Source organism: Eleutherodactylus coqui, chromosome 1 (assembly GCF_035609145.1).
Source record: "Eleutherodactylus coqui strain aEleCoq1 chromosome 1, aEleCoq1.hap1, whole genome shotgun sequence".
Lineage (NCBI taxonomy): Eukaryota > Metazoa > Chordata > Amphibia > Anura > Eleutherodactylidae > Eleutherodactylus > Eleutherodactylus coqui.
In genome coordinates, this window is record NC_089837.1 from 9,648 (window position 1) to 81,486 (window position 71,839).

At 47.8% G+C, this 71,839-nt stretch overlaps 2 protein-coding genes across 8 annotated transcripts; one reads left to right on the forward strand and one right to left on the reverse strand.

Moving 5' to 3' along the window:
• Window positions 1-4,959: 4,959 nt before the first annotated feature.
• Window positions 4,960-18,048, reverse strand: TP53 (tumor protein p53). Its single transcript, XM_066594233.1, has 11 exons — window positions 17,904-18,048; window positions 9,924-9,998; window positions 9,516-9,591; window positions 9,283-9,444; window positions 9,021-9,204; window positions 8,616-8,725; window positions 8,428-8,537; window positions 7,767-7,885; window positions 7,619-7,686; window positions 7,463-7,539; window positions 4,960-5,150 (listed from the first exon to the last, which is right to left on the reverse strand). Exons 2-11 carry the CDS (start codon window positions 9,992-9,994, stop codon window positions 5,063-5,065), a joined length of 1,065 nt encoding a protein of 354 aa, XP_066450330.1. The 5' UTR covers window positions 9,995-9,998; window positions 17,904-18,048; the 3' UTR covers window positions 4,960-5,062.
• Window positions 18,049-18,144: 96 nt separating this feature from the next.
• On the forward strand, window positions 18,145-56,499 carry LOC136617135 (monocarboxylate transporter 13-like). 7 transcript variants are annotated; one of them, XM_066594236.1, is made up of 6 exons: window positions 18,145-18,160; window positions 32,083-32,252; window positions 51,842-52,045; window positions 53,899-54,042; window positions 54,462-55,196; window positions 56,029-56,499. In XM_066594236.1, exons 3-6 carry the CDS (start codon window positions 51,847-51,849, stop codon window positions 56,466-56,468), a joined length of 1,518 nt encoding a protein of 505 aa, XP_066450333.1. In that variant the 5' UTR covers window positions 18,145-18,160; window positions 32,083-32,252; window positions 51,842-51,846; the 3' UTR covers window positions 56,469-56,499. The 7 variants fall into 7 exon arrangements, with proteins under 7 accessions (XP_066450333.1, XP_066450337.1, XP_066450331.1 ...); XM_066594234.1 differs by lacking the exon at window positions 18,145-18,160 and adding an exon at window positions 18,203-18,330; XM_066594235.1 differs by lacking the exon at window positions 18,145-18,160 and adding an exon at window positions 18,555-18,782.
• Window positions 56,500-71,839: the final 15,340 nt, after the last annotated feature.

Genomic DNA, 71,839 nt, shown 5'->3' on the forward strand with positions numbered 1-71,839 from the left:
GTCCGCATCTTCAGGCCGCTGCCGCGATGGGATAGTTCCTCCTGGCAGGGGAAAAGCAGCGCAGCTTCCCAGAGCTCCCTGTGCTTCCGGGATCCTCAGAACGCATAGCGGTGACGTCATCCGGCGTGGTGACGTCACATGCTCGACGTCGGGGGTCGTGGCTACCGACAAGAACCGGGAAATGGCGCCAAATTTGAAAATCTCCCCCTAAGAAGCAGGCTCTGCTCCATAGAAGTCATCCTGCTGACTGCCAGAAGTGCCAAAAGCATCTACCCACAACAGCTCAGCACGAGAGGGAGAAACAGAGACCCTACAAACTGTGAGTAGGCTATATGCCAAAAAATGGAACATGCAAATTGCCATTTTATGCCGAATCGGATGCATATATGTTCTCCTTTTTTTCTCCCCTCTCCCCCATATCTTGCGTATGGGTTAGATGGATAAAGAAGGTCCGAAGACTAAGACGAACCACAGAAAAAAGTCCAAAAAATGTGTCCTCTGCAGTAAAAGGCTCGAGGAAAATTATAAAAAACCCCTATGCGAGACTAGCGGAGGAAAAAGCGGCGTTGAAACCTGACATCCGCTGTATGATTAGAGAGGAATTACAGGCCTCTATGGCATCCCTCCCCCATGCTCAGCCAGGTCCATCACGGGTCCCTAAAAACACCAAGACAAACAGAATCGGCAAGCTCAATTTCCAGCGAATCCCTGGAACTCCTGTCAGAGGGAGAACTAGAGGATCCGCCAGCATTAAATCGAGGACGAGAAAAAATACTATTTCTCCTCGGACGACATTGGGCACCTCATCAAGGCAGTGAGAGAAACAATGCAAATAGAAGAGGATCACCCGCCCAGGACAATCTAGGACCAGATGTTTGGGGGCCTCCGATCAAGACGAAAGACCATGTTCCCGGTCAACCAGACCCTGCAACAGGTGATTGCAGATGAGTGGCAGGAACCCGAGAAGAGGCCATCAGTCTCAAGGGAAATCCGGAACCGGCTCGCGTTTGCTCCTGAGGACGTCCACCTATACCGAGAGACCCCAAGGGTCGATATACAAATTGCAAAGGTGGCCAAAAAAAACCCTCCTGCCTTTTGAGGATGCCTCGCAACTCTGACCCAATGGATAAAAAGATCGATTGCCTGATGAGAAAGGCCTGGGAAGCAACGTCCTTTACCGTCGAGGCCAGCATAGCATCAACATCCGTAGCCAGGTCCATGGTCCTATGGCTAAACAGGCTGGAAACATCCATTAAAGATTGGGCCCCTAGGGAGGAGTTAGCCAGTTGTCTCCCACTCCTAAAAATGGCCACCGCTTTTCTAGCCGATGCATCAGCGGAGACCGTTACATACGGCGCACAAACCGGTGTCCTCAGCAATACCACGAGAAGGGCATTATGGATAAAAACATGGGCAGCGGCTGTAACATCCAAAAACAAACTCTGCGCCATTCCGTTCCAAGGGGAATACATGTTTGGACCCATCTTGGCCAAATTTCTGGAAAAAGTCGGAGACAAGAGCAAGACCCTTTCCTCACAGAAAGCCTTACAGAAAACCATCTTTTCCAAGGAGGACACGGCAGCCACCTCCTGAAATCAAAGAAAAGGGAAGACAGGAAGATGGTCGTACCCCAAGGGAGGTCAGGGTAAGGAAGCTCAACCCTCTTCTGAGCCAACAGGGGGTAGATTAGCACACTATCCGAGCCAGTGGCAGGGGATAACATCTAACCCCTGGGTACTTCAGATAATTGAAGCGGGGTACCGAATCGAATTCCACTCTACCTCCTAGAAGATTCCTCCTAACCTCCCCCGGGTTCCTACAAGAACAAGGGAACCTCATAAAAGGCGTACAAGAACTTAAGGACTTAGGGGTCATTGCGCAGGTTCCCGATCACGAAAGGGGTGAGGGATTCTATTCCCCCTTTTTCTGATTAAAAAACTGAACGGCTTTATCAGAACTATCTTTAATCTCAAGGCCCTAAATAAGTTTATTTCCTATGCAAAATTTAAGTTGGAAACCGTGAGGTCTATCGTATCACTAACAGACCCAGATAGCGTAATGTGCACTGTAGATCTCAAAGACGCATATTATCACGTCCCGATAGCCACAGTCCACCACAAATACTTAAGGTTCGCCCTGCGGGAGGGTGACGAAATCCATCACTATCAGTTTACGGCCCTACCCTTTGGGATCTCGACTGCTCCTCAGGTCTTCACAAAAATAGTAATAGAGATGGTAGCCTATTTCAGGTGAAACCAGATCCTTATTTTTCCATATCTGGATGACTTTTTGTTGGTGTCAAGAACAGAGGCCATACGCGCAGACCTGTCCATAGTCCTGTCTACCCTGAATGATTTAGGGTGGATAGTTAACGAACAGAAGTCCGACTTGACCCCAGGTACATGGAAGGTATATCTGGGCGTACTACTAGACTCCCACATCCAGGAATCTCGGCTTTCACCATCCAGAAAGGAAGACCTTATCCAAGCAGTAACCTCTCTGGGCCAGGCTACTACAGTATCTATCAGAGAACCAATGAAAGTGCTCGGTATTCTGACAGCCTGCATACAGATAATTCCATGGGCCCATACTCGGCAACTACAAGGGTTCATCCTTACCAGGTGGGACAAACGGCAGACCTCCCTAGATGAGGTGAGCCTGACCGTCCAAGTTTAAGAATCCCTACGCTGGTGGACCTCACAGAGGAACCTGAGTAAAGGTACCTCCTGGTCACGGGAACCCGCCATATCCATCACAACAGATGCCAGCAAAACAGGATGGGGAGCGCAAGTAGCCGACCTAAATCTACAGGGAACCTGGGACTCCCAAGTAGCAAAACGCTCATCTAATTATAGAGAATTAAGAGCGATCTTGGAGATTCTTCGTGCGGCAGAACCCCATTTAAGAGGAAGGCACGTTAAAATCTTGACCGATAATATGACAGCCCTGTCGTTTGTTTGTCACCAGGTGGGAACGCGACACCCACACCTCCAACAACTGACGGCAAATATACTCCGCTGGGCGGAATCCACCATGCGGTCCCTTTCAGCGATTAATCTAAAAGAGTCCACAAACGTCGTTGCCGACTTCCTGAGCAGACAGAGCGTCCTTCCAGGAGAATGGGGCCGGAACCAGCGAGTCTTCAACCAACTAACCTGCCAGTGGGGAGAACCGCAGATAGATCTGTTCGCCACAAGGGAAAATACAAAGTGCCGGGACTTTTACTCGCTCAACCCAAGAGACAACCCCTGCGGAGTAGATGCCCTGTCTCAAAGCTGGGACATGGACTTGGCCTACGCCTTTCCCCCCTTCCCACTGATCCCACACACCCTCAGAAAAATCCAGGCCAGCCGGGTGTCAGTCATCTTAGTTCTGAAAGCCACCAGCTGATCCCGTTGTACATATGGACATAAGACTAGGGCCACAATGGATATGTTTCTGAACAAGACAAACAGGAGTATCCATGCTGAGGTGTACATCCTCATTTTCATGTGCACTACAGAAATATAATGTAATATATAAAACATTTTGTTTTTTCTCCCCTAAATTGCATTAATTCCTGGAGAAAAAAACTGGGGTCAAGATACTCCTCACCCCCCTCAGTGAATACATTACGGGATATAGGTTTTAAAATGGGTTCATTTGTGGGGGTATGTAACATTCTGAAACCTATGAGCCTTTGTCATCTTGGCTAGAAACGCAAGCTTATGTTTGGGGGAAAAAAATGACAAATTCAATTAAAAATTATTGAATTAAAAAAAAGTTTAGTAAGTCTTTGATCGTATTGACTTGCAGAATCAAGTCAACAATTCATTCATACCAGAAGATGGCAGATGCTTCTGGACATGTCAACAGGACCCACTTGCCAAGGAGATTTCCGATCCCCTACATCAAGCCCCATTTGATACCCAGATGTTTAACTGAACCTTGGGGCACCAAAATGGTTTTCAAGACACAAAACCTAGGATTGTCCCCTTTCTAACTTCTCACACCTAGAAGCCTCTGAGTAGTGGTCCGACATGTACTCCATCTCCCCTTGAGTACACAGTGTCATCGCCCAATACTCTACAGCCTTCAGAGTGGCTTCTGGGCTGCCCAGTCCATCCCCGAGCCCACCATAGACTCACAATGAACCCTCCCATGAATGTGATCAAATACATACAGCAGCGAACTTCAAAAGGACAGCCCTGACAAGACACCAGACGCAACCTCAATAGTGTAGATGAGCCGACCCAGCAACAGAAACGTTTCAGCAGCTGCATACAAAATCTTTAGCCAATTGACTAACCTCTCGTGCAGGCCATACCCAAAGAACAGAGGAGAGTTATTCATGTCAACCTAACCGGCATACCGTCCCTGTGGTCGCCGGGACTCTGCATTATATGGCCTGCAACAGGGCAATGCTGGGCACACCTGACCAGCCAATTAATCCTTTCCAATCCACCGAATGTCTTCCAACAATCACTAAAGCCTGTACATATCAGATGTTGGAAGACGTCAGACAGGGTATACTTACAATATTCTGCCGGCTGCTCTGACACATTATGTAGTTACTGGCTTTAGCCAGCAAATGGCACCGTTGTACATGGGCAGAAACAGCAAGTCGCATGGGAAACCCTCAAATCAAAAGATGGACCGGAAAGGGTTAAACACCACTTTTACCAGAATCTTTTTGTACATGTTGAGAAGTTCTATAGGGAGTCAGTTCTTCGTATGTGTGGAATGAGGGGTATAGGAGTATAATGGGCATTATAGGCCGCCAGAACACCCCTGACATCGCAGGGTAGCGGACACCTTGTTCTGCTCAGCAGGCGGCAAGCTGTTAGCAAATGAAATCAGCAACATCTATCAAAGAGCAAAAGCACCTCTCCAGGGCCATCCATCCATGCCCACCATTGTCCTCCGCACAGCAGGCACAAGCCCTGCCCTATCTGCCAACAAGAAGATTGACAGACTGGATTAGAGGAAACCTTTTATTAAAAAAAGACAGACAAATGAAAAAGGAACTGGCAGTGATCGTTAGAAAAGCGGTAATAAAGTGAGCGGGGTAGGGGTCTGCGGGTCACTCCGAGTCCTGCTCATCCTTCACCAGCAGCCTCTTTCCTTTCTTGGGTTTGATATCCTCACGACACTTCTTGCATTTCATGGCCCTACAAAAGAAGTTGACAATAAGGTCTGCTAAGCAGCACACAAGATAGCAGTCAATGGGAACCTCACCCCATGTGACCCTCAACGGTCTCCACACCTAATAACCAGCTCCAGCCATCACAAGCACAGAACCTGTGGCATCATATGGACAGCCACAGGACTCAGCCATACTGGGATGTTAGCTGCTCAGACAACCTCTAAGATAACCATTAGATCAATGGGGTCCCAACTCCTAGCACCCCCACTGATCTGCAGAAGGGGCCACAGTACTCTGCGAGGCTATGGCCTCTTCAATGTATACGGCAGCGCGGCGTCGCCTCATTCACTGAAATAGGTCAGAGCTGCCGAACACCAAGTGACTAACGGATGTCACAGGCCGAGAAGGCTGTCAGGAATATGGCCGCCACTAACCTTAGGCTAGATCAATAATTATGACCCCTTTAACCTCTTCACACTCAGGACATACAGGTGTGCAGGGTTTGTATGGAGAGTGATTGTGAGCCAATCCCACTCCATACACAGCGAGTGCCGGCTGTCTGACTGCTGGCACTACAGTACCCTGGCCAAGCCCCTCACCGTCCAAGAAAAGTCTGCCTCAGGTAGTGAGCTGCATCTCAGAATGAGAGCAGCCATTTGTACCCTGAAGACCGATTTCTCCAACACTCTGGTCCTGCAGGCGCCAGACTTCACCAGGTGGTTTGTGGTACAGATGGATGCCAGCGCTTAGGGCCGTGGCGCCTTTCTCAGCCAGCTAAACGCAAGGGGAGAACACCACCCTGAGCTTTAACCTTTACCAGAGAGGTGGCATACGCCATGGAGGAGAAAGACTGCTTCGCAATTCTGTGGGCCCTAGAGAAGTTACAGCCATATTTATACGGGTGAAACTTCACCATGGTGAAGGACCACAACCGCCTCAGCTGGTGGCGGGGCAAAATGGCAGACACTTCCGATGGAGTCTAGCGCTCTAACAGAATGATTTCTCCGTTCAGCACTTAAAAAAAAAAAAAAAAGTAAGTCCAGTCAAGACGAGGCGACCGGGATGGGCTTTGGAAGTGATCTATAGCGATCGACCACCGTTGCCCATCTAAAAGGGGGAGATAGTGAGGGTTAGGCCTTAGGGTTATATTCAGCATCCAGGTTTTTGTCCGCTTTATAATCCCAATGCCCGCCTTCAATAGCTGGAATGCAGTTACTGCGGTTTATCAGCTTCCCCTGCCTGCTGATATTCCCATTTAGAGACGGCCATTGTCTCCCCTTCCCCAGACAAGAGCTCTGCTGTGAATAACCCCCTTCCTTCTCCCACTTGTATTTGTTGGGTAGTATCAGCATGAAGATACGGAGTTGTATGACCTGCATTTGTTAATGTAGTCTCAGGAAGCTCATTCATCTACGGCTGGCTTTGTCTGACTGCTGATCAGCAGTGGCCATTAACCCTTTATGTGCTGCCAATTCTGACAACAGCAATTAAATGCCCCAATTGCTATTCCAGAGTCCTGAATTTACAATGAAAAACTAAACTACAAAACACTCGTCATCACTGGGCAATAAACAAAAACAAAATTACACCAAAATTCAGTTTTTTTTTGGTTACCTCATCTCTAAAAAAGCAATCAAGAAGAAACTCCAAGACAATACAAATAGCAACTACAGGACACCCTGCAAAAACGAGCTCACACAAATGAGTCAGCGGAAAAATAATGACGGCAGCAGAAAGTAAAATCATCTTTAGGAAAAGAAATCGAAGAAACCCAACTTAAATCTGGTATCGGCTTAATCGCACCAACCCACAGAATAAGGTGTTGTCATTTTGCCACAGTGTGTACGCCATAAAAACAAGACTCAAAGATGGCGGAATTGTGCCCCCACCCCCCATGTTACTCCACTTTGAAATATTTTAAAGTTTTGCAGTATATCATATGAAACCTTAAAGAGCACCAGTGAAAAATACAACTCGTCCCGCCAAAAGTGGGAAGGAAAAGGGTTAAGACAGCGTTTCCTCCAACTCCAGTCCTGAAGGCACCCAAACATGTCCTTTTCTGGATTTCCTCAGGGTCCTTACTATAGGATATCCTGAGAACATGACTTGTTGGGGGGTCCTCAGGACTGGAGTTGGAGTATACTGGCAGCTTTCTTACTGTCCACTAGATGTCAGCACCACACAATACAGCATAAAATAAGTCAACCAAGGCCTCCCTTCACAGCCTGCAGTAAAACATGGCCACCTCCTCATCAGGACCCAAGGAGGGCACATCCCAGGACCTGGGACTAACAACGTAACCCCATGAACAGTGGAATTACAGGCCCTTGTACTTACAGTTTCTGCAGATTATCCTGTGACTCCAGAGCATCATTGATCCTCTTCAGCATCTCATAACGCTCGCGACCCTTCACCTACACAGAGGGGGGAAGCAAAGGTCAGGAATATGGTGGAGAAACGGGAACACGGATGGACATGTGGACAGCACAGTACCTTGAACATGAAGATCTCCTCCTCCTTCTTCGGAAGAGTAGAATCCGAGAGAGGAGTCATCACCGGAGCTAAAATCCAATAGATACAAGGTGTCAGCATACATGACATGTGACATCCCCCACCCCCACATTTCCCCAACTCCTCCCACCTCTCTTTACACTAGTTTTCTGCTCCTTCTTCTCCAGATTTTCTTCCTCTGTCCGGCGATCCCGTCCTGGGCAAGCACAGATCCGAACCTCGAAGCTCCGACGTCCCAGGAGTAAGCCCCTTAAAGGAATGAGAGCACATGTAGGTAAGGAGATTCCTGTTACATCATAACCAGTGAGACAAGAACACTGGAGAAGCTGAGGAGCCACCGACGCGGGGAGGGGGAGTCAGCAGAAGAGCCACAGACGCGGGGAGGGGGGAGTCAGCGCCAGCACAGGAGCCACCAACGCGAGGAGGGTGGAGTCAGCACCAGCACCAAAGTAGGGAGTATAGGAGCCACAGACACAGAGCGGGAGTCAGTGCCAGGGACAAGAAAGGGAGCAGAGGATCCACCGACACGGGAAGGGGGAGTCAGCGCTAGAGAGCAGAGGAGCCACCGCCACAAAGAGGGGGCATCAGCACCAGGAACAAGGTACGGAGCAGAGGAGCCACCGAAACAGGGAGGGTGAAGTCAGCGTCAGAACCAGAGTAAAGAACAGGAGCCACCGACATGGGGAGGGGAAGTCAGCGCCAGGGACAAGGTAGGGAGCAAAGAATCCACCGACATGGGGTGGGGGAGAGTCAGCGCCAGGGACAAGGTAGGGAGCATGTCTCACACTTACTCCTTAGACTCCAACGTGATGATGGTCATGATTGGCCGGCGGTTCATTCCACCCATGCAGGAACTGTTACACATATAGTTCAGGAGAAGAACAGTGCACTCGGAGCCCACCTGTGGACAGGAGCACATTGGGTAAGTAAAGCCCCCCAGCCAGATAAGGCCCCCGGAGGAGTATCCAATAGTTCTTACCTGCGGCACCTCATAGGGAACACAGGCGCTGTGCCGACCGTTGGCGTCCTCACTGTAATAAGCCTGAGAAGTACCCTCCACGCGAATGAGGTGATTTCTCGGAGCAAAGTCTGCCAGTAAAGAGAAGGAAGCAGATGGAAGAGCGGCACACTGTGTACGACTGCAGAGTTATCCCCCCCGTTGCTACAGGGTAGATAACAGACCATAAGCAGCCCCTACTGCAATATACCCCCAAACATCGCTTTCCTCCTCCAGTACACATCCCTCCTCCAGGATATCCCTGTACACCTCCAGTGAGGAGGAAAAAAAGTGTGTGTGTGTATGTATATAAAACAAACATACACACACAAAAGTGCTATATACCCCTCCAAGGGTCACACACCCCACCATCCTGAACGCACTCACCGTCCCCATGCTCGCTCCTCTCATGGTGAGGGCATCGTCTGACCACCTCAGCCACGTGCTCCGACTTCTTATATACAGCCACGGCACGCACAACCGCTCCGCCGGGGGGTACGCTCTGCACATGGATCATCACCGGACAGGTCTTCGCTGACTGACAGAAGAGCTTGTTGAGGTCCGGAGAATACTGGAAGGACAGGGCAGAGGGTCTTCAGTACCCCCGGGAGGAGCTCATGGCCGACTAGTCAGACATGTCCGTACTCACTGTGCAGGTCACAGACTTGGCCGTCCCATTCTGCGGGAACTCCAGCTTTAAAGCGTGCTGCCCAGGGTAATCCTCAGTGGAGGGCACAGCTGAGGTGGGCACTGGGGCAAATGTGGAGCTCACCCCCTCCTCCTGCACTGCCGTCAGCGGGTACTCAAAGTCCTGGAAGAAAGACTCCATGAGAACAAGGTGGGCAATAACAGACAATAGTGACACACCCCAGAAATACCTACCTGGGGGACACCCGAGAGGGGGAGCAGTACAGGGTCACTGCCCAGCATACCCGCCTGGATATTAGAAGCCGGCAGCCTGTAGGAACAAAGATCATGACATCAACCAACGCCTCCCCCTTTTCCCTGTGGAGGGGGGGGGGGGGGGCAATATAGGAGGGGGCCATGGGCCCATTGCCCCTTTCCCTATGGGGACAATACAGAAGGAGGGGGTGGGGGAGGTCGGTGAACAGTTTAGCTCAGCATTCCTATATAAGGAAAGTGACTGATCTCCAGGGACATACAGAAGGTTTACAGGCAGTTCGGATAGCAGTGCGCCACGTCTGTCCACTGGTCATGTCTGGTATCACAGATTAGGCAAAACCTGCAGACATGAGATTCCTCCAGACCCGAACATGTAGTGACACTTACAGACTCCAGAGGTCCTCAAAGGTTTCCTGACTCAGAGGAGGCTCCATAGCACCATCACTAGGTAGGTCCATGTTACTGCAGAGAGAAGAGAGGACATTATACTGTAAGACATGAGGCAGGATGCATAGCGCCACCTAGAGACAACCCGCACAACGACAGGAAGAATGTATGCAATATAGGGGGGGTGCTGTTTGGAGAGCACCGCCGTTCCAGAATATACAGGGTTAATGAGAATGAAGGGGCAGATTTGGGGATTTAGTTACAAACTACAAGAGGAACACAATTCTCACCCCCAACAGATTGGCACGTTCCATATTCTGCCACATTGCAGCGCTGGGTCTTGTGGTTTACAGGAAAATGGCGACACCGCAGGAGAAAGTGTGAATCCATTACTCAAGTGCGACGTAAATTCTGGCGGTGATTCCAAGAAACAGCCGCCTTGTCAAGAGCCACAGAAAATAGGTTGAACTTTGTTGCATCTGCGAAACGAACAGCGCTGGTCACCCACGAATGTCTCATATAAAAGACACCCAGCGCCATTCTGTGGCAGAAGGTGGAAGTGACTGGTCTGTCATAGAATGGTAGGGTTGGAAGGGACCTCCAGGGTCATCAGGTCCAACCCCCTGCTTAATGCAGGATTCACTAAATCATCCCAGACAGATTTTTCCAGCCTCTGAACACTTCCACTGAAGGAGAACTCCCCACCTCCTGTGGCAACCTGTTCCACTCATTGATCCCCTCACTGTCTAATATCTAATCTGTGTCTCCTCCCTTTCAGTTTCATCCCATTGCTTCTAGTCTTTCCTTGTACAGATGAGAATAGGGCTGATCCCTCTGTACTGTGACAGCCCTTCAGATATTTGTAGACAGCTATTAAGTCTCCTCTCAGCCTTCTCTTCTGCTAAACATTCCCAGATCCTTTAACCGTTCCTGATAGGACATGATGTGTAGACCGCTCAACATCTTGGTAACTCTTCTCTGAACTTGCTCTAGTTTCTCAATGTGGTTTGTAAATTGGAGTGCCCAGAACTGGACACCGTATTCCAGATGAAGTCTGACTAAGAAAGAGTAGAGGAGGATAATGACCTCATGTGATTTAGAATCTATGCTCCTCATCCCAGAATTGTGTTTGCCTTTTTGGCTGCTGCATCACACTGTTGACTCATGTTCAGTCTATGATCTATTAGTATACCCAAGTCTTTTTCACATGTGCTGCTGCTTAGCCCAATTCCTCTTGCCCAAATGTCAGACTTTGCATTTATTCTCCTTAAATACCATTCTGTTAATCACCGCCAACTGTTCAAGCTTTTGTAGATCTTTTTGAATACTCTCCCTCTCTTCCCTAGTGTTAGCTATCCCTCCTAACTTTGCGTCATCAGCAAATATGATCAGTTTCCCATCAATTTCCTCCTCCAGATCATTTATAACAATGTTGACCAACACTGGGCCTAGGACAGAGCCTTGTGGTCCCACTTGATACATTCTTCCATCCTAACAGTTGCCTTGTCAATCCCAGATTTGGTCATTTTTTCAATAAGTATGGTATGAGATACTTTGTCAAATGCTTTACTAGGGTCAAGATATACTATATCCACCGCATTTCCCTGATCAGCCCAGTCAGTGATTCTGTCATAGAAGGAAATTATATTTGTCTGGCATGACTTGTTTGTTACAAACCCATGCTGCTCTGGTTAATTACTCCATTCTCATCCAAGTACTTGCATACATGCTGCTTAATAATTTGTTCAAAGATCTTTTCCTGTATAGGGGTCAGGCTCACAGGCCTGTAGTTTCCTGGATCCACCTTCTTCCCTCTTTTGAAGATAGGGACAACATTTGCCCTTCTCCAATCTTCTGAGATGTCTCCTGTTCTTTAGGAATTTTCAAGGATTATGGTGAGTGGTTCAGCAATTACCTCCGCTGTTTCCTTTAGTATCCTAGGATGTCATTCAACTGGACCTTAAGACTTGAATTAATGTAAATTAGCTAAGTGTTCCCTCACCACCTCTCAGCTTATATATAGCCTACATTCATTTATTTCACCAATAGAACACGGAAGATCAGTTGATGGTTCATCTTTCTGAGAGAAAACAGATACAAACCTTGGACCTTCCTCTTGTCAGTGATGTGAGGATTGCGGACTGCAGTTTGTTGGTAATTAAACCCCCAAATCTGCTGCTGAATATGTTAGAGGATGATTAGACTGTATAAACTAACGATATATAGTCCAGTGATCACTAGAGTGCCGTATATCGCGGGTGTGTACAGTCCAGTGATCATTAGAGTGCCGTATATCGCGGGTGTGTACAGTCCAGTGATCACTAGAGTGCCGTATATCGCGGGTGTGTACAGTCCAGTGATCACTAGAGTGCCGTATATCGCGGGTGTGTACAGTCCAGTGATCACTAGAGTGCCGTATATCGCGGGTGTGTACAGTCCAGTGATCACTAGAGTGCCGTATATCGCGGGTGTGTACAGTCCAGTGATCATTGTAGTGCCGTATATCGCGGGTGTGTACAGTCCAGTGATCATTGTAGTGCTGTATATCGCGGGTGTGTACAGTCCAGTGATCATTGTAGTGCTGTATATCGCGGGTGTGTACAGTCCAGTGATCATTGTAGTGCTGTATATCGCGGGTGTGTACAGTCCAGTGATCATTGTAGTGCCGTATATCGCGGGTGTGTACAGTCCAGTGATCATTGTAGTGCCGTATATCGCAGGTGTGTACAGTCCAGTGATCATTGTAGTGCCGTATATCGCGGGTGTGTACAGTCCAGTGATCATTGTAGTGCCGTATATCGCAGGTGTGTACAGTCCAGTGATCATTGTAGTGCCGTATATCGCGGGTGTGTATAGTCCAGTGATCACTAGAGTGCCGTATATCGCGGGTGTGTACAGTCCAGTGATCATTAGAGTGCCGTATATCGCGGGTGTGTACAGTCCAGTGATCATTAGAGTGCCGTATATCGCAGGTGTGTACAGTCCACTGATCACTAGAGTGTGATCTAGTCAATCTTCACAATAATAATAAATCTTTATTTGTATAGCACCAAAATATTCCACAGCACTTACAAAGACAGGGGGAATACAGAAGTTACAGAACCACGGTTACATAGTATTTAGTTGAAGGAAACCGTAGGAGTGAGGGTCCTGCTCCAACGAGCTTACATACTACAAATAATGGGGTGATACAGAAGGTCAAGGGGCTGGAGATGTGTAGGTATAGGGGGGTGGAGAGTGAGGGATGCTATACACAAACAATGGTCAGACATTTAGCCGTGTGACGGCAAGAACAGTGTGACTGCAAGTGGCAGCTGACGGTGGCTAGCAGGGATTGCAGTCAGTGCGTCAGGGAGCATGTTATCATGCGGCATACAGAGGGGTTTAGTTTAGGAGATATGGTATGCTTCCCTGAAGAGGTATGATTTTAGACCACGCCTGAAGTTTTGAGAGTCCTGGATAGCCTTTGGTAGTGCGTTCTAGAGGATTGGTGCAGCTCTGGAGAAGTCTTGGAGGTGGGAACGAGAGGTTCGAATTCAAGGGGCACTCAGTCTGATTTTGTTAACAGAGCAGAGGACGTGGGCTGGGTGATGGATTGAGATGAGGGAGGCGATGTAAGGTAAAGCAGCACTGTGGAGAGCTTTATGGATGAAGGTACTGAGTTTAAAATTGAATTCTGTATTTAACGGGCAGCCAGTGCAGTGACCGGCACAGGGCAGAGGCGGCCGAGTAGCGGCTGGACAGGAAGATGAGCCTGGCTGCTACATTCAGAATGGACTGGAAGGGATAGAGTCTGGAGCAGGGGAGGCCGATCAGCAAGTAAATTGTAGATCCCCATTAGGATTAGCCCTATGCTTGAAAATGCTGTCTGGTGTGCTACTTGTGCAATCAGCCGATTGAGGGCGCTCACTGTTGCACAAGATGCGTGCTCGTCGCACATTTGGAAGCCCAAATCCTGGATTTAAATGAGTGACTGGCAACACTGAGATCCATTGACAACATGGAAAGGAGTTTGCTGCTCACTGAGCACTCACTGGGGTAGAGGCGGATGGTAGTACGGAAGAGCAGGGGGGAGCAGGCAGCTAGGTGGGTGACAGATAGAAGGGGTAAAGGGAAGAGAACCAGGGAGGCTAGTCCTGAACTGGCACAACCCAACAAGTCTGCTCTGTAATGGCATTCCCCTCATTTGCCAACTTTACAAGCACCACTGGGGGAAGCGCAGGGCAGGCTAGACAAGACCTAGTGGTGGGGGACTCAATTATTAGGGGAACAGAGGGCAATCTGCCATAAAGACCGGGATCGTCGAACGGTGTGTTGTCTTCCTGGCACTCGAGTTCGACACATCGCGGATCGGATTGACAGATTACTGGGAGAGGCTGGTGAGGATCCAGCGGTCATGGTGCACATTGGCAATAATGAACAAATTAGAGGTCAATGGAGGACCCTCAAAAACGATTTTAGGGACCTAGGATCCAAGCTTAGGGCGAGGACCTCCAAGGTGCTTTCTCAGAAATACTACCTGCACCACAAGCCACACTAGAAAGGCAGCAGGATCTTAGGGAGGTAAACAAGTGGCTCCAGAGTTGGTGCAAGAAGGAAGGGGGTTCAGGTTCAAACTAGGGGTTCAGGTTCATGTTTAAACTAGGGACTGTGGGGGAGGGCAAAAAGAGAAGCAGGGGGTGGGGGAGTAGACAGTGTAGATAGCGACCTGGGTCCAAGTAATGGGAATGGGGGTCGAGCAGGGGGTGAGGTTAGTACAGTTAGAACTGATAGTACCATTAGCACAACCATATAAATTGTATGGCTACGAATGCAAGAACTCTAAGACTGATTGGTAAAGTGGGTGAGCTTGAAGCGAGAATGACTGATGAAAACTATGCTATAGTCGGAATAACGGAAACATGGCTTGATGACAAGTGCGATTGGACGGCAAATTTACAGGGTTAGGCCGGCTTCACACGAGCGTGACGGGCTCCGCCGCGTAATATTCCGCAGTGAAGCCCGTCACGGCGCCCCCCAGAGACCCCATACTTACCAGCGGAAGATAGCGTCACGCGACGCGCGCCGGCCGCGCGGCGGTAGGCGGGGAAGCGTTTTTTCACGCTATCTTCCGCTGGTTGCAGCGGGAGATAGCATGAACGGACGGCTTCCATTGACTGCAATGGAAGCCGTCAGCGCGTACACCCGCGGCAAATAGAACATGCTGCGGGTGAGGACGGGAGATTTCACGGTGCGAAATTCCACGGTGGAATTCCGCACCGTGAGCATTGTGCTATTAGGTTCAATAGAACCTAATAGCAGGGGGCAACGCAGCGGATTTTTGCCGCGGATTTACGCAGCATAAATCCGTTCGTGGGAAGGAGGCCTTACAATCTCTTCAGAAGAGACCATGGGGAACAGAAAGGGGGAGGGGTTTGTCTGTACGTTAAACCGTACTTAATGCCGAGGCTACGGGAGGATATAGGGGTAGGAGATGAACAGGTGGAATCTATGTGGGTAGAAATACAGGGAGAAAAAATAAAATCCTGATTACCACAATATAATTAACTGCCACCTATCATTCAATGAGAAGCCTCATCAGGGAGCGGCAGAAAAAACTCTGTACAAATCCATTAGGGGACAATACAAGGATTTCTCCCATGATCTATTTATACCCTGCGGAATAAGTTGGCGCTATACAAATATAGATTATTATTATATTATTACCCAGGACTGCGACGGTAACAAGAGGGCATCCGCTACGTCTAGAGGAAAAAAAGCAGGTTTCATCACCAACACAGAAGGGGGTTCTTTACTGTACGAGCAGTGAGACTGGAAAGCTCTGCCAGAGGACATGGTAAAGGCAAAATCCATAAAGGGATTCAAGAGGGACTAGATGTCTTTCAAGACCAGTGTTCCCCAACTCCAGTCCTCAGGGACCACCAACAGGTCATGTTTTCAGGATTCCCTCAGTGTTACACAGGTGATGTAATTATTGTTGGTGCCTCAGACATTGCCAGCAGTGTTCTTTCCATAGGAGATCCTGAAAACATGACCTGTTTGTGGTCCCTGAGGACTGGAGTTGGGAACACTGTTCCAGAGCACTGTGATATTACGGGATATAGACATTAGGTGACCAGCGGGGTTGGTGATCCGGGTCTTGGAGTCCGGGAGGAACTATCAGAGGTTGGTCCAGGGATTATTCTGACTGCCACTATGGAGTCAGGAAGGAATGGGCTAATTGGCTTCTGCCTCATTGGGATTTTTTGCCTTCCTCTGGATCAACAAGGAAGGTGGGGTTGGTTGAAACAGATTGAACTAGATGGACACCGTCTTCATTCAGCACAACATGCTATGTTACAGACATCAACTAATGTTTGTGATAGATCACACACTCACCAGCCCTATATACGTACAACCCAGTTATCTCCCAGCTCTGTGTCTGTTTTATGTGACGTACATGCAGAGCCTGACAGCACCTGTGATGTCAATTGCCGGCTCTTAGCTCCGCCAACTGATCACATGACAGTGACATCACATGTCCTTTATCCTTGTGCACTGAATGAGGGATTAGGGGCAGACTACATCCCCCACAAATCCCTGTGGCCTCAGTTGCTATGGATACAGCAGTACTCAGTCTGGAAGTTTGTACCTGGTTGTGAGACTGCCGCACACCTGTGTGGAGACTCCAATAAATGACACCTCACAAATGTCCACATACATATATTGACCAACACTAAAGCATAGTCTTTCACGTCTCCTGAACGTGATATTAGGTCATTTTAAGAGCTAATGCCGCCAACACCAGTCCAGCCTTCACCTAATCATCAATCGTTTAGTAAAAGCTGAGAGAAGACTTAAAGGGGTTGTCCCGCGAAAGCAAGTGGGGGTATACACTTCTGCATGGCCATATTAATGCACTTTGTAATGTACATCGTGCATTAAATATGAGCCATACAGAAGTTTTTCACTTACCTGCTCCGTTGCTAGCGTCCTCGTCTCCATGGAGCCGTCTAATTTTCAGCGTCTAATCGCCAAATTAGACGCGCTTGCGCAGTCCGGGTCTTCTTTTCTCAATGGGGCTCCGTGTAGCTCCGCCCCGTCACGTGTGCCGATTCCAGCCAATCAGAAGGCTGGAATCTACAATGGACCGCACAGAAGCCCTGCGGTCCACCAAGGGAGAAGATCCCGGCGGCCATCTTCAGCAGGTAAGTAAGAAGTCAAAAAAAAAAAACCCGTTTCGGCGCGGGACAACCCCTTTAATAGTCTACAAATATCTGAAGGGCTGTCACAGTACAGAGGGATCAGCCCTATTCTCATCTGCACAAGGGAAGACTAGAAGCAATGGGATGAAACTGAAAGGGAGGAGACACAGATTAGATATTACACAGTGAGGGGGATCAAAGAGTGGAACAGGTATACATATATACACACACACACACACACACACACACACACACACGTTATCAATCACTGGTTATCTCACACACACACACGTCATCACTAACTGGTCCTCCTATGTATACAGTATATATATATATATATATATACACATACACACACACATATACACACTGTATACATAGGAGGACCAGTTAGTGATGACGTGTGTGTGTGTATATGTGTGTGATAACCGGTGATTGATAACGTGTGTGTGTGTGTGTGTATATATATATATATATTTTTATTACTGTATACAGCTAGTAGATAACCAGACATATATGTCCCCCAGTTATCTCCTAGCTGTATACAGTATATACACGCACGGGTTATCCCTCATCGGTCCTAGCTGTGTGTGTGTGTGTGTATATATATATATATATATATATATATATATATATATATATATATATACACATACATACACACACACACGTTATCTCCTACCTGTATACATATATACATGGAGGTTATCACTCACAGGGCCTACTATGTATACAGTAATACACACCCTGGTTATCTCCTAGCTGTATACAGTAATACACAGCGGTTATCACTCACCGGTCCTCCTATGTATACAGTATATATATTTCCGCCCCGGTTCTCTCTCGGCTGTTGCGCTTTATCGCTCCCTCCGTCCTCGTGTTGGGAATTCCCCGGCTCCCATCATGCACCGCACTGTTATTTCTTCCGGATCGGCTCCTGATTGGCGGGGTGTGTGGGCGTGTTCACTATGTTAATCATTTTAATGTACACGCCCCTTTCCGGCTTATCTCACCTCCCGCCTCCTCATTGGTCTGATGGATTTCCGGCGCCAGGTCATGAATAGAGCTCATGTAGTGCGATACTCTGCAGCAGTGGGGAGGAGGGTACAAGTGGTGTCATTCTATTAGAGGCCAGGGCAAAACTCTTCAGAGAGGAGATACGGGCAGGGTTAATGCTCCACAGTGATGAGGTGGAGGCTGGGGTGATGCTCTGCAGTAATGAGGTGGGTCGATGCTTAGCAGTTATGAGCTTTGTCAGGGGCGATGCTCTGCGGTATTAGGGTGGGTGCAGGGGCGATGCTCTGCAGTTATAAGGAGGAGGGGTGATGCTCTGCACTGATGACGTAGGGCAATACTCTGCAAAGAGGACGGTGGGGTGAGTCGATACTCTGCAGTCATGAGGGGAGGGCAGGGGTGATACTCCGTAGAGAGGGATTTGGTGCAGGGGCGATACTCTGCAGTGATGCAGTAGGGAAATACTCGGCTGTGGTGAGGTTGGGCAAGGGTGATACTCTGCAAAGAGGAGGTGAGGATAGGGGCGATAGTTAGCAGTGAAGGTGGTGCGATGCTCTGCAGAGGAGGTGGAGGCAGGGGCGATACTCTAAGAGGAAGTGAGAGCAGCGAGGATACTCTGCAGTAATAACGTGGGGCAGGAGCGATACTCTGCAAAGAGGAGGTGGGCAGGGTCGTTGCTCTGCAGTGATGGGGGGGTGATACTCTGAAAAGAGGAGGTGGGGGCAGGGGCAATGCTTTGCAACAATAAGGTGGGGTGATGCTCTGCAGTAATTAGATGCGGCGATGCTCTTCAGAAAGAGTTGGCACAGTGGCAATACTCTGCAGTGATGAGGTGGGGTAGGCTCGATACTCTGCAGTGAGTTGAGGTGGAGCGATGCTCTGTGGGGATGAGGTTAGAGCAGGGCCATACTCTGCAGTGAGTTGGGGCGGAGCGATGCTCTGCAGTGACAGGGTCTCAGTGGTATATAGGGGGGTCGGTGTATAATTGCGTTATCACTAGAGATGCGTGAGCATACTCATTAAGGGGCAATACTTGAGCGAGTACCGTCCTTTTTGGGGGTGGGGGGGAGCTCTCTCTTCCCATCCCCCCTCCGCTCCCCCCTGCTCACTCCCACCGGCACTCGAAAAGGAGGATACTCGCTCGAGTATTGTCCCTGAAGGCGTATGCTCGCTCATCTCTAGTTATCACGATATTTCAGAGCGCCGCTACAAGTACAGACTAAGCGGTAGACCTGGACCTCGAGGCTTACACTCCAGCTTCTCAGGGTCTGGGTCCCCGCTGTAGCCGCGTGTGGATAGCCAGACCTGCAGTCGGTATTGCAATGCGGATCACATGAGCTACCCCCAGGAAATGTCATCTGCGTTGCTGTGCCGCCCGCAGGTCCTGAATGCTGATTTCCTTAGTACAGGCGGCCGGGACCAATGGGGGCGCTATTACTGGTGGGTTATAATGGGGGCACTATTACTGGTCTCATCCACAGGGTGGGGAAAACCTGCACCAGAGCCGTGTGGATATTGGCATGTAATGCCGCAGCGTAGTCCTTTTACATACATGTTTATCCAGCAAGCCTCCCCTTTTTTTTTTTTTTTTTTTAAACGGCCCTGTCCTTTTTATAATGACGGAGGTAAAAATCATCTGTTTTGATAAGTCACGCCCCTAACCCCTCCCCTGACCACACCCTCTGGGGCTCCGCGAGAAACTTTTGCTACAAAAAAGGCTCCATGACTGAAAAAGTTTGGAAACCATTGCTCTACAGGGCAGGGGACTGTAGTGGGGGCTGCCGGCGGTCAGAGGGGCTTCTAAAGATGTGTATGATATAATAAATGATGACCCCCACGGCGAGGTGGCAGAGCTGAACCCCTAATGAGGGAGATACCAATATGGCCCCATCTGGTGTACACGCATCACAGCACTTAAAGGGGTCTTCTGTCTGCTTACATGCCTGGATGGGAAAACCCAGCCCTCGAGGGCCGAGGGAGCATCTGAGCGTTCCTGCGCTGTTTGCGTGGCCCCCATTCACTGCAATAAGAGCTACGGAAACTGCGCATGGCTGAAACGCTCAGTAGAGAAGGCAGTCAGCTGGTAGATGGGGTGGTAGGTGAATGGAGGGCGGGTTCGGACCATTGGATGAGGCGGCAGGTGGGTTTGGGTCAGTTGATGCAGAGGGCCGTGGGTTTGAGTCACTAGATGTGGCGGGTGGGTAAATGGGGCTGTCAGTGGGTGAGTTTGGGTTAGTAGAGGAGGTGGTTAGTGGGTTTAGGTCAGTAGATAAAGCAGTCAGTGGTTTGGGTGGTTAGATGGGGCAGTCAGTGGGTTTGGACCATTAGATGGCGCGGTGTGTGGGTTTGGGTCAACTGATGAGGTGACCGGTGGGTTTGGGTCAACTGATGAGGTGACCGGTGGGTTTGGGTCAACTGATGAGGTGACCGGTGGGTTTGGGTCAACTGATGAGGTGACCGGTGGGTTTGGGTCAGCTGATGAGGTGACCGGTGGGTTTGGGTCAGCTGATGAGGTGACCGGTGGGTTTGGGTCAGCTGATGAGGTGACCGGTGGGTTTGGGTCAGCTGATGAGGTGACCGGTGGGTTTGGGTCAGCTGATGAGGTGACCGGTGGGTTTGGGTCAGCTGAAGAGGTGACCGGTGGGTTTGGGTCAGCTGAAGAGGTGACCGGTGGGTTTGGGTCAGCTGACGAGGTGACCGGTGGGTTTGGGTCAGCTGACGAGGTGACCGGTGGGTTTGGGTCAGCTGACGAGGTGACCGGTGGGTTTGGGTCAGCTGACGAGGTGACCGGTGGGTTTGGGTCAGCTGACGAGGTGACCGGTGGGTTTGGGTCAGCTGACGAGGTGACCGGTGGGTTTGGGTCAGCTGACGAGGTGACCGGTGGGTTTGGGTCAGCTGATGAGGTGACCGGTGGCTTTGGGTCAGCAGATGGGTTGGTTGGTCGGTAGGTTTGGGTCACTAGATGTGGCGGGTGGGTGGATGGGGCGGTCAGTGGGTTTGGACCATTAGATGTGGCGGTGGGTGGGTTTGGGTCAACTGATGAGGTGACCGGTGGGTTTAGGTCAGTTGAGATGGGTTGGTTGGTCGGTGGGTTTGGGTCACTAGATGTGGCGGGTGGGTAGATAGAGCTGTCAGTGGGTTTGGGTGAGTAGATGGAGCAGTGGCTGGGTTTGGGTTAGTAGAGGGGGTGGTTAGTGGGTTTAGGTCAGTAGATAAAGCAGTCAGTGGTTTGGGTGGGTAGATGGGACGGTCAGTGGGTTTGGACCATTAGATGGGGTGGGTTTGGGTCAACTGATGAGGTGACCGGTGAGTTTGGGTCAGTAGATGGGTTGGTTGGACGGTGGGTTTGGGTCACTAAATGTGGCGGGTAGGTAGATAGGGCTTAGGTCAGTTGAAGAGGAAGTGTTTAATGGATTTGGGTGAGTAGATGGTGTGGAGGGCGGGTTCGGACCATTAGATGAGGCAGCAGCTAGATTTTGATCATAGATTGCTTGGTTGGTGGCTTTGGGTCACTAGACGTGTCAGGTGGGTAGATGGGGCCGTCAGTGGGTGAGTTGATGGTGCGGAGGGCAGGTTAGATGAGGTGACCGGTGGGTTTGGGTCAGCTGATGAGGAGCCCCAAAGCGGGGCAGAGGGTGTGGTCAGGGGAGGGGTTATGGGCGTGGCTTATCAAAACATGATTTTTACCTCCGTTATAATAAAAAGGACAGGACTGTTTAAAAAAAACACAGGGAGGAGCGCTGGATGCGCTATTGATATACATTATATTTAAAACTGCCATGCTGCAGAATGAAATCCCGCACCACATGCCAATATGCCGGCAGGCTCCTCTCGCAGGTCCTGGCAGTCAGTGAGCAGAGAGTGAGGACGGCGAATCCACATCGGCAGTGACAGCTGCAGCAGGTAGAGGAGGCAGGGGAGCAGTAGCAGATAGTGGCCTTGCTCCCCTTACTGTGACTGTCTCCCCTGTAGTTGCTCCACTGCCGCCGGCTCTCCTCTCGCACCACTGATGCCCTTTCCAGCCCTGCTGTCAGTCTCTCATGCACAGGTGGTGGCTGAGCAGGGATCGCACCGCAGGGAGGCTTCTGTGAAGCGGAGTAGCTGAGCTCTGCTGCATCAGCGCTCCCCTGTCATAGCAGTGTCTGTAGTGATTTTTTTCCTGCCCTCTAGGGTTAGGGTTCCTTTTCCAGTTAGGCTTACATTATTAGGGTTCAATAAAAGCATGTACAGTTAATAACTTAATGCTAACTGGAAATGCTAAGCCTCAGTATTATTACCCCCACAGTAGGTAGCTCCAGCAATATTAACCCCACAGTAGCTCCAGTAATATTAACTCCCCAGTAGCCCCAGTAATATTAACTCCCCAGTAGCTCCAGTAATATTAACTCCACAGTAGCTCCAGTAATATTAACTCCACAGTAGCTCCAGCAATATTAACCCCACAGTAGCTCCAGCAATATTAACCCCACAGTAGCTCCAGCAATATTAACCCCACAGTAGCTCCAGCAATATTAACCCCACAGTAGCTCCAGCAATATTAACCCCACAGTAGCTCCAGCAATATTAACCCCACAGTAGCTCCAGCAATATTAACCCCACAGTAGCTCCAGCAATATTAACCCCACAGTAGCTCCAGCAATATTAACCCCACAGTAGCTCCAGCAATATTAACCCCACAGTAGCTCCAGCAATATTAACCCCACAGTAGCTCCAGCAATATTAACCCCACGGTAGCTCCAGCAATATTAACTCCACGGTAGCTCCAGTAATATTAACTCCACGGTAGCTCCAGTAATATTAACTCCACGGTAGCTCCAGTAATATTAACTCCACGGTAGCTCCAGTAATATTAACTCCACGGTAGCTCCAGCAATATTAACCCCACAGTAGCTCCAGTAATATTAACCCCACAGTAGCTCCAGTAATATTAACTCCCCAGTAGCCCCAGTAATATTAACTCCCCAGTAGCTCCAGTAATATTAACTCCACAGTAGCTCCAGTAATATTAACTCCACAGTAGCTCCAGCAATATTAACCCCACAGTAGCTCCAGCAATATTAACCCCACAGTAGCTCCAGCAATATTAACCCCACAGTAGCTCCAGCAATATTAACCCCACAGTAGCTCCAGCAATATTAACCCCACAGTAGCTCCAGCAATATTAACCCCACAGTAGCTCCAGCAATATTAACCCCACAGTAGCTCCAGCAATATTAACCCCACAGTAGCTCCAGCAATATTAACCCCACGGTAGCTCCAGTAATATTAACTCCACGGTAGCTCCAGTAATATTAACTCCACGGTAGCTCCAGTAATATTAACTCCACGGTAGCTCCAGCAATATTAACCCCACGGTAGCTCCAGTAATATTAACCCCACAGTAGCTCCAGTAATATTAACTCCCCAGGAGCCCCAGTAATATTAACTCTCAGTAGCTCCAGTAATATTAACTCCACAGTAGCTCCAGTAATATTAACTCCACAGTAGCTCCAGCAATATTAACCCCACAGTAGCTCCAGCAATATTAACCCCACAGTAGCTCCAGCAATATTAACCCCACAGTAGCTCCAGCAATATTAACCCCACAGTAGCTCCAGCAATATTAACCCCACAGTAGCTCCAGCAATATTAACCCCACAGTAGCTCCAGCAATATTAACCCCACAGTAGCTCCAGCAATATTAACCCCACAGTAGCTCCGGCAATATTAACCCCACGGTAGCCCCGGTAATATTAACTCCACGGTAGCCCCGGTAATATTAACTCCACGGTAGCCCCGGTAATATTAACTCCACGGTAGCCCCGGTAATATTAACTCCACGGTAGCCCCGGTAATATTAACTCCACGGTAGCCCCGGTAATATTAACTCCACGGTAGCCCCGGTAATATTAACCCCACGGTAGCTCCGGTAATATTAACCCCACGGTAGCCCCGGTAATATTAACCCCACGGTAGCCCCGGTAATATTAACCCCACGGTAGCCCCGGTAATATTAACCCCACGGTAGCCCCGGTAATATTAACCCCACGGTAGCCTCGGTAATATTAACCCCACGGTAGCCCCGGTAATATTAACCCCACGGTAGCCCCGGTAATATTAACCCCACGGTAGCTCCGGTAATATTAACCCCACGGTAGCCCCGGTAATATTAACCCCACGGTAGCCCCGGTAATTTTAACCCCACGGTAGCCCCGGTAATATTAACCCCACGGTAGCCCCGGTAATATTAACCCCACAGTAGCCCCGGTAATATTAACCCCACAGTAGCCCCGGTAATATTAACCCCACAGTAGCCCCGGTAATATTAACCCCACAGTAGCCCCGGTAATATTAACCCCACAGTAGCCCCGGTAATATTAACCCCACAGTAGCCCCGGTAATATTAACCCCACAGTAGCCCCGGTAATATTAACCCCACAGTAGCCCCGGTAATATTAACCCCACAGTAGCCCCGGTAATATTAACCCCACAGTAGCCCCGGTAATATTAACCCCACAGTAGCCCCGGTAATATTAACCCCACAGTAGCCCCGGTAATATTAACCCCACAGTAGCCCCGGTAATATTAACCCCACAGTAGCCCCGGTAATATTAACCCCACAGTAGCCCCGGTAATATTAACCCCACAGTACCCCCGGTAATATTAACCCCACAGTAGCCCCGGTAATATTAACTCCACAGTAGCCCCGGTAATATTAACTCCACAGTAGCCCCGGTAATATTAACTCCACAGTAGCCCCGGTAATATTAAAGGGGTTGTCCCGCGCCGAAACAGGTTTTTTTTTTTCAATAGCCCCCCCGTTCGGCGCGACACAAACCCGATGCAGGGGTTAAAAAAGAAAACCGGATAGTGCTTACCTGAATCCCCGCGCTCCGGTGACTTCTTACTTACCTGGTGAAGATGGCCGCCGGGATCTTCTCCCTCGGTGGACCGCAGGGCTTCTGTGCGGTCCATTGCCGATTCCAGCCTCCTGATTGGCTGGAATCGGCACGTGACGGGGCGGAGCTACAAGGAGCCGCTCTCCGGCACGAGCGGCCCCATTCAGAAAAGAAGAAGACCGGACTGCGCAAGCGCGTCTAATCCGGCGATTAGACGCTGAAAATTAGACGACACCATGGAGACGAGGACGCTAGCAACGGAACAGGTAAGTGAATAACTTCTGTATGGCTCATATTTAATGCACGATGTATATTACAAAGTGCATTAATATGGCCATACAGAAGTGTATACCCCCACTTTGTTTCGCGGGACAACCCCTTTAACTCCACAGCAGCTCCAGTAATATTAACCCCACAGTAGCTCCAGTAATATTAACCCCACAGTAGCTCCAGTAATATTAACCCCACAGTAGCTCCAGTAATATTAACCCCACAGTAGCTCCAGTAATATTAACCCCACAGTAGCTCCAGTAATATTAACCCCACAGTAGCTCCAGTAATATTAACCCCACAGTAGCTCCAGCAATATTAACCCCACAGTAGCTCCAGCAATATTAACCCCACAGTAGCCCCAATAATTTTAACCCTACAGTAGGTAGCTCCAGTAATATTAACCCCACAGTAGCCGCAGTACTATTAACCCCACAGTAGCCCCAGTAATATTAACCCCACAGTAGCCCCAGTAATATTAACCCCACAGTAGCCCCAGTAATATTAACCCCACAGGAGCTCCAGTAATATTAACCCCACAGGAGCTCCAGTAATATTAACCCCACAGGAGCTCCAGTAATATTAACCCCACAGGAGCTCCAGTAATATTAACCCCACAGTAGCCCCAGTAATATTAACCCCACAGGAGCTCTAGTAATATTAACCCCACAGTAGGTAGCTCCAATAATATTAACCCAACAGGAGCCTCAGTATTATTAACCCTCAGAGTAGGTAGCCCCAGCAATATTAACCCCACAGTAGCCCCAGCAATATTAACCCCACAGTAGCCCCAGCAATATTAACCCCACAGTAGCCCCAGCAATATTAACCCCACAGTAGCCCCAGCAATATTAACCCCACAGTAGCCCCAGCAATATTAACCCCACAGTAGCCCCAGCAATATTAACCCCACAGTAGCCCCAGCAATATTAACCCCACAGTAGCCCCAGTAATATTAACCCCACAGTAGCTCTAGTAATATTAACCCCACAGTAGGTAGCTCCAATAATATTAACCCAACAGGAGCCTAAGTATTATTAAAGGAGATGTCCCGAGGCAGCAAGTGGGGTTATACACTTCTGTATGGCCATAATAATGCACTTTGTAATATACATTGTGCATTAATTATGAGCCATACAGAAGTTATAAAAAGTTTTTTACTTACCTGCTCCGTTGCTAGCGTCCTGGTCTCCATGGTGCCGACTAATTTTTGGCCTCCGATGGCCAAATTAGCCGCGCTTGCGCAGTCCGGGTCTTCTGCTGTTCTCTATGGGGCTCCGTGTAGCTCCGTGTAGCTCCGCCCCGTCACGTGCCGATTCCAGCCAATCAGGAGGCTGGAATCGGCAGTGGACCGCACAGAAGAGCTGCGGTCCACGAAGATAGAGGATCCCGGCGGCCATCTTCAGCGGTAAGTATTGAAGTCACCGGACCGCCGGGATTCAGGTAAGCGCTGTGCGGGTGGTTTTTTTAACCCCTGCATCGGGGTTGTCTCGCGCCGAACGGGGGGGGGGGTTTAAAAAAAAAAAAACCCGTTTCGGCGCGGGACATCTCCTTTAACCCCCACAGTAGGTAGCTCCAGCAATATTAACCCCACAGTAGCTCAAGCAATATTAACCCCACAGTAGCCCCAATAATTTTAACCCCACAGTAGCCCCAGTAATATTAACCCCACAGTAGCTCCAGCAATATAAATCTCACAGTAGGTAGCCCCAGTAATATTAACCCCACAATAGCTCCAGTAATATTAACCCCACAGTTGCGTAACCAGACCGAACAGCAGGACTCCGAACCGGACAGACATAAACCAACAGCTGATAAACACTCAAAACACACAGCTAGCATACCCACATGTATAAACAGATGGAATAGATACAATACAAGGTACTAGTTCCTATTTTCGCCTAGATACGTGAGCCTGCGAGCCCACTTCACAGGTACCTGTGTCACGTGTCCCTTCACTAACAAGACAACTAACCCCAGGAAACCTACCTGCAATACAGGGCGATCGTCCCAATAAGGACGACCCCATGCTGGAACCTAGGGATCTACCTCATTCTAGATGATAAAGGACCCACAGCAAAACACAGTTCACACTACACTTATGGAAAGCTGCACAGACAGCTCATGTCCAGCCACATGCACAGACATGCAGGAACACGCCTCTGCTCCCTCTGAACAAACTGAGAAAAGGCTAGCAGCCTCCAACAGAGGAGCTAGTATATATGAGCAACAGATGTGGATTGGCTGGTTGGAGCATTCCACACCCAGCCAGCTCAATAAACCCCCACTTGTGAGGCTTAGTTGCTGAAAACCCATGTAATACAAAAGATCCCAGCAGCAAACCCTAACAAGTTTTTAGTGGGTTTGGCTCTTTAGACGGGGCGATGGTGGGTGGGTTTGTACCATTAGGTGTGGTGGGTGGGTTTGGCTAAGTAGGTTGGGTGGGGTCGTGAGTAGGTTTCAGTGAGTATATGGGGTGTGTAATGACTGGATGTGGAACCACTGTGTCAACCTAACATAGTATGTTAGGCTAAAGGGAGAGAAAGTCCATCTAGTTCAGCCTTTTTCCATCCTTCCCTTGTTGATCCAGAGTAAGACAAAAAAAAAACAAATGAGGCAAGGTTAATTAGCCCCCTTGAGGCAAACAATTCCTTCCTGACTCCATAATGGCAGTCAGAGTAATCCCTGGATCAACACTTTATAGTTCCTCCCTAACTCCAAGACTCGTATCAACAACCCCGCTGGTCGCTTAATGTCTATATCCTGTAATATCATAGCGCTCTAGAAAGACATCAAGTCCCTCTTAAACTCCTCTATGGATCCTGCCATCACCACATCTTCAGGCAGAGAGTTCCACAGTAAAGAACCCCCTTCTGTGTTGGTGATGAAACCTGCTTTCCTCTAGACATAGCGGATGCCCTCTCGTTACCGTCGCAGTCCTGGGTGTAAACAGATCATGGGGGAGATCCTTGTATCGTCCCCTCATGGATTTATACATAGTTATTTGATCGCCCCTTAGCCGTCTTTTTTCCAGGGTAAATACTTCCAACTTTGATAGACTCTCTGGGTATTCCAGTCCTCTCATTTCGCTTATTAACTTAGTTGCCCTTATTTGAACCCCCTCCAGCACTGTAACATCTTTCCTGAGCACCGGTGTCCAGAACTGTGCGCAGTATTCCATGTGAGGCCTGACAAGTGCCTTATATAGTGGGAGGATAATGTTCTCGCCCCTCGCCCCTATACCTCTTTTACTGCACCCCAAGACTTTATTAGCTTTTGCAGCAGCTGACTGGCATTGGTTACTCCAGTTAAATCTACAATCCACTAGTACCCCCGGGTCTTTTTCCATATCACTTTTCCCTAGCAGTACCCCATTTAGTGTATATTGGTGACATCTGTTTCTCCTGCACATGTGCAGAACCTTACATTTATCAATATTGAACTTAATTTGCCATTTTTCTACCCAAGCCCCGAGCTTATCTAGGTCAATTTACAGCCATACATTGTCCTCCTTTGTATTAATTACCGGGCAGGTGATGATCCAATCCAGCACGCCTGACAACCGACTCTGGCGTTGAAAGTTAGATTCCTGATGTACAAACCCCGTACAAAAATGATAGCTGGGGAAAGTATCTTGACCTGAGCTGGTAACAGGGAGAGAGAAGACCCTGCCTATAAGCATGGCTGGCGTCCTGAAAAGAACGACCTTGCGGTCCTCCTCTAGGCCGGTGATTCTCAACCGGGGTGCCACGGCACCCTGGTGTGTCGCGAGAGGCTGCCAGGGGTGCCGCGGCTCTCTGGCTGGAAATCACATCGGTAGTGGGGACATGCAAGACGCTGCTGGAGGAATGCTGCCAGGAGCAGAGACCGAGCAGAAGTACAGCTCCGCTCACAGGGGACATGTAAGACGCAGCTAAAGGACTTTCAAGGACCTGGAAGAAACAAGCCAATGGGGACTTAGGGGTGTGTCAGGGGCGTTTCTACATCCCTGCACTGTCACACCCCTAGCTGCCTGGTGGCATCAAGAAACACCAGTACCAGGAGGATGTAAGTATCTGGGTTGGTGGGGTTAATGTTATTACTGGAGAGGGGGTGAAATGTCACTTGTGGGTGAAATGTCACGGGGGGGGGGGTTGATGTTATTACTGGGAGGGGTTATTATTTTTCCTGGGTCTACTGTGGGGTTAATATTTCTGCTGGGGCCGCAATGGGGGTCGCTGTTGCTGCTGGGGCCGCAATGGGGGTCGCTGTTGCTGCTGGGGCCGCAATGGGGGGGTCGCTGTTGCTGCTGGGGCCGCAATGGGGGGGTCGCTGTTGCTGCTGGGGCCGCAATGGGGGGGTCGCTGTTGCTGCTGGGGCCGCAATGGGGGGGTCGCTGTTGCTGCTGGGACCGCAATGGGGGGGTCGCTGTCGCTGCTGGGGCCGCAATGGGGGGGTCGCTGTCGCTGCTGGGGCCGCAATGGGGGGGTCGCTGTTGCTGCTGGGGCCGCAATGGGGGGGTCGCTGTTGCTGCTGGGGCCGCAATGGGGGGGTCGCTGTTGCTGCTGGGGCCGCAATGGGGGGGTCGCTGTTGCTGCTGGGGCCGCAATGGGGGGGTCGCTGTTGCTGCTGGGGCCGCAATGGGGGGGTCGCTGTTGCTGCTGGGGCCGCAATGGGGGGGTCGCTGTTGCTGCTGGGGCCGCAATGGGGGGGTCGCTGTTGCTGCTGGGGCCGCAATGGGGGGGTCGCTGTTGCTGCTGGGGCCGCAATGGGGGGGGTCGCTGTTGCTGCTGGGGCCGCAATGGGGGGGGTCGCTGTTGCTGCTGGGGCCGCAATGGGGGGGGTCGCTGTTGCTGCTGGGGCCGCAATGGGGGGGTCGCTGTTGCTGCTGGGGCCGCAATGGGGGGGTCGCTGTTGCTGCTGGGGCCGCAATGGGGGGGTCGCTGTTGCTGCTGGGGCCGCAATGGGGGGGTCGCTGTTGCTGCTGGGGCCGCAATGGGGGGGTCGCTGTTGCTGCTGGGGCCGCAATGGGGGGGTCGCTGTTGCTGCTGGGGCCGCAATGGGGGGGTCGCTGTTGCTGCTGGGGCCGCAATGGGGGGGTCGCTGTTGCTGCTGGGGCCGCAATGGGGGGGTCGCTGTTGCTGCTGGGGCCGCAATGGGGGGGTCGCTGTTGCTGCTGGGGCCGCAATGGGGGGGTCGCTGTTGCTACTGGGGTCACCTGTTACTGCCGGGGGCCGCAATAGGGGTCACCTGTTACTGCCGGGGGCCGCAATAGGGGTCACCTGTTACTGCGGAGGCTGCAATAATTACTACCCTCACTGTGGGGGTCACCATTACTACTGTGGCCATCAATATGGGGGGTCGCTTTTACTAGTGAGGCGACCAATATAGGGGGTCGCTATTACTTGTGGGGCCAGCAATATAGGGGGTCACTATTACTACTGGGGCCACCAATATGGGGGTGGGACACTATTACTGCACGGGGCGGATTAGTTGTGGAATCTATAGTAGCTGTAGCAGCAAAGTGGATGAGATTTAAAAAATCATCCACACGGTGTGAAAATAATCTGTACAAAACCCATGTGGACACTGACATGAGGTGCGGGATTTAATTCAGTTAATTTTAAATATAATGTATATCAATAGCCCACCCAGCACTCTTCCCTGTGTGTTTTTTAAACAGCCCTGTCCTTTTTTATAACGATGGAGGTAAAAATCATATGTCGTAATAAGCCACACTGCAGCCACGCCCCTAACCACACCCCATTTTGGTAGGGGTGCCGCGCCATAAAAACATTTTCCCAGGGGTGCCCCAAGGCTGAAAAGGTTGGGGAACACTGGTCTAGGCGCTGACTGACCCTTACCCGAACACCTATAAAACAAGACAGATCAATACCGGGGAATACGAAAACAAAGGAGGAACAAGTGGACAAGTTTAAAAAGAGAAACAGACTCGCAAGGATGACAGACAGCAGGATACACAGACGGAGGAACAATAAAACAGGGCCCAGGAAGATAGCAAATAACTGCAGGAGAAGTGGCTAAACATGAAGCTATGGAGCAAATCTCACAACAACACCAAGGCACCGTCAGGAAGGCCCAGGACAGCTATATAGGGCGGTGATTGGAAAAGGTGTATCCGCTGAGCAGGAGGCCCAGAAGTAATTAACCTGAATGTGATCCGTTACCTGTACAATTCCATTGGAAAACAAACTAATCTTTTGGGGTGAAAAATTAACAAAACTAAACTAATGTAGTTGCATAAATCTGTACACCCTAAAACCAATACTTTGTTGATGCACCCTTTGACTTTATGACAGCATGCTGTCTTTTGGATAGGGGGTCTATCAGCATGACACATCTTTGCCATCCCCTCCTTGCAGAAACTCCAAATCTCTCCGATTGCAAGGGTATCTTGTGTATAGCGTGCTCTCTAGGCTACCCACAGATCTTCAATGGGGTTCAGGCCGGGACAATGGCTGGACCATTCAAAAATCTTGATTTTTTTTATTTATTTTTTCCTCTGACAAAGCCATTCTTTTGGTGATTTGGCGGTCTGCTTTGGGTCATTGTCGTGCTGAAAGGTGAAATTCATGTTCAGCTTTTCAGCAGAGACCTGAAGGTTTTGTGCCAACATGGACTGATATTTGGCACGGTTCATAATTCCGCCCATTGACTAAAGCCCCAGTTCGAGCAGCAGAACAGCCTCACGCATAATGCTCCACCATCTTCACTGTGGGCCTGGGGGTCTTCTGGTGATGGCAGTGTTGGCTTTGCACCAAGCATTCCTTCTGACATTATGGCTAACAAATTCCCCTTCCATCTTCTCCACAGACTTCTGGCAGACGGGATGGAGGCTCTGGTAAAACATGGCCGGGGTTGGATGTTGTTAGAGAAGACTTCCTCCCCCACAGCCCGGACATATGAAGAACACGGGAGATGGTTGTCACATGACTACACAACCAGTACTTGCCAGAAACTCCTGCAGATCCTTTAATGTTGCAGTAAGCCTCTCAGAACAATTTTCTTCTGGTCTTTTCAGCAATTTTTGAGGGATGTCCAGTTCTTGGTGATGTCACTATTGATGCATTAATCCCTTTCTTGCTGACAGTTTCCCTTGTGCTCCATGGTATATGTGATGTCTTGGACATGTTTTGGTCCCCTTCTTGCTGACTGATACCTTTCAACAATCAGATCCCTTTGATGTGCTGTAAGATCTTTATAGACCAACTAGAAAAAGGTCAGGAAAATTCTTCTAGAAGAGCCGAACTTTATATGGGGGAACCAGAAACCCTGTACATAATGGCAGCGGAGTGCAGACTACTATTTATCAGGAGGCTACATATGATTGCCTTAGGGTGCCTACCCACTGGCGTTTTTTTTTCCTGCGATGCTAAAGTGCGTTTTTTCTGAAGAGCAATTAGTATAGAATGTGTTCTTGTCCATTTGGGGTTTTTTTTTTTCATTTCGTTGCGATTTTTCACATAGGAGCTGTCAGTTGCATATGTCTCCTTTTTTTTCTCTTAATGCACCCATGTTTGTCAATGGAGGGCTGTAAAAATGCAACGCCTCAAGGTGTGATATGCTCCGAAATTAACACGCAAAAAACGCCGCGTTTTTCACGCACGAAAATCGGCAACGCCAGTGGGTAGGCACCCTAATTCTGAATGCAATCACATCCCCAAATATAAGGGGGTGTGAGCACTTATGCAGGCACATTATTTTTTCACCCAAAATGATTTCAGTTTGTCTTCCAGTGGAATTGTGCAGATAACGGGTCACACAGAGAGAAGGAATCTGAAATCATTCATCTTATAATAATAATAATCTTTATTTGTATGGCGCCAACTTATTCCGCAGCGCTTTCAGGCATGGATAAATGTAAAACAATACAACAATTACAATGTGAGATACATTGGGTTAGACACAAATGGGTTGGAGGTGGTACAGGAGGTGCAATGGGGGGGAGCAAGGCATGGGGAACATAGGCAATAGGGGATTTCATGTGGAGATCAATTATTAGAAGGCAAACGGGTGGGGTGCCATAGGGAGGGGCGGGGGACTAGGTCAGGAGATTTGGTATGCTTCCCTGAAGAGGTGCATTTTTAAAGGGGTTGTCTCGCGGCAGCAAGTGGGGTTATACACTTCTGTATGGCCATATTAATGCACTTTGTAATGTACATCGTGCATTAAATATGAGCCATACAGAAGTTATTCACTTACCTGCTCCGTTGCTTGCGTCCCCGTCTCCATGGATCCGTCTAATTCTGATGTCTTCTTGCTTTTTTAAACGCGCTTGCGCTGTGCGGTCTTCTCCCTGGTTAATGGGGCCGCTCGTGCCGGAGAGCTAGTCATCGTAGCTCCGCCCCGTCACGTGTGCCGATTCCAGCCAATCAGGAGGCTGGAATCGGCAATGGACTGCACAGAGCCCACGGTGCATCGTGGGTGAAGATCCCGGCAGCCATCTTGGTGAAGGAAGAAGAAGGAAGACGTCGCAGAGCGGGGATTCGGGTAAGTAATATGTTTTGGTTTTTTTTTAACGCATCCCTTGGGGTTGTCCTGCGCCGAACGGGGGGCCTATGGAAAAAAAAAACCATTTCGGCGCGAGACAACCCCTTTAAGGCACGTCTGAAATTTCGTGCATCGGGAATTGTCCGGATGCCTTGGGGTAGAGAGCCTTGGTGCTGCTCTGGTGAAGTCCTGTAGGTGAGCATGAGAGGTTCGTATTACAGGGGCGTTTAGTCTGAGTGTGTTAGCGGATCGGAGTGAGCGGGCTGGGTGGTGTACTGACAGGAGGGAGGCGATGTATGCTGGCGCAGCACCATGCAGGGCTTTGTGGGTGAGGTAGAGGAGTTTAAATTTAGTTCTGCAGTGGATGGGCAGCCAATGCAGCGACTGGCATAATGCAGAGGCGTCTGAATAACGACTGGATAGAGTTCTTCACATGAAAAAAAATTGTCATTTTACCGGGTGTGTAGACTTTTATATCAATTATACCTCATATTTTCTGGTATTTATTGTTACTGCAGTAATCAGACTGGCTTTAGATGCCGGGGGCAGTGTGGCTCACCTTTTAAGGTGCAAGGCAGTCTGCCAGGCTGGATTGTATGCGACTTCATTAATGGCCTGCTGGCAAAGCGGCATCACGCACTTGCTCTGGGATGTGCTGGCGGTTGCCATCATGTTGGGCTCGTGTATTCTCCCGCCTTCTTTCTTAAAGGGCCAGCGCTCACTCCCCTGATTCTTCATCAGCCAATCACCTGCACTTCTATGCTATATTGGGCATCTTGGCCCTGTGAAGGATGCCCAAGCTGTCATACAGAGAAAATGCAGCCGTCCTCCAGCAGGACGTACAGACTTGAAGAAGACAGCTTCCATAAATTCATTGCTTTATTGGGACATATTAAAATCCTAGCAGGAAGGAAACATAATGGTGCGACCCCTGACACGTTTCAAGTTGTCACAGAATAATAATCTGGATAAAAAAGACAAAACGGACAATAAACAAAAAGTAATAGTGTCATTAAGCAGAAAAAAGGGGGATGGAAGTGTAGTGCCGCACAAATGGGTCCTGCAAAGCGCCTTTGTCCTTATTTGTTGGCGTTTAAATTCAGCAGGGCAAGCAGGGGTTAACCACTGGTTAATCTGCCCTGCAACTGAGCTATTAATAATCCGCCTGTCTATCAGTTAATTCTCATTGGTTGCCGGCAGATTCAGCCCTGATAGGACTGCAGCAAAGATGAGCCGAGAAACCTGATAGGCTGTCAAGCCATGAGATGACAGGAGTGTGGAAGCCTGTGATTGGAGCGCCCGTTGCCTGGTTACACCAGAGCAGCGCACGGGAGGAAAGAAAATTAAAAACCATGTGTACGTTAGTCCAGGCAGTTATTGCAATGAGTTGGTCCCCAGAGGAGACAGGAGGGAGAGGTTATTTCAGTCAGCAGAGAGTAGAGGGAGAGAGGAGTCAGATCAGCTGGTCCTGTGAAGACAGCAGTTTGTGTTAGTGAGTTGACTGCTAGCCGGAGAGGAGTGCAGCCGGGCCTGCTAGCCGGAGAGGAGTGCAGCCGGGCCTGCTAGCCGGAGAGGAGTGCAGCCGGGCCTGCTAGCCGGAGAGGAGTGCAGCCGGGCCTGCTAGCCGGAGAGGAGTGCAGCCGGGCCTGCTAGCCGGAGAGGAGTGCAGCCGGGCCTGAAGAGACGGAGAGGAGTGCAGCCGGGCCTGAAGAGACGGAGAGGAGTGCAGCCGGGCCTGAAGAGACGGAGAGGAGTGCAGCCGGGCCTGAAGAGACGGAGAGGAGTGCAGCCGGGCCTGAAGAGACGGAGAGGAGTGCAGCCGGGCCTGAAGAGACGGAGAGGAGTGCAGCCTATGCAGTGTATAGGAGCCGGAGAATAGGAGAGTCTCCAGACCCTGTGGCGAATTGTGGCTACTGAAGCAGAGTGACGGCGCTGATTCCTGGGGAGAAAGAGAGCAAGCGATCGCTGAAGAGGGATAAGTACAACCCTCTTGCCATACACCATCCATTATTGGGATTTCCCGGCAGGCTGTTTCTGTCAGGAGGCCCCTTCAGCAGCGCCCCCTCACTATCAGGAAAAATAATTCTCAAAATTTCGTTAAGGCCCAACGGTCCACCAGCGCCTACACAAAGGCAAATTAATGTGGAGGCCAGGAGTTAAAGCCCTACCTAGGCACAATTAGAAGGCTATCAAAGGGAAGCCCATAATAAGCTTACCAGTCTGTGGATTTAAAGGAGTAAAAGTGCTTTTATCTCCATCACAAAAGGAAAAAAAGGATACATTTATTACGTTTACTTTACTAAACTCTGGCTTGGGTGATTAATTCGTCATCTTCATCACCCATTACATTTTGTGCTGTAAAGCACTGGCATCACAAACAAATAATAGGAATAGTAAACATATTCTGCAACAACACCCATTTATCACGCCATTTGGAGGCCATTGCTGTGGGATCTGCCGGACGGACGCCAGGGGACAGCCGCCAGTAGAAGAAGAAAGCAGACCCCCCCCATCACCATAACCCCTGTACAGAAGACCCGGCAATTAACCCTTAGTGCAAAATCAGTTCAGATCTCTTGTTTAAACCTAAGGGGGCGCTGGTCGTCAACCGAAACCTCCAGTATGTTTCTCTGTGAAGTAATTTTCGATGGTGGTCACCTTTCTCTGATGGGTCGACTGACCCATTCAATGTCTGCAGTGCGCAGAGATGAAAAACTTCCAGCATGGATGTTGGAAAAATGTGCAGAAACTGCAGAACTCTTCCTGGATGCCCCATTCGGTGTATCGGAGAGATGGTGTCTGAGCTGTGTATTTCCTGGCAGCCTTGTTATATGTGGTTGCTTGCTGATGTAAACTCTCCACACGCGGTTATTCCTGATTACTTGGAGAACTGGGCTGGAGTGGTTTATGGAGGTATATAATAACTATACCAGGGATCTTTTCTTATATAGTCAGTATGCCAGCTTCTCTCCCACAATGCAGTGTGCTGCAGTCAATATAAGAGCGAAATTCTTCCAATCCATCGCCATCCTTTTTATGGCTTGGTGGGAAGAACGCTGCTTTTTTGCAATAGCAACCACTTTAATCATGCTCTCGCGTGGTACGGGCGCTATATAGGTGACCTGTTATTCATTTGGGGATATGGCACCCAGATCACAATAATAACGCCTTTGGGTTAAAATGTTCTTGCAGAGAGTTCTTCCTACTGATTCCTGCTTGTCTTTTGGTCGCCACCTATCTGCGCTCTCTAGTCTGGTCTTATCACCATAGACCTTCCTGGTTGTAAAATCATTTGTTAATAAAGATTATCTTGTTATTTTATGATGATTGGCTGTCCGATTTGCAGCGCAGAGGAACAGTTGCAGCACGTCCTATCTTTGGGCATCGCAACGCCCATTGTTTTCAATGGGGCCGGTGGCAACATTGCACCACATGCTAGGTGCTAACGATAAAAGGTCTTCCATTGAAAACCCTGGAAGACACTCCGCGATCCTCAGAGCGGTGGCAGAGAATCCCTTTTTTCCCCGAAGTGATGCGAGGCAGTTTTGGAAGAAAAGAGCCTCACTTCCGGAGGGAAATTGTATGTTGGCCCATGTGAAGTTAGCCTAAAGGTTTATTGCCGGGTTTCCTACCCACCCCTATTTTCGGCTTGGTCACGATTACTTTTTTGTTTGTTTATTGACTGTTTGACTCAGGAACGCCTCGTTCTTGTGCTGTGACAACTTTAAACACGTCAGCTTGCCACGCCATGGTGTGTCCTTTCTATTGGGTTTTTAATATGTCCCAATAAAGCCATGATTTTATGGATGCAGGATCCTTTTATAGCTGCCCCTTGCCTAAGCAATTGGTCCCCCTCCTTTGTGACAGCTCCTTGTGTGTTCCTGACTTCTGTACTCCCTGACCTCTGCTCTGTTTCTGGAGGCCCTGACTTACTGCCTGGACCTCATTTAGCACCTGTGCCGCCCTCCCTGACTCCAGGCTGCCTCTCCGCTACACTCCTGTTCCGGTGCCGCTCTTTGGCCCAGTGCAGCGTCAGCAGCCACATTACCGGCACTATCTGTGAAACCTGAGGACCCCACAGCAAAGCCGAAATCCCATTTGGAGGGGTTAAGCATTCCCCAGATGTCGCAGAGACTGCCCAATCGGTGTGTGCCAATCTGGATCCACATCCGCCTGTGTGACACCTCCGTGGTGCACTACACATATCAGTTTGTCTAGCCTTACCTGTGTGCAGGAATAATACTAAGCCCCTGCCCAAATATGTGGCAGCCCCATAAAGCAATCTGTCTGCCTGCATGCTGAGGGAAGGGGTGTACACCCACCCTTGTATGTTCTAGCTGTAAGTATGGCCACCTGCTGGGATTTTTGAATTGATTTGTCCATTTTCTGTGATTTATTAGCTTGTATGCATCATGTGAAACCATCCCAATGTGGGAGGCCCCCTTTATGCATTCTACAAAACCTGTAACCTGTACAATCCTTGCAGCTTCAGAAGAGTTAAAGATGTGTCAGACTGGTAAGTAATTGGCAGATATGCACGCCGTGACTGATCATCAATGATTAACGAGCTGACCAATGATTAGCGCCAGGATCCTGGATAAGAGATGTGTGGACGTGAATACAAGATAGAAACTGCAGCTCTGGATGTGAGTGGAGCAGAAGGGGGAGTTTACTGATCTGTCTACCAATGGAAGGTATTCGAATCGCTAAATGAGTGTCCGCTAAAAACTCCCACTGGACACAGCAAGTTGTAAAAAGCTCCAGTCTCAAAGGAAAATGAAACATGCGGCCACAGAAGCACAAACACGGATGTCCCATCCATGAAATCACCCCAACTCTAAAAATGCTGAACTCGAATAACATGGCTTCCCTGTGGGATGGTGATGCTCTGATCTGCCCTCTGTGGACTGGATGTCAGATGCCGCTCTCTGTGGATTGCATTCCAGATGTCGCTCTGACCCGCTCTCTGTGGACTGGTTGCCAGATGCCGCTTCTGACCCGCTCTCTGTGGACTTGTTGCCAGATGCTGCTCTGACCCCCTCTCTGTGGACTGGTTGTCAGATGCCGCTTCTGACCCACTCTCTGTGGACTGGTTGCCAGATGCCGCTCTGACCCGCTCTCTGTGGACTGGTTGCCAGATGCCGCTTCTGACCCGCTCTCTGTGGACTGGTTGCCAGATGCTGCTCTGACCCCCTCTCTGTGGACTGGTTGCCAGATGCCGCTTCTGACCCCCTCTCTGTGGACTGGTTGCCAGATGCCGCTTCTGACCCCCTCTCTGTGGACTGGTTGCCGGATGCCGCTTCTGACCCGCTCTCTGTGGACTGGTTGCCGGATGCCGCTTCTGACCCGCTCTCTGTGGACTGGTTGCCGGATGCCGCTTCTGACCCGCTCTCTGTGGACTGGTTGCCGGATGCCGCTTCTGACCCGCTCTCTGTGGACTGGTTGCCGGATGCCGCTTCTGACCCGCTCTCTGTGGACTGGTTGCCGGATGCCGCTTCTGACCCGCTCTCTGTGGACTGGTTGCCGGATGCCGCTTCTGACCCGCTCTCTGTGGACTGGTTGCCGGATGCCGCTTCTGACCCGCTCTCTGTGGACTGGTTGCCGGATGCCGCTTCTGACCCGCTCTCTGTGGACTGGTTGCCGGATGCCGCTTCTGACCCGCTCTCTGTGGACTGGTTGCCGGATACCGCTTCTGACCCGCTCTCTGTGGACTGGTTGCCGGATACCGCTTCTGACCCGCTCTCTGTGGACTGGTTGCCGGATACCGCTTCTGACCCGCTCTCTGTGGACTGGTTGCCGGATACCGCTTCTGACCCGCTCTCTGTGGACTGGTTGCCGGATGCCGCTTCTGACCCGCTCTCTGTGGACTGGTTGCCGGATGCCGCTTCTGACCCGCTCTCTGTGGACTGGTTGCCGGATGCCGCTTCTGACCCGCTCTCTGTGGACTGGTTGCCGGATGCCGCTTCTGACCCGCTCTCTGTGGACTGGTTGCCGGATGCCGCTTCTGACCCGCTCTCTGTGGACTGGTTGCCGGATGCCGCTTCTGACCCGCTCTCTGTGGACTGGTTGCCGGATGCCGCTTCTGACCCGCTCTCTGTGGACTGGTTGCCGGATGCCGCTTCTGACCCGCTCTCTGTGGACTGGTTGCCGGATGCCGCTTCTGACCCGCTCTCTGTGGACTGGTTGCCGGATGCCGCTTCTGACCCGCTCTCTGTGGACTGGTTGCCAGATGCCGCTTCTGACCCGCTCTCTGTGGACTGGTTGCCAGATGCCGCTTCTGACCCGCTCTCTGTGGACTGGTTGCCAGATGCCGCTTCTGACCCGCTCTCTGTGGACTGGTTGCCAGATGCCGCTTCTGACCCGCTCTCTGTGGACTGGTTGCCAGATGCCGCTTCTGACCCGCTCTCTGTGGACTGGTTGCCATATGCCGCTTCTGACCCGCTCTCTGTGGACTGGTTGCCAGATGCCGCTTCTGACCCGCTCTCTGTGGACTGGTTGCCAGATGCCGCTTCTGACCCGCTCTCTGTGGACTGGTTGCCAGATGCCGCTTCTGACCCGCTCTCTCTGGACTGGTTGCCAGATGCCGCTTCTGACCCGCTCTCTCTGGACTGGTTGCCAGATGCCGCTTCTGACCCGCTCTCTCTGGACTGGTTGCCAGATGCCGCTTCTGACCCGCTCTCTCTGGACTGGTTGCCAGATGCCGCTTCTGACCCGCTCTCTCTGGACTGGTTGCCAGATGCCGCTTCTGACCCGCTCTCTCTGGACTGGTTGCCAGATGCCGCTTCTGACCCGCTCTCTCTGGACTGGTTGCCAGATGCCGCTTCTGACCCGCTCTCTCTGGACTGGTTGCCAGATGCCGCTTCTGACCCGCTCTCTCTGGACTGGTTGCCAGATGCCGCTTCTGACCCGCTCTCTCTGGACTGGTTGCCAGATGCCGCTTCTGACCCGCTCTTTTTGGACTGGTTGCCAGATGCTGCTCTGACCCGCTCTCTGCGGATTGGATGCCAGATGTCGCTCTGATCCGCTTCCAGGGGCAGATATCTAGCCCACAGTCATGTCGCTGTATATAAATTGTTGCACTTGGAGACATATTGACCAAAGCCTTGAAATTCATAAAATGTCAATAATTACTTAATCAGCTTTTCTCTGCTGCCATCGGGTCAAAGATTGACTGCAAGGAATTTTACTAGAGGTTTAACTATTACCCAGTCCTGAGAGAAGGCAGACCCTTGTAATGACTGTAACGCACAGCTCAGCTCTCAGCGGCAGACCCTGCGGAGCGCTCAATACATCTATCATCACATTGAGTTCAGTAAGTTGATGTTGAAGACCCTGTAATTGTGTTACATCATTGATATTGATGGAGGACTGAACAGTGAAACTGTGACTGAATCATCCAGGATGGGGGGTCTGCATGCTTTAGGTCTGATGCATCTTTCTCTAGCTCTCATTGCATTACTACAGCAACCGGCAGAGTCTCATAACTTCATAGAGCAATGTGCATCTTCTCATGTTTTCAGTGGGCTGTGGTCACGGTTTACAATCCTGGGCTACTCTACATGTTCTGGGCACCTTCGTGAGCCATTGGTTTACATTGTCAGCTTCTTTCCCAGCTATGACTACTGTCTTGCCATCGCTGTGTCTTGGCAGCTGCCACTACTTGGAGGCTATTCTTGGAATTCTGATCTGGGAACTTGAGTGGAAACCAATGATTACTTCTTTTATGTCCATCCAGCAATCTACAATCACCCAGAAACTCCAGAGTCTGTTTATATTGGTTTCTAAATATTTCACTGCAGCTATGTGTAATGTGTGGCTGGATAGATATCTGGTGGGTGTGGGAGACATTCATAGAATGGTAGAGTTGGAAGGGACCTCCATGGTCATCGGGTCCAACCCCCTGCTCAATGCAGGATCACTAAATCATCCCAGACAGATGTCTGTCTAGCCTCTGAAGACTTCCATTGAAGGAGAACTCACTACCTCCTGTCGCAACCTGTTCCAATCATTGATCCCCCGCGCTGCCTATTATCTCATCTGTGTCTACTCCCTTTCAGTTTTATCCCATTGCTTCTAGTCTTTTCCTTGTGCAGATGAGAATAGGGCTGATCCCTCTGTACTGTGACAACCCTTTAGATATTTCTAGACAGCTATTAAGTCTCCTCTCAGCCTTCTCTTCTGCTAAACATTCCCACATCCTTTAACTGTTCCTCATAGGACATGATTTGAAGACCGCTCAATAGCCTGGTAGCTTTTCTCCAAACTTGCTCCAATTTCTCAATGTTGTTTATAAATTGGGGTGCCCATAACTGGACACAGTATTTTAGATGAGGTCTGACCCAGGAAGAGTAGAGGGGGATAATTAAGTCACGTGATCTAGACTCTAGGCTTCTCTTAATACATCCCAAAATTGTGTTTGCCTTTTTTGCTGCTGCATCACACTGTAGACTCATATTCTGTCTGTTATCTACTAGTATACCCAAGTCTTTTTCACATGTGGTGCTTAGCCCAATTCCTTCTGTATGTGCTTTTTTCATTTCTCCACGTTAAATACAATTCTGTTCTTTTTGAATCCTCTCTCTCTTCTCCAGCGTTAGCCATCCCTCATAACTTTGTGTTATCAGCAGACCTAATCAGTTTCCCCTCAATTCCCTTCAATAGATACTTTATAACAATGTTGACCAATACTGGGCCTAGGGCAGAGCCTGGTGGTCCCCACTTGATACATTCTTCCACTTGGATGTGCAGCCATTTATGACCACTCTGAGTACGATCACTCAGCCAGTTGTGAATTCACCTAACAGTTGCCTTGTCAATCCCAGATTTGGTCATTTTTTCATTAAGAATGGTATGAGATACTTTGTCAAATGCTTTACTAAAGTCAAGATATGCTACATCTACCACATTTCCCTGATCAAGCCAGTCAGTGATTCTGTTATAAAAAGAAATTTCACAGAAGGGGCAGAAAAAAGTCTAGCTAGAAAATTGAGTCCTATTCACAGGGAAGACTAAAGTTAAAATGATAAATTTTATTAGAAATATTTAAAAGAGACAGTAGACTCAGGACACAACACAAAACAGAAAGTTGGGAGGGATATTGTGACCACTCGTGGGTGGTCACGTCGCCAAGTGGTAGCGCACCCAACCCACCTAGGACTGAACGTCGTGAGTTACAATTATAGAGGTGCTGTTCATATGAGTCGGTTCCAGATGTGCTAATGAGGCTAGAACAGCAAATGTTTGGTGTGACCGTATGGAGTTGGTGCGATCATTGCACACGCTTAATTCCAATAGTTTAGTCCGACCGAAACTGATGGTAGGATTTTAGTTGTATTTCTATATGTAGCTCACGTAATAAAATTATCAGTAAAAGCTTATTCGTATTCTAGGAAATTTTCTTTCCGATTTGATACACTAGTTATGAGTTATTGCATCATATTTTCCATCTCAAGTTTATTGCATCGTACTTTAATCTCGACGCGTTTCACCACATGATAAGTGTGGATCATCAGGAGAGATAGTACTCTGTTAATCGTCTACGTTACGGAAAAAATTCACTGAGCTCAAAATGCAGAGCTAAGTGAGAGTGTATCTTAGGATAAAGCGTCCTAGATACAATCTATGCTCATGTTGCTGCCCAAAAATACAAAGGAAGACGGCTTTAAAAAAGATGCATGTGCCTAAGTCTCGTTTTATGGGAAAAATGATCCCGTTTGTAGGCTGAGACCAAAGATAGTTATCCGTCTATTCGTAGGCTGATGGTTTCAGTCCACGCAATAGTCAAATGATATAGAAATCCAAAAATCTAGCACTTGTGGCTAGCACTATTGGCTAAAGAGCCTCGAGTCGATATTCCTAACGTGCCAAATTGCCCAGTTGGATTTTGTTGGTCAGATGCTAGTCTCCTTAGGGTCCAGTCACCCCAATCAAAGGTCTAGGAGAGCAAAGTCTACAGCCTAGGTCGTTTCATGAATTATGGTAGCAGGCTTCAGTATATCCAAATAATAAAGAGAGGTCCCATCGCCTTCATGGTAGGCATTCCCTTGCCTACCATCAAGGCGATGGGACCTCTCTTTATTATTTGGATATACTGAAGCCTGCTACCATACTTAGGGAAACGACCTAGGCTGTAGACTTTGCTCTCCTAGACCTTTGATTGGGGTGACTGGACCCTAAGGAGACTAGCATCTGACCAACAAAATCCAACTGGGCAATTTGGCACGTCAGGAATATCGACTCTAGGCTCTTTAGCCAATAGTGCTAGCCACAAGCGCTAGATGTTTGGATTTCTATATCATTTGACTATTGCGTGGACTGAAACCATCAGCCTACGAATAGACGGATAACTATCTTTGGTCTCAGCCTACACACGGGATCGTTTTTCCCATAAAAGGAGACTTAGGCACATGCATCATTTTTGAAGCCGTCTTCCTTTTGTATTTTTGGGCAGCAACATGAGCATAGATTGTATCTAGGACGCTTTATCCTAAGATACACTCTCACTTAGCTCTGCATTTTGAGCTCAGTGAATTTTTTCTGTAACCTAGAGGATTAACAGAGTACTATCTCCCCTGATGATTCACACTTATCATGTGGTGAAACGCGTCGAGATTAAAGTACGATGCAATAACTTGAGATGGAAAATATGATGCAATAACTCATAACTAGTGTATCAAATCAGAAAGAAAATTTCCTAGAATACGAATAAGCTTTTATTGATAATTTTGTTACGTGAGCTACATATAGAAATACAACTAAAATCCTACCATCAGTTTCGGTCGAACTAAACTATTGGAATTAAGCGTGTGCAATGATCGCACCAACTCCATACGGTCACACCAAACATTTGCTGTTCTAGCCTCATTAGCACATCTGGAACCGACTCATATGAACAGCACCTCTATAATTGTAACTCACGACGTTCAGTCCTAGGTGGGTTGGGTGCACTACCACTTGGCGACGTGACCACCCACGAGTGGTCACAATATCCCTCCCAACTTTTTGTTTTGTGTTGTGTCCTGAGTCTACTGTCTCTTTTAAATATTTCTAATAAAATTTGTTATAAAAAGAAGATTCATCTTGCATGACTTGTTTCTTACAAACCTATGCTGGCTCTGGTAGTTACTCCGATCTCATCGAAGTACTTGCATACATGCTGTTTAATAATCTAAAAGTCAGGCTAACAGGCCTGTAGTGTCCTGGATCCACCTTCTTTCCTATTTTGAAGATTGGGACAACATTTTCTTTTCTCCAATCTTCAGGGACTTCTGTTTTCAAGGACTTTTCACAGATTCCAGAGAGTGGTTCAGCAGTTACATCTATTGCTTCCTTCAGTATCCTAGGATGTAATTCATCTGGGCCTTGAGACTTGAATTCATGTAAGTTCGCTAAGTGTTCCCTCGCCATCTCTCTGCTTATATATAGCCTGTATTCTTTTATTCCCTCAATAGCACAGGGAAGATCAGTTGATGTTACATCTACTTTCTGAGAGAAAACAGATACAAAATTTGAATTTGAAAGTCGTCCTTCTCAACATCATTTTTAACCAATTCACCATTTTCTTCCTACAGCATTTTAGACTTTACTTTTGCTTTTGACATGACTTGAAATCGTTTTTATTGCTTTTGGTCTCTCTCTTGCAAGCCCCAATTCATTATCAGCTTTAGCCTTTCTGACACTTTCTGACTACAGTTTCTGCAGACCACATTATATTCTTCTTTAGATATTCCCCCCTCTTTCCATTTAATAAACATATTTTTCTTCCTCTTTAACATGTGTACAAGTTCTGTGTTCATCCATCCTGGTCTCTTTAAATGCTTCCCATTCTTCCTCCTTTTAGGGATTGGTAACGATTGTGCTTTGAGAATCTCATTTCGCAATATTTCCTAACTTCCTTTGACATTTTTGTCCTTAAGAACATCCAGCCATTGGATTCTTCCTACCCTCTCTCTGAGTTCATTAAAATCTGCCTTTCTGAAATCCAACCTTGAGGTCTGATTTTTTTTCCCAGGTCTTCCTCCCCTTATTATCCAACATCCAAGGATATCATGATCACTGCCTCCTAAGGTCCCAGCCACCCTTACTTCCTCAACCATTTCTTCCCTGTTGGTAAGAATTAGGTCCAAGATCACAGATCCTCTTGTTTGTCAGCAAGAGCAGATAAGAATCTGTTGGATCCGTTACTTTTACCTTAGAGATTCCCAACAAATGTCTGGATGGGTAAAATCTCCCATGATCACAATGTCGTACTTTTTTGAGAGCTTGGCCATCTGATGTAGAAAGAGTTCCTCCAAATCTTCTGCTTGTCCAGGCGGCCTACAATGGTGTCCTTTCTATTGTTCTCTCCTTGTATACTTACCCAGACAGTTTTTACAGAACTACCATGCTCTGAAACTTGAATCTTTGTGGAGATGAATGAAGACAATGCCCATCTAGTTCAGCCTGTTTCAACCCCTGCCCCTCCCTTGTTGGTCCAGACGAAGGCAACAAAAAAAAAAAAACGAGCAAATTTAGCTCATTTGGAGAAAAAAATACTTCCTGACTCCATATTTCCTCGATCAACATTTGAGATCAACAACCCTTAATGTCTATATCCTGTAATATATCATAGCACTATAGAAAGGCATTCAGTGCCCTCTTAAACTCCTCTATGGATTTTGCCATCACCACGTTCTCAGGCAGAGAGTTCCACAGTCTCACTGCTCTTACAGTAAAGAAGCCCATTCTGTGTTGGTGATGGAATCTGCTTTCTTCTAGACCACATGTGTCAAACACAAGGCCCGCAGGCCGAATCCGGCCCGCTGCCTCGTGTTATGTGGCCCGCGGCGTGCCGACGCCACTCACCACTGAAGCGATTACCAGCAGGGTGCCGCAGCTCCCCGCTGGTAATCACGCTATTACCGCTGTTCCCGGCTCACACTGACGTCCGTGTGCAGCCAGGATCCTCCTCCCCGAGTCCCCTGCTCTTCAGTTCCACAGGAGAGGACTCAGGGAGGAAGCATGCCGAGCTACACACTGTTGTCAGAGTATAGCCGGGATCAGCGCGAGCAGAAGGAGAGCAGCGCTGACTGCAGGGAGCAGGTAAGTTCAAGGGTTGGGGGAGGGTTAATGTTACTGCTGGGTGTGGGGGGGTTAATATTGGTGCTGGAAGGGGTTAATATTACTACTGCTGCTGGGGGGTTAACTAATATTACTGCTGCTGAGGGGGGATAATTAATATTACTACTGCTGAGGGGGGTTATTAATATTACTGCTTCTGGGGGCGGTTAATTAATATTACTGCTGCTGGGGGGGGGGGTGAATTAATATTACTGCTGCTGGGGGGGTTAATTAATTTTACTGCTGCTTGGGGGGGATAATTAATATCACTGCTGCTGGGGGGGGTTTAATTGATACTGCTGCTGGAGGGGTTAATATTACTGCTGCAGGGGGGGGGGTTAATATTACTGCTGTTGGGGGGGTTAATATTACTGCTGCTAGGGGGGGTTAATGTTACTGCTGCTGGGGGAGGTTAATACTGCTGCTGGTGAGGGGGGGGGTTAATATTACTGCTGCTGGGGGGGTAATATTACTGCTGCTGGGGGGATAATTAATATTACTACTGCTGAGGGGGGTTATTAATATTACTGCTGCTGGGGGGATTAATTAATATTACTGCTGCTTGGGGGGGTTAATTAATATCACTGCTGCTTGGGGGGGATAATTAATATCACTGCTGCTGGGGAAGTTTAATTAATATTACTGCTGCTGGGGGGGGGTTAATATTACTGCTGGCAGGGGGGTAATATTACTGCTGCTGGGGGGGGGGGTTAATATTACTGCTGCTGGGGGGGGGTTAATATTACTGCTGCTTGGGGGGGGGGGTTAATATTACTGCTGCTGGGGGGGTTAATATTAATGCTGGGGATGATGTTGCTGAGGGGTTATTACTAGTGAAGGGGTATATATTACTGTGGGGGTTACTATTACTACTGGAGCCACTGTGGGGTACCCTGTTAGTACTGGGGCTCGCTATTACTAATGGGGCCACTGTGGGGCTTGCTATTACTAATGGGGCCACTGAGGGGGTCAATATTGTTACTGGGGCCAGTATGAGAGTCACTATGATTACTGCGACCACTATAGGGGTCACTATTAGGGCTCGTTCACACGGGTGTAATCGTATTTCGGTCGCACAAATATGCTGCGTATTTGCGAAATCGAAAATCGCTTATGCCTGCATATTTGGGCACGCAAAAAAAAACACAGATGGGCCCCAGAGATTGTGCGCAGATATGCAGTGACTACATAGGTTTCCTGCACATTCACCACATATTTGCGCGGCCCATTCACTTCAATGGCCTATCGGGGTGCGTAGTACGTAACAATATAGGTCATGCTGTGTGAGAATATACATCATGTGAATGAAATCATTGACATCAATGGCTTCTATTCACTGCATATTATGTACGCAAATACGCTTGTGTGAACGAGCCCTTACTGTACTGTCTTACAATCGGCCCTTTGAAGGTCACCATAAGCCCGATGTGGCCCTCGGTGAAAATGAGTTTGACACCCCTGTTCTAGACGTAGCGGATGCCCTCTTGTTACAGCCGCAGTCCTGGATATAAACAGATCATGGAGAGATCCTTGTATCGTCCCCTCAAGTATTTATACAGAGTTATTTGGTCGCACCTTAACAGTCTTTTTTCCGAGGTGAATAATCCCAGTTTTGGTGCCTCTCTGGGTATTCCAGTCCTCTCATTCCGTTTATTAGTTTAGTTGCCCTTCTTTGAACCCCCTCCAGCACTGTAACGTCTTTCCTGAGCACCAGTGACCAGAACTGTGCACAGTATTCCATGTAGGGCCTGACAAGTGCCTTATATAGTGGGAGGATAATGTTCTCGCCCCTCGCCCCTATACCTCTTTTAATACACCCCAAGACTCTATTAGCCTTTGCAGCAGCTGATTGGCATTGATTGCTCCATTTAAATCTACAGTCCACTAGTACCCTAGGTCTTTTTTCAGATCACTTTTCCCTGGCAGTACCCCATTTAGTGTATATTGGTGACATCCGTTTCTCCCGCCCATGTGCAGAACCTTACATTTCTCAATATTAAACTTCATTTGCCATTTTTCTACCCAAGCCTCCAGTTTATCTCGGTCCTTTTGTAGCCGCACATTGTTCTCTCTTGTATTAATTATCTTGTATCATCTGCAAATATTGATATTTTACTGCGCAGTCCTTCTATCAGGTCATTGATAAATATATTGAACAGAATGGGGCCTAGTACTGAGCCCTGTGGCTCCCACTAGCAATGGTGGCCCAATCAAAGTTCGAACCATTTATTACTACCCTCTGTTTTCTATCTCTGAGCCAGTTCTTTACCAAGATACACACGTTTTGCCCAGACTTAGCTGTCTCATTTTGTATATCAGCCTATTATGTGGCACGGTGTCAAATGCTTTAGAGAAATCCAGTTATACAAGATCAATAGACTCTCCCTGGTCCAACCTAGAACTTACTTCATCCTAGAAGCTGATCAGATTAGTCTGACATGATCAACTCCTCATGAACCCATGCTAATGAGGAGTTATACCATTGTTTTGCTTTAGGTAATCTAGAATGGCATCTCTCAGAAACCCCTCGAATATTTAGTATGTAGTTGCCAGGCTCTCTTTTAGATCCCTTTTTGTAAATTGGAAGCACATTGGCAATGTGCCAATCCAGTGGTACAACCCCGGCCTCAATAGTGTCCATAAATATAAGAAGTAGCGGTCTAGCTATCACATCACTTAGAACCTTTTGGGTATATTCCATCTGGACCCGGCGATTTATTGATTTTAATCCTCCTCAACCAGCTCTGCACTTCCTCCTGTGTTAGGCATGCAATATTTGGCGGAGGGGGGGGGGGGGGGTCGTCTTATTCCCCTGCATCTAGTGTGACATTTCTTTTTCATTCGTAAATACACTTGGAAAAAAAAACTATTTAATAGATTTGCCTCCCCCTGTCGTCTTTTCTCCTGCATTATTTGTTTCCTAACATACAATATAACACCTCCTCCTCTTTTATTAGGTCTGTTCCTTATAAATACATTGTATCCTTCAAGCCTTGTATTCCAGTCATGTGTATCATCTCACCAAGTTTCCATGATGCCTATGACATCATATTTCTCTTCCTGTGTTAGGAGCTCCTATTCTCCTTGTTTCCCATGCTCTGTACATTTGTGTAGAAACATATTAGTTTGTGATTGGTGTCTCTTGTTCCTCTACTTTCCTCCTGAATTTTTTGTCTTCATTCTTTCTTTCAACTTCTTCTTATAGCGAGGTAAGGTCCAAGAAGGTTGGAAAATACTGCAAAATGAGATTCTCAAAGCACAATCATTAACAATCCCTAAAAGTAGGAAGAATGGGAAGCATTTAAAGAGACCAGGATATCTTATACCATACTTATTGAAAAAATGACCAAATCTGGGATTGACAAGGCAACTGTTAGGTGGATTCACAACTGGCTGAGTGATCGTACTCAAAGAGTGCTCATTAATGTCTGCACATCCAAGTGGAAGAATGTATCAAGTGGGACCACAAGGCTCTGTCCTAGGCCCAGTGTTGGTCAACATTGTTATAAATGGTCTGGAGAAGGGAATTGATGGGAAACTGATCAAATTTGCTGATGACACAAAGCTAGGAGGGATAGCTAACTCTACGGAACAGAGAGAGAGAGGGTTTTAAAAGATCTAGAAAAGCTTACACAGTGGTCGGCGACTAACAGAATGGTATTTAACAAGGAAAAATGCAAAGTCCTTAATCTGGGCAAGAAAAATGAAAAAAGCGCATACAGAATGGGAGGAATTGGGCTAAGCAGCAGCACATGTGAAAAAGACTTGGGCATACTAATAGATCATAGACTGAACATGAGTCAATAGTGGGAAATCATTAGACATGTACCATGAAGTTAAGAGGTTCTAGGTATTTGGTATTTATTGGTGCCATTTTATTGGGTTGAAATATTAAATAGGTGATACACTAAACGTGTGGTGGGAGTTTGGGCGAGTCACAAGACGTGTGTGACACGAGTTAAGGTGAGACAGATGTATGTGTGACATGAGTTGGGGCGACACACTAGGTATATGTGTGTGTGACATGAGTTGGCGCGAGACATTAGATGTGTGTGACATGAGTTGAGGTGAGACAGGTGTGTGTGTGGCATGAGTTGGGGTGAGACATTAGATGTGTGTGACATTAGTTGGGGCGAGACATTAGATGTGTGTGACATGAGTTGAGGTGAGACAGGTGTGTGTGTGTGGCATGAGTTGGGGTGAGACAGATGTGTGTGTGACAACAGTTGGGGCGAGACATTAGATCTGTATGTGGCACGAGTTGGGGCGAGACATTAGATGCTGAGCGACACGCCTTGGGGCAAGACATTAGCCGTGTGTGGTGCGAGTTGGGGTGGGACACGAGACGTGTGTGGTGCGAGTTAGGGCGGGGCACGAGATGTGTGTTGGGGAGAGACATTCGATGTGTGTGTGACACGAGTTGGGGTGAGATATTAGATGAGTGTGTGTGACACGAATCGGGGAGAGACATTAGATGTGTGTGACATGAGTTGGGGCGAGACACAGAGTGTATGGTGCGAGTTGGGGTGGGACACGAGACGTGTGTGGTGCGAGTTGGGGTGGGACACGAGACCTGTGTTGGGGTAGTTGGGGAGAGACACAAGATGTGTGTGGTGCGAGTTGGGGCGAGACACTGGTTATGTGAGCCGTGAGATGGTGCAAGACCCTGAAAACCTGTGTTGCGATTTATTAATATTCTTACACTTTCCCAATTACCGTACCAACTGCTTCCAGGAAACTCAACAAATTTTTTCCTGAGTGAAAGCAAATAATTGTCGTTCTGACTTGCAGACACAGAGATCTGGCATGGCCTGGGATACCCTCTCCATTCATTGGGTAGGCTTGTTAGATAGGGAGGGGATGTGATGCACCGGACTTACACATGAACATCATGCTCGTTCTTTTAATATGTCCATTTCTAGCACTGTAAGTCTAATTACATCTTGGTTATCTGCTCTAGACTTTTTTATCCTTTTCCCTCTAGTTACGATGTCTGCCTCTGTTTCAAAAACAAAGGAGATGTGGGGGACTGTGCTGCTCACCTCCTGCTTCATTCAGGCCGGCTTAGTATTTGGGACTCTCCGTTCTTTTGGGATATTCTTTCCGGAATTTGTGGAATATTTTGATTCAGCAGCTGGAAGTGTTTCTTGGGTGACATCTTGTGCTGTTGCCGTTCAACAACTGATGAGTAAGTATAAGGCAGGTTGGTCCTAACTTTAATGAACTATGAGATTGACCGTGATGTGCAGATGAGATATTGACATCTTCTAGTGAATCCCACTGAGGATGAGTGCGTTGCCGAATACATATGTATGCAGTACAAACGGTGATGGGTTCCGCTGGAGAGACATTGTCTATAAATGACTGCATGTTTTAGAAATAGCTTCTCAATGACCCAACCGCACTTCGACAATCTCCATGTTCATCTCCCTGACAGATATCAGAAGCACATGGTCTTCAGAAGGATAGACACTCCTTCCATGTTCCCACTGAATGAATACAGTTAGACTAATGGCTACCTCTTGAATGTGAATGATCTTTCCATGTGCCATCTCAATGACCAAGGGCAGGAGTATGGCTGATATCTTCATGTTCATCCCATTAACCAGGGTCAGGAGTATGGCTGGTTGCACTATATGGGGTTATTCAAAAAGGAGCAGATTTGGGAATTTAATGACAAGCTGCAATAAAGAGGTCCGCAATCCTCACATGACTGACAAGTGTAAGGTTCAAAGTTTATGACCCACCAGTAAGTTCCACTGTCTGCCACATCACGGCACTGGGTGTCTCGTTTACATGAGATGTCCATGGGCAACCACTGCTTTTCTGTTTGCATATGCAACCAAAGTCCATACCTTTCTTTGACATTTGAAAATTTGCTTGTGATGGGGTGGCTGCTTTTGGAATCTATGCCGGAAATTCACATTGCACTTGAACAATGGATTCACTTGGCAAACTCAAGCATACAAAAGTTCCTCCTGCGGTGTCGCCATTTTACTATAAACTGTAAATGAAAAGAAACAGTGGTGCGATTTGGCAGAAAATGGAACTTATTGGTATGTCATAAAACACGCTGAACCTTCTTCTTTTCAGTGATGTGCAGATTGTGTACCTGTGTTTTGTAGTTTGATTGTAATTAATGGATTGTCCAAGTTAACAAAACCCCTGTCACTGTGTCCCCTATACTTTAAAATAACAGATCAGCAGTTACTCACCCCTTCCTGCTCACCTCTTCCTGCTCATCCGGCACCACCAGCTTCAATTCCTGCTTTCTCTATACTCAGGCTGCTATGACATTTCGTAAACCTGCTGTAACAGCCAATGATAGCATTCAGCCATGATCACTGGGTGCTGTCATTGGCTGCTGCAGCTTGTTTGTAGACAGGCTCAGCCTGCAAAGTGAGGTCACATGAAGATGAGGGCCGGTGGCAGAGGATTAGCGGGGAGCTTGCAGAGTTACATCTGATTTGTTATTTTAAGGCATGGGGCACCAAGTCAGACAAGCCCTTTAAATCCCCAAATCTCCTTTTTGAATAACCCTGTATACATTCCACTTACCATATTCCATCTCAGCGGCTCAAGTTGGAGATTGTACTGCTTAATCTCAAATACAAATGACACAATGACTCAAGAATGAAAACATTTTGGTGTGGTTCATGGCAACCAGATTATAACTGCCAATCTGGCTTGAAGATGAAGTTTGGATCAGGATTTGTTGCTCATGTATAAACCTGATGACCCCTTATTCTGGTGCCCTGAAGACTTGGGGTAGAAGGCTGTATATTGTCACAAAGTACCACCCAATAGACAGCCTGCAGCATGGCAAGCAGGAAAACCTCCCAATTTGTCTGCAGAGAAGAACTGGAGAAGATTCCACTGCAGCATCCTGGGACAAACATGTAAATTGGCTCTCATCCAGAATCACGTTTCAAAGCTCTTCACCTGTATGTGACACTGGAAATGAATGGTAGAGAAGGGGCTAGAAAGCAGGATAAGCCACCGTACAACCGCTGTCATCACAATTTTTTTTTTTGTCCTCAGGTCCCCTGGGCTGCGCGCTCGCCCTTCGGCTAGGATCTCGTCCTGTTGTCATCTTGGGAGGTTTTCTCTCATCTCTTGGGATGTTTTTCGCCTCATTCTCCACTGAACTCTACCAGCTTTACCTGAGCATCGGAGGAGTGTCAGGTAACCAGTCCTAGATCTCATTTGTGGGGCACATTATATTGTACACCCTGCAGTGGGAGCAGTGGGGTCATAGCTCCATTTTTTATCACCCTGCAGGGGGAGGGGCAAGCACAAAGCTCCCTTCTGTATTACCCTGCAGGAGAAGGGGCGAGGTCATAGCTCCCTTCTGTATTACCCTGCATGGGGAGGGGCCAGCTCATAGCTCCCTTCTGTATCACCCTGCAGGGGAAGAAGCGGGCTCATAGCTTCCTTCTGTATTACCCTGCAGGGGGAGTGCCAGCTCATAGCTCTGTTCTGTATCACCCTGCACGGGAAGGAGCGGGCTCATAGCTCCCTTCTGTATCACCTTGCAGGGAGAGGGGCCAGATTCTAGAAAAAACAACAGGGCAGGGATTAATCTTGTTTCTGTCTCTCTGCAGGACTTGGATGGGCTTTAATATTCTCACCCTCAATGGCCGCTGTGACTTGCTACTTTTCACGTAGGCGGTCCTTAGCTGCAGGATTTGTGCTGACTGGTGTTGGTGTCTTCTCGTTTGCCCTTACACCCCTCCTCCAGTACCTTGTAGAAGAATACTCTTGGCGGGGTGCCATGCTCTTGCTTTCTGGAGTGGCCCTTCATTCTGTGCCATGCGGGGCTCTGCTCCGTGCCTCCAGTGAGGACCTTCCTGCTCAGTCGCGCTCCTTCCTCTGGGGCTGGGAACTTCTCTGTAACTGGGCTTTCCTGCGGTACTGCCTTGCTGTGACGCTGATCAATGCTGGTTACTTTGTACCCTTCACTCATCTGGTTGCTCATATGCGAACGAAAGGCATTGGAGATCATCAAGCCGCCTTTTTAATGGCTCTTGTTGGAGTGGCAGATGTTGGTGGCCGCCTGTTTGCTGGTTGGCTTTCTGATCTCAGCCCAAAACGTACTTTGCCTTTGCTGAGCCTGTGGACAGGACTGAGTGCGGTGGTCCTCGGGCTGCTCCCCCTAATGGCTGGAGATGTAAAGATGGGTGCTGCTGCCATTGCATTTGGTTTCTGTGCCGGGGCGCTGACTCCCGGGGTGTTCTCTGCCCTCCCATGGGTAGTAGGGGTGGAGAAGGTTCTTCCTGCCCTTGGACTGCTCCAGATGCTGGAGAGCGTGGGAGGTCTCTTTGGACCTCCTATATCAGGTGAGTGAAGCATCCCTAAAGCCCTAACTGCATGTTTTAATGAACGACAGTAATAACCACAGAAAGGCCAGAGAAAAAGCATAGACTGCAGCAATGGGGAACGAGGTCCGGCTGATTGGGCCAGAGGGGTTAACTGAGACAGCGAGGGGCTAGTAATGATAGGGGTGCAGCCCTAGATACACCCTGAATATAACTAGTACAATGCACCCACAATGCTTCCTGGTAGGCTTCATATTCTAGGAGCGGCTGACTGTGAGAGCGCTACACGACATTGACAGCTACAAGGAGTTCTGAGACATCTGACAATCCTGGAGACATTAGCAAGGTTGTCAGAAAAGCAGAGACAGCAGCAAGAGGGTCAGAACTGGGGGGGGGGGGGGGCAGATGGTGAAGGTGGAAATGTCTCTAGATGATGCTTTACCTCCTTCCATATCGTATTTCTTCTCCTGATGTGGTCTGTTATGTGACTCCAGTGTAAGCCCTGCCTGGACAAGCAACAGTCGGTGCCTCCCTGGTGCCTCTCACTTCTCCGTGGTTGGCACGAAGGATGTCATTCATACAATAATGCTGCAGTTGCTCTGAGCTGGGTAGCAGCACCATTCCTGACAGTGACTGTGACTGTCAGGACAGTATATAAATATCACGATCTACAGACTAGCTGAACCCCCATTTATTTATGTATCATAGTCCTAATAATGAACCTTTATGTGGGATTGTTAGAGTCCATGGTCACATAGTGTGTGTGTGTGTGTGTGTATATATATATATAATCCTCATGGTCACAGTCATCTCTGTATTGCTGGGTGATGGAGGTTCTTGCTCTTTCTTGCAGGTTGGCTGTGTGATCTGACCGGAGACTTCTCCATCTCCTTTCTTATCTCTGGATCCTTCCTCCTTCTCGGAGCACTCATCATCCTCACTCTGCTTGGAATCTCTTGCCGGAGTACAACTGGAGAGTCAAAAGTTGGGACACTAAGAAACTCCAGGACTGTAAATGGCATTCCACCAGCAAAACGTGAGGGACCTCAAGCCAAAGGCTGCTGTAGAGTGGAGCATCTTTTACCGGATACTCCTGTGGTGTCAGACTATGGAATGGGCACAGATGTGTTGTCCGGTCATCACTTGCTACCACAGGAAGAAAGGACAGGACACAACAAGGGAGGAAAATGTCCAAGCGAGGACAGATGCCCTCAGGAAGCCGAGACAATGTTGGAAGATCACCGCTTGTCACCTGGGATGTTATTGCCGCTCTCCTCCAATGCGTTTCTATGATGGTCTCAATAAAGTCTATGTATCAGTACAAGGCCTGGCGCTCGTTCCACTCTGCCCTCATTTAGAGAGTGCTCAGCCAGGAGTCACAGCTCCGTCAGGATAACTTATCCGGGGTTTTTTTGACGCCATGAGAGAGAAATCCTAAAATATATCCTGATAGATCTCATCCCCTATGTGGTAAATGAAGACCTGAAGGCACAAGCAGTATATTGGTCTGATACACAGAGGCTGAGACAGGACTGAGCCATATGGAGCCGCAACAAGAAGAATGGAAGCAAAACTCTGAGTGTGTACATAAAAAAAACACAAAGGTCTGTAGCTACAAGAAACTCGTCAACAAACCAGAGTAGATCCCTACCTACATGTATAACAGGACAAGATTACTGCACACAGATGTAACCGCTAGATTACTCCATACTGTACATGTATAAGAGGACAAGATTACAACATGTAAATGCTCTATAACAAGATTAGATCCTTCCATATATGTATACACAACCTGACAAGATTACAGCACCGCTGTCCAGATGCACCCCCGCTGTTGCAACGTGAGGCTGGCTATCAGTGAAAGCCGTCTCCCGCTGCCGGATAGCATGAGATCTCTCTTGTTCTCACAGTTCCACAGGACGTAAGTGTGCACCCTGTGCGTTAAGTACCCCGCAGCCAGGGCATACAATTATGCCCTGTGGCATTAAGGGGTTAAATGTGATGATAAAGGTTGTTGTCTTCTAATCAGTAAGTTCTCATACATATAGCATTCACACAAATACATTCTAACTAATGTGAAAGTAGTTACTGATTTTTGATGAGGCATGATGACTCCTCTCTGATAAGAAATAATCTATAATGCAACCCTGAGAAGATGGCTGCTCCTGGCACGCATAATTGGATTTTTGTAATTATACCTAAAACTCAATTAGTTAAGGCACTGTGTAGTTAAAATAGAGGTTTATTATTAATTTAGGCGCATACCTGAAGTTGTATGAAACACACATAAGAAAATCTTTTTTACTCTCACAATCCTCCCCATTTGTGAGTATTTTCATTCTGCGGGATAGTTTTTTTTCTTCTTTTTGGATTTCCATCAACAGGGAACCCTGACTATCACCTTCGCCATGAGGATTTCTTCTGTGAGGATGCATGCCCATGCCACCATCCTTTCCGTATCTCCTGCATTATCCCTTCCTACAGTTAGGACAAGGACAAGCAAAATAGATTACATTCCCCTAAAATTAATTTGGATAAATGCTTCATAAAAGATTTATCTTGGCCCCAGCATCTATATGGGGTTGGGAAACCCAACTTGTACAAAGGGTAACATTGAATAAAACACACATAACTATTATACTGCATATAATTCTCAGAAACTTTCTAATCCAAGTCCCAAATCATGAACCAAAATGTCAGTCAAATCACTCCTAATCTTTATCCTGCCGACGGTAGGAAATGAAAATGTATGACAACCTTTTTCTTACGCGTAACAGGGCTATACTGTTCGGAGACGTATACCTTGTTGTTTGTCGTTGTGGGCCATATTATTTGACATATCCCATCCTGGGCAGCTGTGCGGTAATTCAATACTAGAGTGTGTTGATTAGTAACAATCAATCAAGCTTACATTTCATGACTTTTTTTTTAACCAGCCCCAATACTGTGAAAATGTGATAATCTAGACAGTCTGTAGCTTTCACTAACTAATCCTAAATTCATTGTATGAGTGGCAAATAAAACCATCCCTGTTAGCCATGCCCATAGACCAGAAGCTCCGGGGCCCCAATGCAAAACCTGTAACGGGGCCCTCAACTATAATGCTTTATTCATAGTACTAGGCTCCCTATATGGAGAAGAGAGGCCTTATGGGCCCCCTAAGGCTCCTGGGCCTGGGTGTAACCACATCCCCTACAGTTATGCCAGTGCCATAGACATTACACGAGGCTGATCATTTGTCCTTGGACAATTAGCCACAGCTCTCTTGTAGAGTATACGTTCAGGGCTTACCTTTTTTATGACAGACCATCATGCATTAACACAAAGGTGGCATGGCTATCATCGTGTGACTCCAGACAACTTGTTATGCAAAACTTAGGGCGTCGTAGCCCATTTTTATGCCATCTTACCATGTATGTTGCCCCACACATTGTACTCATTTATTAGGTAACCCATTGCGATCCTGATTTGAAAACAGAGTTGTCCCATGATTTGGAACCTCCATACTTGCACACTTTGTCCAGGAAGGTTAACAGTCTATAGTGACATTTTCCTGTGCAAATGATGATCCCCAGTCCAGGAGTAATTAAAAGCCAACCAGGGGTCACCAAGTCATGCTCCAACTATTATCGGGGCAGCTCTACTCTGGTGTTTTTGTAACAAGACAGGGGTACCAAGAATTTTATTAGATCATGACCTGATCTCTTCCACAGTAAGGGGGGTATAGCCACAAAGGGCATAGAGGAGGAAACTGTAGCCACATGAGTTCACATTCTACAATTCTGTTTTCCTGCATCATCAGATGCTACAACAAGTACTTCATGATTTTTAACAAACGTATTATCCCAATAATCTCTCAACACATTGAGTCCATGTTTGTATATTGCAGCACTTGGCAGCCATTACAAGAGTTTTTTTCTGGTTCAGGAGCAAGGACTCTTGTATTGGCTGGTGTATATCCAATTGTCTTCTTGGAATAGAGGAAAATACACATTTATGAGTGATAATTAACTCCTGCTAAAAGCACTCGTGTGGGAAGTGAGTGGAGAAATTAAAGGTGTTATGGGGCCCCTACCACAAAACTTTATAGGACCTCAACTTAGTTTTGCGATTAGGCAGAGTTCTGACTGAGTAGAGGGCTAATAAAATGTGTACCTCAATTATTTTCTATGACTGCTGGTACAGCATATATACAAATTACTCCATTCAGCAATCTCTTAGCTGTAGTTTTAGCATTGCCATTTTTATTTTATAAGCCACAATTCTAATGTGAGAAGAGGTCTATGCGTATCAACAAAAACTCCAAAACAACTACCTTTGGTAGCTGTATGCAGTCAATCTGCAGTCGTTGAAACAGTCTGGCCTTGGCTCACAACAAGGAGGTACCTTGACCAATTGGCCTGGGTTGTGATGGGCGCATACCATGGATCCCTCTACCAACCAAGTCACAGCAGTGTTGAACCCTAGGGCGAGAGAAGCAGAAGATATTATACCGCACAATACCTTCTTGGATTACTGGGTTGACCCATGGTACATGTGTGACATCATGGAGTAAAGCGTGCAGGGGAGGCACTGGAGGTTACCCTTTCTCCAAACCATGTCAGTCTTTTTTTTGGTCCTCTCTTGTGTCACTCTTCCTCTTCTCCATTTGAGGCCTGTTGCTGCAATTTAAGGAACATAGATATCCACACACATTTTGGGTGCAATCAGGTTAACAGCCATTACCTAAGTCAAGGGGAGTCGGGCTGCTACTTTGGCTGCTGCATCTTCTCTCCAGTTCCCTAGAACCTCAGGAGTCACTTACTTGGTATAAGCCTGGTCCTTGATGACAACTACCTGTTTGGGAAGAGCTAAAGCCTTGTACAACAAAAACCCTGCTTCTGCGTTCTGGATTAGTTTACCCAATGATCCAACAAAATGCTCACTGCGTCCGCAGGGTGCAAAATCGAAGGTGAATTCAAAAACGCACCTCAAGTTGGTGCAGGCATTAACAGTCTCACCTTCAGCCAGTTTACATACTTCAGCGAGCGCCATCAACTCCGGTCTCCTGAGCAAACGTCCCAGGAAGGGAGTGTTTTTTGTTTTGTTTTTCCCTACAAATACCAATGTTGGTTACTAGAGATGAGCGAACGTGTTCTTAACGAACACTTACGCTCCCGGACACCGGCTTTGCCGAGGACTTCAGTGTCCGCGCGTAAAGCTTCGGGGGGCGCCGGGGGGCGGGGAGAGGCGCGGCGGCGTGGGCGGCAGCAGCGGGGAACAGGGGGGAGCCCTCTCTCTCTCCCTCTCCCCCCCACTCCCCGCCGCACCCCCCCGCGCTGCCACGGCGACCCCCGAACTTTTTTTGCCCGAGCACGGAATTGCTCGCAAAGTTCGGTGTTCGGGCGAAAAGGGGCGGAGCCGATCACGTTCGCTCATCTCTATTGGTTACCAGAGCATAAAATGTTCTGCTTGTCCATTTTCATGATATCTGGAACGATCTATAAAAAATTCAAAATTTGGGTTAGCAATTGGTTCATCTTTAACCTCTTAGTGACGGCCCCATCGGGAAACTACGTCCTGAGTGAGTGGGCTTTTAATCCTAGGGGACATAGAATTATGCGTCTTCTTAGGATTAATGCCCCTCAGGCTCTGGACGTGACAGCTCCATGCTGTCGGTGCCCGAAGGTAGCCGACAGCATGGAGCTGTCATCCCGGGCTGCGGGCAGTCCCCCCTGGCAATGCGATCAGCGCTATCCAATTGATAGCGCCGATCGCATAAAAGTTTTTAAAAAGTGAAAGATTCAGCTGCCCTCATGGATCGGATCCATGGAGGCAGCTGACATTACTCACCCCCGTCCGCCGCACTGCTCCCCGCTGTCCTGGTCCTCCTGGCCCCGAAGCCGGCCTTCTGCGTATGCACGCCAGGCGGCATTACGTCAGCCGCATGCGCAGAAGGCCCGGAGCCACGGGAAATTTAAAATCTCCTGGCTCCCAGCTCCTGTAGGTAGCTGGGAGGCAGCAGATGTCAGCGGGGACCGCGATCGCTGTTATCCAATGGATAACGGCGATCGTGGAAAAGTGCACAAAAGTTAAGCGGTCCCCGTTTGAGTAGTCCCCAGTCACGAAAAAAAAAGTAGCGATCTAACATAGGTCGGTCTCACATGACCGGAACGGAATTACGGATTCCGCATGCGTCTGATCCGCGCTAATACGCAGATCAATCGCATTGGATTACACAATTCCGATCAGATCCATGAGGGGAGGTGAAAATACTCACCTCGGTCCTCCCAGATGTCCCGGGACCCGAAGTCCCCTTCTGCGCATGCGCACCCGACGTCAATCATCGGACGCGTGCATAGAGGGGCTCGAGCCCTGGGAAATTCAAAATCCCTCTGCTCCTGGCTACCATGTGTAGCCAGGAGCAGAGATATTTCACCGGAGACATGATCACTGTTATCCTATGGATAACAGTGATCATGTAAAGTAAAAAAAAGGTGTAAAAAAGTAAAGAAAAAAAAAAAACTTTAAAAAAACTTTTAAAAAGTTTAAAAAGCTTATGTTTTATCTCCCCCCACGGATCATATCCGTGAGGGAGGATGAAAGTACGTACATAAGGCCGCCAGATTTATCCGCAGACCTTACACCAGCTTCTGCGCACACGGCCGTCGCCAAAATGGCGGACGCATGCGAAAAGCTGTAGATTGCCATGATAATTTAAATTCTCCCTGCTCTTGGCTACAAAACTGAGCCAAGAGCCCGGAGATTTCACGGGGGGCCGCGGTGAGCAGTTCCTGGTCACGTGTTCGCCGTTATCCAATGGATAATGGCGGTCACATAAAGTTTAAAACAAAAATTGAAGTTTCATCTCCTAATACGCAGATCAATCGCATGGGATTACACAATTCCGCTCACATTAGTGGGTTGGAATTACATAATCCACTTGCAGAAAAGAGAACGCAGCAGGTTCTATTTTACTGCGGATATCCACAACATAGAGCCCATTGTGCCCCATGGTCGCGAATATACCCGCAGCCCATATGCATCCACATTGTGTACGGGCTGTGGGTACCTGTGTCATCGCTAAGCGACGGTGCGGGAAATACAAACAAAAAAAAAGGTGTACTGCGCATGACCGCCTGTGTGAGTAGGCAGTTATGCGCAGTACAATACGCGGCCGTGCGCAGGGTCACGGCCGGCTCACAGCTGGGATCTGCAGCAGACCTTTGCAAGCGGATTCCACATCCGGCCGTGTGAGCCCGGCGTTATTCAGACCGCTACCTGTAATACGTATTTTACAAGAAGCACCGGAAACACTTGCCTTCATGCAGTTCCAGGACCAGCTTGTTGAGCGTCTTCTGTGTGAGACCGCCGCACCTCCGCAAGCTTGAGAAGACTCACGGAACGCCACTTTTTACACCCCATACCCACCACTGAGGTCAAAAAATGACCCCCAAAAAGCATGAGAGGAGGGGGGATACCCGGTTTTATAGGCCCATTCCAACCAGTCTCCATAATTACCTCTGTCTTCGGAAATACCACACAGTTCACATTATTACTTTTGTCTAAGATTTGGGGAGCGCCGAAAAGGGCGCGGGGGGGGGGGGGGGGGGGATATTTTTAGGGAGTCAATTTTTATTCCGTACAAATGAGCAATGGGGCCTGGAATGTATTCAGTTGTGCCCTGCAATCCAACGGGTGTTCCCTCCTTTATAGGCCTTGCCATGGGTCCTGTAAGTACATTAGGGCCACAATGGGTATGTTTCTGAAAACAGGACAAACGGGGGTATCTATTTTGGGGTGAACGTCTTCATTCCTATGTACACTGTACAAAAAAAAACTTTAAATTTAAAAAATTGCCAAAAAAATTGAAAAATCGTAATTTTTTCCTTCTGCTTTGCTTAGATTCATTCAAATACTGTGGGGTCAAAATACGCAGTGCACCCCTAGATGAATTTTTTAAGGGGTCTAGTTTTCAAAATAGGGGCATTTGAGGGGGTTACTTATCGTTTTGGCTCTATAAGTGGGCAATGGGGCCTGGAATTTATTCAGTTGTACCCTGAAATCCAAAGGGTGCTCCTTTCATTGTAGGCCTACCCATGTGTCCTGTAAGTCTATTAGGGCCACAATGGGTATGTTTCTGAACATGGGACAAACAGGGGTATCCATTTTGGAGTGAAAGTCTTCATTTATATGTGTGCTGTACAAAAAAACTGTTTTTAAATTGACGCAATTGCTCAAAAAATGAAAATTGTAATATTTTCCTACTGCTTTGCTTAGATCTATTCAAAAATTGTAGGGTTAAAATACACAGTACACCCCTAGATAAATTCGTTAAGGGGTCTAGTTTTCAAAATGAGGTCATTTGTGGGGGTTCTCTATGGTGGGCAATGGGGCCTACAAGGACTTCAAGCAAAATCAAAATGAGGTCATTTGTGGGGGTTCTCTACAAGTGGGCAATGGGGCCTACAAGGACTTCAAGCAAAATCTATGTTCTTAAAGCCACTGATTACGCCTTTCATTTTGGGCCACGTTGTGCATCCAGACATAAGATTAGGGCCACAATGGGTATATTTCTGAACACAGGACAAACAGGGGGATCCATTTTGGGGTGTAAATACTCATTTTCATGTAAACTATATGAAAAAAATGTGCCTTTAAAATGACATATTTGCAAAAATATGAAATTTTACTTTTTCTCCTCTAAATTGAATTAATTTCTGAAACAAAACTGTGGGTCAAAATACTCCTGACACCCCTCAGTCAATACATTAAGGGGTGTAGTTTTTAAAATAGGGTCATTTGTGGGGGTATCTATTATTCTGACACTTATGAGCCTTTCCAATCTTGGCTTGGTGCAGGAAAACAAAGTGTTCCTCAAAATGCTGAAAAGTAATGTTAAATTTGTATGTCTTCTAAATGGTTAAAAAAAACACGAAAGTTTTTCAAATGTGCATCCAGAATAAAGTAAACTGATGGAAATATATACCTTAGCAAAAATTTGTACAGTATGTTTGCACATATTTGTGTAATTACAGTTGAAAATGTGAAAAAATGACAATTTGTTCAAAATGTTCCCAATATTGGCACTTTTAATAAATATCCATAAATACTATCAGTCTATTTTTTTCCACCTATATGAAGTACAATATGTGGCGAAAAAATGTCAGAATCACTTGGATATGTAAAGCCTTTACGGAGTTATGCTATGTTAAGTGACACATGTCAGTTTTTTTTAAATTTGGCTCCATCACTAAGGCGCAAACAGGCTTCGTCACTAAGGGGTTAACATGCTCAAATGCAAGTTTTCTGCATCATAAGGGCAATGCAATCATTAGGACATCTTGTTGTCCTGTGAGCCTGACTTCTATACCGGGAAAGATCTTTGAACAAATTATTAAACAGCATGTATGCAAGTACTTGGATGAGAATGGAGTAATTACCAGAGCAGCATGGGTTTGTAACAAACAAGTCATGCCAGACTAATCTAATCTCCTATGACAGAATCACCGACTGGGTTGATCAGGGAAATGTGGTGGATATAGTATATCTGGACTTTAGTAAAGCGTTTGACAAAGTATCTCATACCATACTTATTGATGAAATGACCAAATCTGGGATTGACAGGGCAACTGTTAGGTGAATTCACAACTGGCTGAGTGATCGTACTAAAAGAGTGGCCATAAATGGCTGCACATCCAAGTGGAAGAATGTATCAAGTGGGGAACCACAAGGCTCTGTCCTAGGCCCAGTGTTGGTCAACATTGTTATAAATGATTACGTTAGGTAATTATTCCCCTTTACTCTTCCTTAGTCAGACCTCATCTGGAATACTGGGTCCAGTTCTGGGCACACCACTTTAAAAAAGACAAAGACAAACTTGAGCAAGTTCAGAAAAGAGTTACCAGGATGGTGAGCGGTCTGCAAAGCATATATCTATATTCCACAACACTTCTGCTCAATTCACAACCTGATTGGTTGTTTGGGTTGGCTGATTCACAGTGATTGGTTGTTTGGGTTGAATCGAGCAGAAGTGTTGTGGAATATAAATATACGCGTCTGCAAATCATGTCTTATGAGGAACGGTTAAAGGATCTGGGAATGTTTAGCTTGCAGCAGAGAAGAGACTTAGTAGCGGTCTACAAATATCTGAAGGGCTGTCACAGTGCAGAGGGATCAGCCCTATTCTCATCTGCACAAGGAAAGACTGATCTGGATTATGGTTTTCTCCAGCAGGTTTCCGGGTATTTTGTAGCTTCCGAATTGTATAGTGTGCACACATCATCGAGCAGATTAGACACAAGCGATCAGACTCATATCCAAAATGGCTCTCTGCCCAGAAACAGCCAGACAGCTCCTTTTATTGTAAAGCATAACATGGGCGTGCAACAGGTTACATCAGTAACATATAGGGTTCTCATTTGTCGGATCATATAGAATCGCCCGCCTCTCTGCCCACCCTCTCCAAGTGTTGATGTGGCGTGGACTCTGTCCTAGCTGAAGTCATTTCTGTGTAGTGATAAATCATTGTTTAAATAGATTATGTGGGGAGTGGAAGGGGGCTAGGTAAACACTCAGTGTTGAACACAAATATACACATAACACTATGGCCCTTAACTCTTAGAGGCTTCTTGTGCAATTCCTATGTACTTAGCTAACATTACATCATACATCCTTCACCATCCCATTGTCTAGCAAATACCATGATTAGATTGTGTGGCCATTAACCTCCACAGAGCTAAAAGTCATTACAACAGCATAATACATTTGGTTTATACAAATCGATAGACATTTTATACTAACTAATCATCAGGTCTATCACAATCCCCCCTTAAAATGTCTATCCTCTAACTCTCTATCTAATTTTCACAGTTCTCTGCGCGTGAGCCTATAACTGGAGCGCGTTGAAGGTTCGTTTTAGAGTCTTCAAGGAGGTGTAGGACTTGTCCACTCCTTCTGGGGATGCATCCAGCAAACTCATGGTGGGAGCGGCTTTTCCAGCATCAGTTTCACAGGCCTCTCTGACACAGGGGATAACACAGCAGACTAGAACAGAAAAGATAACCATCAGTTCACATACAACAGCGACGCCCGTCTGTGCCAGGATCCTTTACCACCCGCTCATCCATGGCGAGTACTGGTCCCAAAAGTTAGCTCTTTTTAGTTAGTGCGGTCAGCTTCTTAATGGCAACTGCGTCTTTACCCGCGGGTCACGTGTCGTCTAGGATGTAGGTACAACAAGTCTCCCCTATCATCTTACAGACACTCCCCTTTTTAGCTAAAGTCATATCTAAGGCCATTCTATTTTGAAAAGTCATAGTCGAGGTAGGTCCTATTGGTCGACTAGCCCCTATAAGGTGTCTCTAGTATAATTTATAAACCACTGCTAATTATAATAAACATAATTAATCCAGTCAACATTTATTTACCATAATGATCAGGAAAATGGACTCGAATCTAGTTTTTAACTTGGTCTCTAATTTTTTTAAAACTCGTCAGGTACCCCCCTTGACTATCATATGACGTCAATGTATACGTGTAGATCAAAAGTACCACCAGGGGTCTCTCTTCTCGCTCTAGTATAATGTTACAATACTAGTAGTGTGCACAGGTACGCACGGCCTGGGACTCCCTAATCTTCACCCACACCAATGTCTCTCCTGGAGATAGTCCTAATGGTGAACACGTCCAGGCCGCCTCACCCTGACCCTAAACTACCTAGTGACAAGACTGGAAGGAACCGCCGTACCTATGCAGAAAACAAGGATAGACCAACATGACAGGATAACCACAAAACACAGACTGAGTTGGATCGAGATAAATTAACTATTGGGGGTAACCTCATTATCCTCAATGCTGTCTGACAGGATGTGGAGGAGCATAAGGGCTTTACTAAGGCACACTCCCCTGTCCAATTACCTTCCAGACGGGTCCTCTACCTCATGTCTCCACAAAGCCAGTAAATGTCTCCTAAGGACTGAACCTGATTCTGGATCCATTCCCCTCCTATCGTACCGTAGGAGGAGCAATACCCGTTAGTGAGTTCCCCAAAAATCTCCCTCCACCCTGCCTATTTGCCTGGCAGGTGTAGTTTCCAGGGTAGTCAGTAATACTCTCTCCGGTGCAAACACTTAAGTAGTTATAGAGTATTCTTTCTTCCATTTCTCACGGACAGTGTAATTAGTGGAAATGTTCGTGAAGAGACTAAGAAACCACTCTTCAGCATCTACAGGGAGATTTAGGGGGACCATCCCCGAGTGTAGTCGGGCACTACCGCACACGCAACAGTTAGACTTGTTGCTCCTGTTCTGGTCAGAGTAGCCAGTCGCTACTGTCAAGGTGTCCTCAAAAGGTAGGGTCGGCTATGATCATCATGTTCGTCAAGGTCTTTATCTTACGGCGGAGGGGGTTAATTATGGGCACGGGACTAAGTGAAGGCTTCCATTCGGGTGCATCTACCATATCCCTTATTTTAAACTTCCCTAAGGGATCTGTCCTCCCGTACAGGTATGTCCCCAGACTGTAAGTCCCTCCGTCCCCCGGGCTTGGGATCTCCCATGGTTAATGTAAAAACCACATTAAAACCAAGCAACATACTAAGTTCAGCCTTCCAATACCTGCTGTCCTTATTATTCTCAAGGAGGGTTATACGACTAATTAGGGATTTCCCGCTCTTATCTTTCTTATTTAAGGCACTTTGCGGTTTATAGGACCAGTCTGTTCCTGCGTTCCATCCCACTAATCCCCAATAACGGCAGTCTTCTCCCCAGACGTTATCAGTGGCGCGAACATATTGTATTCCCCGGGTATATAAGTCATATAACCAGCTGGACTGAGCTAAATCTGGCCTGCGGTGGGATATTGCGCCTAGACACGGGACCACAGTACAATAGTCGAAGGAATATGCGGCTACTTGAGCATTGGACGAGTTATACTAGAAGGTAACCATACCCCCATATTCTTCCGACTAAGGATTCCAGTTGCCACCCTCCTCTCTCACTAGCCCTAACCAGAGTAATGTCTTTGGCACAACTAAGACTGGTCTCCCGGATCTGAAGCTTTCTTACAGTATGAAGCATGGATCCATGTAAGTCTTTCGGCTAGTTTCACAGCTGTGGCAGTAGTCAGAAGCACCTGGTAGGGGCCATCAAATCGGGGCTCAAGAGGGTGCTTCCTGAGGAACTTCTTGACGCACACCCAATCCCCAGGCTGCAAGATATGTGTCCCAGTGTCTGCCTCTGAGTCTGGAAGAGAACACCTGTGCATAGGCTTTGGTTAGTTCTTTAACAACGGAAATCACATAATTAGTCAACACATCAGATTGTAATTGTAACTACTGAGGATAGTAACGACCTAGCCTTGGGGCTAGCCCAAACAATCTCGTAGGGAGATAATGTATAATCCCCCCTGGGTTCATATCTAACACTGTATAAGGCTATTGGATGACAGTCTTTTCAAAGTGGCGTCATTTTTAAGTATCTTACTTTTTAGCGTGCCACTAAGTCTCTCCACCTTTCCACTACTCTAAAGATGGTACAGTATGTAAAAGGCCTGGGATACACCCAGAGCAGACATGACATGTTACATTCACCTGCGAAGTTTATACCTCTGTCTGACTCTGAATCACTTCTGGTACCCCATATTCACAGTTTACCTCGTTCATGAGCTTCTTTGCGGTTACCTACTTGTTTGTCTTGGTAACAGGGTCAGCCTCCAACCTGCAAAGACATCAACAACAACAAGCACGTATTCATACTTCCCAACAAGTGGGAGCTGAACGTAGTCAATTTGCAATCCCTGAAATGGGTAGAGTGGTCTAGGCAAGTGTGATGTGGCAAATTTACTTCTGCCCTGTCTCACTCATGGCATAGATCATGCTAAACTGGACAAATGATGCAGCAGCTACAGAGAACCTAGAAGTCGCCCATCCTCTTTCAAGCGTCAACATCATTGCTGCTTTACTAGGTGGGTCTTTCCGTCCATCAGCTGGGCCATCATGGGATACAGGAACTGTGGTGGGCAAGTGCTGTTGACTGTTCACCATACGCTGTCCTGTTTCTGCTGCTCCCATATTAGTCCATTTATTCTTTCCTTCCTTGCTGGCTTGTAACTGTAAAAGTCTTTAGCATATCAAAGTCCAAATTTTTGTCAATGTCCAAAGTTTTTACCACTGACTCATGCCGTCAGTATCTTTTCTTCTTTCTTCCACGGCTTGAGGGCCGCTGCCTTTGCTATGCTGTCAGCGAGGGTGTCGTCCCTCATCTCTCCAGTGTAGGAATCGGTGCGAACTCTCAACTTTGTCAGGTAGAAGTAGGGCCTCCATGCAACTCTGTACCGCTGCACCATTCTCAATTGGTTGTCCTGCTAAGGTAAAAACTGTCTGGCCTTCCATATTGGGCCGTAATCATGAGCTATGCCAAATGCATACCAGGAGTCAGTGTAAAGGGTTGCCGTCTTACCTCTCGCCACTCTACTCGCCTCAGTGATGGCCTTCAATTCCGCTTCTTGTACTGAGACATGCGGAGGCAGAGCTTCTGCTTCTAGGACATCTTGTTGTGTGACCACTGCATATCCGATGTGGAGTCATCAATCCTCACCCTGGTACCATCTGCAAAAAGCTCAACATATGCATTATCAACAGAGGTTCTGGTAACTGTTTGCATACCTGCAGTTTCTTACTGAATTAGTACTAAATAATCGTGTTGATGTTCTATTTCACATGGCTCGGAATCTTGTAGCACAAAATCATTTACTTCCTTTTTATCTTATTTCATTTATTTATTTATTTTTTTTAAACCCAATAGCTGATCTACAACACCTAGATCATCTATGACCCAGATCACCTATGCCTCCCTCTTTTGAACCGGAATACTCAATGGAAAAAAGAGTAATTGCGTTCAAACTAGTAAACCAAGAGGCACAAAAACAAGCACTTTGTAGGTCAAGGTGACATTGTATGCAGCGAAGTCTGAGCGAAAATATCCTTTAGATTTTTTAGATTTTTTTTTCGGGTCGCAGTTAGCATTTTTTAACACAAGGGGGCGCAACACAAGTAAAATTTTACGTCACCAAGTGTAATAGTATCTCAGGGGATGGCCAGCGTTTAACTTTCACTCTCCTGTCGGAATATAATTATAGCTTCAGTGTAGACTGACACTAGAATATACAAAAGACTTAAGGAAAACTAAAGAATACGGATGAATTAACATCCTACTCTGGGCAATTCAGTCCCTTTTTCTTCACATAAAAAGTAAAATTACTTCATCAAATTGCGTAAAAAAGTTTGCTGGGTGACTATAGGGAAATTATTCCATCTGTAGGAGCCTTCCGTAACATCATCTGTCTGAGCATCCATTGGAGAAGCGGGCAGTGGAAAACAGAGCCCCTGGGAACATGAAAGAGCGTCCCCTGTCATGTATTCCCGGCCTCTGTCCCCCATGCATCAACTCCAATCTTCCATGCACTATAAACCAGCTTAGTCATCTACTATGTCCCAAGCTGCATCTTCACAAAGGTTTGTTTCCCTGAACTTATCACACATCCAAAGTGGCCACATCTTGGAGTGTAACAAAGTCCGGTCAAACAAGACCTTACATCAGACAATCATGATGTTAGCACTGGATACAGTGGCATTGGGGAATATAGGCCTCCCAAGTGCAGCAAAATGGCCGCCAGAGGCAGAAAGGGGCGGGGCTACAAATCTCCCAGGTGAGGCAAAATGGCTGCCGGAGGAAGGGGCGGGGCCAGGGGCAGCAGCACTTCCAGGTGAGGCAAAATGGCCGCTGGAGGAGGAAGGGGCGGGGCCAGGTCCTGTCCCGGATGGGGAGGGACCGGAAGTAACATCACACACCCTGAAAGTGAGCACATGGGGGGAAGTAACTTCAGGGTGGGGGCAGGGCTCACCACATTTACTGCAGAGTCACACTATGTGGGGTTGTAAACATTGCAAGCGCGGCTGCCATTACAGGGAGGGGCTGTAGTCAACACAAAGGCATTACATTGTTCATAAGCAATACACATACCCCCCTACATGCTTCCTCCTCTTGAATCTCTTAACTACGTTATACCAAAAAACTAGCTAAAAACGCCTTTCTTTCTGCTAGGCTTCCTGCTCATCTTCTGAAAACTTTCTACAGTCTATCTTACCATACTCATTTCTGCTCCCTTCCCTTCAGCAACCAAATCACAAGCTCTATGACCTTTGTCCTTGCTCACTTTGCTCCCCATTCTCTAAACAACCTGCGTCTATGCCTAACCTTCTCAATCTGCTCAACTCTATTCTACCTGCTTATTCTATCCTATTCGAAGTTTCTGGACACAGTAGTGTTTCTCTTGTAAAATCTGCGTTCTTCAAATCCTTCCAATATAACCTCTCTTTCCCACTCAGATTACAATGCACATTAATTCTACAAAATACAAGACAACGGGAACGGAAGGGTTAATTGAGAAAAGCTTTCAGTGGCGTAACTTCAGTCCACTCTCTTATCAGCAACCCTCCCCCAATAATAAACACTGCACATTCTTTCTATAATACCAAACAGACGGGATTACTGGAGAATACCCACAACGTCTCAAGGTATATATCTCATCTACCTTTATATCAACCCACCGTCTACTAGTAATCCCCAAGAGCACTCCTTGTACACGATCTAGACAGGACATTTAGCTATACACAGAGACTGACG

Bases quoted from the DNA above. Each gene is read 5' to 3' on its own strand.
- LOC136617135 (XM_066594236.1), top strand. From the start codon at position 51,847: ATGTCTGCCTCTGTTTCAAAAACAAAGGAGATGTGGGGGACTGTGCTG. The intron at 54,043-54,461 runs GTAACCAGTCCT...GTCTCTCTGCAG, and splicing joins GAGCATCGGAGGAGTGTCAG to GACTTGGATGGGCTTTAATA. The intron at 55,197-56,028 runs GTGAGTGAAGCA...TCTTTCTTGCAG, and splicing joins CTTTGGACCTCCTATATCAG to GTTGGCTGTGTGATCTGACC.
- TP53 (XM_066594233.1), bottom strand. From the start codon at position 9,994: ATGGACCTACCTAGTGATGGTGCTATGGAGCCTCCTCTGAGTCAGGAA. The intron at 7,687-7,766 runs GTGGGAGGAGTT...ATTGGATTTTAG, and splicing joins GAAAACTAGTGTAAAGAGAG to CTCCGGTGATGACTCCTCTC. The intron at 5,151-7,462 runs GTAAGTACAAGG...CTTCTTTTGTAG, and splicing joins CAGGATAATCTGCAGAAACT to GGCCATGAAATGCAAGAAGT.